The sequence below is a fragment of the Phoenix dactylifera genome, chromosome 18, assembly GCF_051530095.1.
Source record: "Phoenix dactylifera cultivar Ajwa chromosome 18, Ajwa_hap1_PhDact_Kaust_v1.1, whole genome shotgun sequence".
Taxonomy (NCBI): domain Eukaryota; kingdom Viridiplantae; phylum Streptophyta; class Magnoliopsida; order Arecales; family Arecaceae; genus Phoenix; species Phoenix dactylifera.
Window position 1 is genome coordinate 2099555 of NC_143207.1, and position 72089 is coordinate 2171643.

At 42.4% G+C, this 72089-nt stretch overlaps 5 protein-coding genes across 5 annotated transcripts in view; all 5 read right to left on the minus strand.

Annotated features, from left to right (window-relative positions):
* The window catches only part of LOC103714506 (beta-galactosidase 5-like), an 8482-nt gene extending 4564 nt beyond the window's left edge, over nt 1–3918 (minus strand). Inside the window, exons 1-9 of the mRNA XM_089928435.1 lie at nt 3430–3918; nt 3192–3287; nt 2946–3058; nt 2766–2832; nt 2514–2606; nt 2185–2328; nt 1376–1464; nt 1034–1139; nt 851–938 (exon numbers count right to left, since the gene is read on the minus strand). Of these exons, the coding sequence (XP_089784561.1) occupies nt 851–938; nt 1034–1139; nt 1376–1464; nt 2185–2328; nt 2514–2606; nt 2766–2832; nt 2946–3058; nt 3192–3287; nt 3430–3780 (1147 nt within the window). The 5' untranslated portion in view covers nt 3781–3918. The remainder of the gene's footprint in view (nt 1–850; nt 939–1033; nt 1140–1375; nt 1465–2184; nt 2329–2513; nt 2607–2765; nt 2833–2945; nt 3059–3191; nt 3288–3429) is intronic.
* Nucleotides 3919–8616: 4698 nt separating this feature from the next.
* LOC120112574 (uncharacterized) lies at nt 8617–9681 on the minus strand. The gene has a single exon (XM_039132156.2). The coding sequence runs from the start codon at nt 9679–9681 to the stop codon at nt 8617–8619; it is 1065 nt and encodes a 354-aa protein (XP_038988084.2).
* Nucleotides 9682–14413: 4732 nt separating this feature from the next.
* On the minus strand, nt 14414–15594 carry LOC103724248 (uncharacterized). The gene has a single exon (XM_008815445.6). It carries the CDS (start codon nt 15450–15452, stop codon nt 14634–14636), a length of 819 nt encoding a protein of 272 aa, XP_008813667.3. The 5' UTR covers nt 15453–15594; the 3' UTR covers nt 14414–14633.
* Nucleotides 15595–16986: 1392 nt separating this feature from the next.
* Nucleotides 16987–36194, minus strand: LOC103724243 (uncharacterized). The gene is made up of 6 exons (XM_089928510.1): nt 36060–36194; nt 34537–34725; nt 34298–34384; nt 31337–32095; nt 30778–31217; nt 16987–19189 (listed from the first exon to the last, which is right to left on the minus strand). The coding sequence occupies exons 2-6, from the start codon at nt 34687–34689 to the stop codon at nt 17407–17409; spliced, it is 3222 nt and encodes a 1073-aa protein (XP_089784636.1). The 5' UTR covers nt 34690–34725; nt 36060–36194; the 3' UTR covers nt 16987–17406.
* Nucleotides 36195–36716: 522 nt separating this feature from the next.
* Nucleotides 36717–56868, minus strand: LOC149750868 (nuclear pore complex protein NUP1-like). The gene is made up of 3 exons (XM_089928511.1): nt 56507–56868; nt 44340–44386; nt 36717–37019 (listed from the first exon to the last, which is right to left on the minus strand). Exons 1-3 carry the CDS (start codon nt 56769–56771, stop codon nt 36849–36851), a joined length of 483 nt encoding a protein of 160 aa, XP_089784637.1. The 5' UTR covers nt 56772–56868; the 3' UTR covers nt 36717–36848.
* Between the last annotated feature and the right edge of the window lie 15221 nt (nt 56869–72089).

Genomic DNA, 72089 nt, shown 5'->3' on the forward strand with positions numbered 1-72089 from the left:
AAGGTATAAAAGAAACCCAGTATAGGACGAAAGGGGACTGCTATAACAATAAAAATAACACATTATCAGATTTCTAATCAGACCAGGTCAAAGCATAGCATTTCTATAAAGTGACAATCTGACATATGTCACATGCCATCTCTGTCAGGGACTCAGCAGTGATAAGTTAACCTCGATACATTCAACAATAGCAAATCATTTCACCTGAAGTCCAAGTCAAGTTTTGCAACGACTAAAAGAGTATTACCACCAACATACTGGAATTTTTTTTTAGAGGGAGTAAAATTTGAGGGCAGTAATTACAAATATTACAAATGTTCAAACAGTGAATGCTGATCATGAAGGATCTGGATTATGTTCAGTCCATTAGCATCTTCACTTATGAAGCTGAGTTGACCTTCCACTGGTACAGAGCTGTTAGAAGAAGCAGCAGAACTACAGATTCTGATTATATTTTCTGACAGCAACATAGTTTGCATGCATCACTAACTAGATCCAGAGCCACTAAGTGTCACCAATAAAGCAAACTTAAACATTTAGTCTGAAATTTCTTTTCATCAACATTTAAGAATGATGAGAGCCAGTTTTGACTGATTATTATTGATAAGAGTAAGCATTTAGTCTGAAATTTCTTTTCAGCCCCATCTAAGTATGATAAGTGCTAATTTTGACTGATTAACAACCACAGTTAAGATATTTGTCCATTATAGCTAAAAAGCACAGAATTATTTTACAAAAATTTGAACCCATGACCTTTACCATACATTGTGAAATTTTAAAACATGAAGAAAATCTAGAAGGAATTACAGTAGTCATACAAAGGACTGTGGAATATGGTCCTTTCTCTTACCATATTCATCAATAGGAGCATCGTAATCATAGCTGGTTGTAATGAAGGGACCTCCAGCTGTACGGCCAAAATTAGTTCCTCCATGGTACTGTAGGAAAAAAGCATAGCATAGTGCCTTTTTACTGATACATGTTTCCACACAACAAGCACAAAATAGCCACAGAGCAACTGATCTGTTCTAACCATGTAATAATTGATGAAGGAGCCACCCTTTTGTATAAAGCGTGCAACAGCAAATGCCAGATCCTCAACTGGTCGCTGGCGAACAGTGCCCCCAAACTCTGTAAACCTGCAATTGTTATGAAACAAAAAGAGAAGAAACTTGCATTCAGCTTGAAGTAACAAGAATTCATTTCCTTTCAATTTGTCTTTATAGCATCAAAAACCTATTCCAATAAATGTAAATGATGATCTATAAATATATAGTGGAACTTTCATTCCTTAAACCTGTGTCCAAAATCAAGTCTCAATGGCCTGTGACTCAAAGTTGAGCCTGTCATAACTATAATTGTAGAAACAACTTACCAGCCACTCCAAGCTTCAGTCCACATTGTAGGCTTGTAAGGCTTGTTGGGAGTAAAAGCATCACAATAGAAACCATTGCATGCATTGATCTGTTGCCAAAATATAAAGAATAAATAGAAATCACGACAAGAGCCTTGAATATTTCATCTAAGAAAACAAAAACAAGATCTAACACAATGTCAATCAGCAACAATTCTGATTATAAGAAAGCCTGAAAGATATCACATCAGTTCATCACCAATCTTAGACTACCATGCATATGCATTTTCACATAGCATAAACAAAGAAAGAAAGAAAGAAATATTAGATTTACTAGAAAGTTCAGCTTTTTAATTAACATTTCAAACTCCACTGCAAGATTGTTACAGAATCATCTCTCTAGTCTACACTGGTACAGTTATAATCTGAAACAATTACATGAATGACAAAAATATTTACACCAAAAATATTTCCCAGCCCATGTACATGTAATTACTTAGTTTGGGAGATGTGGCATAGGCATGCATAGTTCTTTATGATGAAAAGAAAAAGAAACAGTGAGTACAGAGCCTCCCATTTCTCTGTATATACACTAAATAGATGTGACTTGTTGAAAATGCAGCACACAATATCATGTGAAAGGAATAGTGAGCACAGGAGCATGAGCAACTAAATGAGAAACACCTCCCTATGACCACAGAGAAGAAGACCATGAAACCACCTTAATTAGTCATCAGAGATAGAGGACCCCAACTTCAGTACAACAAAACTTTCTTTTGAGATAGATATAGGCAAAAAAAATGCAGATAAAGAAGAACAAATCATCCTACCACTGGATCTGGGGCATCATCCTCCTTGCACATCACCCAGGGGACACCTGTTCCCAATCCAACCGCCATTTTAGCCGCCCAGTTCACGTATGCATTACCAGCAGCCCCAAATGCCTTACTTTCCGGTCCATACTCATTCTCAATCTGCACTACATGATACTCTAGATCAGCCAAACACTATCTTTCTTACTAAAAAAAAAAAAATCTTTCTTCCATTGTTTTACAACAGGACTAAAACTCCCAGAATCGATGGCTAAAAATAAATGAAAGTAGTCTTCAGGGGACCTAAAATTCCTTTATAAGAAGAAAGAGAAGAAGAAAAATCATGCCTGTGAGAGTATAATTGGGCCACCCTGCGACGCAAACAGTGATTCACTCTTCATCATCTGCACAATCTTTTGGGTGAATCCTTGCATCGCCATCTGCGACACCAAACACGCATAAATATACCAATGCAGAATCAATTTAGAAAACAAAGAAGGCCTAAATTAAATAAATTCTATTCTTATTCTTTTCACCGGCGCAAGAAAATGAGGAAAGAATGGAAATGCAGAGGCAAAAAAAAAGAGAAAGAAATGGACCTTGAAAGGCTCGTTGTCTGTTCTGAAGCTGATGCCTGGGGCATACTTCAACCAGACTGGAAATCCTCTGCACATCAAAAAGAGCAAAAAAGAAAAAAAAAAACAAAGAAAGAAAGAAAGGAGCTCATCATCTTGTCCTCAAAGATCTAACAAGAAATAGGTGTGTAAGCAGAGATGTACCCAAAATTCCACTCGCCACAAATGTAAGGCCCAATGCGGAGGTGGACGTAGAGCCCCACCTTATGCACCGTCTTTATAAACCTCACCAAATCATACCTCCCCTCGAAATTATACTGCAATCCCAAACAAATGCACTCCCATTAAAGATCCCACCATAACAAAAAAATCCAGAATACAGCACACTAAGTCTTATTAAAAAAATAATAAAATAAGGAAGAAGAGCCACAATGGCAGCAGAAAGAATACATTTCCAGGAGAAGGCTCATGACCGTTCCAGAACGCATATGTCTGTATCACATCCAGCCCACCATCCTTGGCCTTTTGCAGCAGTCCTTCCCACATCTATCCCAAAATTTGACAAAAAATAAAAAAAAAAGAACATAAATTATAAAATGAAATGCCTGTTATATATAATGCTAGGAAAAAATAGAAGACAAAAAAAAAAAGAGAGAGTAAAATAAGGAAAGCAAAGAGATGGTGGTACATCTGGTGTGCTCCGGGGGTAGTGAATGGAGCCAGAGATGAGAATCCTCCTCTGGCCGTTGATTATGATGGCCTTGCGGTCATAGCTGACTCCGCATTGCGCGGGAGGAAGGATGAGGAGCAAACACAGCAGCAGGGAGATGGGTTTTTGAGCTCCCATTGCCGGGTGGCATCCGCACTTCGCCTCGATCTCCCACCCCTCTCCCCTCTCCCCTCTCCCCTCTCTTTTCTTCCTAGAGAGGGAAAGTTTTAGTACTGGAGGGAAAGCCGAGCAGTGCGCACCGCCGTAACGCGTCCGTGTGGGTGTGGGTGTGGGTGTGGGTGTGGGTGTGGGGAGAGAGAGAGAGAGCATTCTGGTCCGCCAACAGTCCAACTGCTGTCGCTTTTGGATGGAGTGCGTTCGTTACATACTTATATTGTGGGCAGATGCAGAAAAAGTGCAGCCGATCATGCCATGCTTTTATTGCGCTCCTGGTCCCCGTTTGCATTCCCAGTTTAAGGTTAGGGTTAGGGCTTGGATCAGGGTTACAATTGTTTTTTTTTTTTTTTTTTTTTTTTTTTTTTTTTTTTTTTTGCTGAAAACGGATATTTCATACAATACGTGTACGAATACATCCAAGAAAATCAAAATAAAGCAACTCGCGGAGCGCATGTGGCAGCTCCTCCTCCCCCGACCAAAGGGTATACCCTGAGTGATGAGCCGCATGGGCCGCCACCCAATCGGCTGCCCCATTAGCTTCTCTAAATACATGTTGAGCCTGAAAGGCTCGCTCATCTCCCATCATGCTCCCTATGTCGCGGATCAAAGGGTGGTCTGTACCATCACCCGTCGCCCCCCTCCGAATCCATCCGATGACCGTGGTGGAGTCGCCCTCCAAAATGATCGACCTGGCTCGCAGGATCATCCTCGCATGGCGCACGCCCGCCCAGGCTGCTCGAAGCTCTGCCTCCGGAACCGACGTATCGAACAGCTGGCAGCCACCTGCTGCAACTACCCTGGAGTGCGGGCCTCGTATAACAAAGCCCGCACCACCCCGCGCACCGCCGTCCAACACCGACCCGTCAAAATTGACCTTGAGGAAACTCGGGGGTGGGGGCTCCCAGGTGAAAAACACCATATGGTGGGCTGCCGAAGCAGAGGGGGGGCCCCAGGTGTCCCGAGCTGTCAAAGGTCTGTCTGAAGAGGTGGTGGGTACAAACTCAAGGGCCTGAACACGAGCAAGCTCCGCAGCAAACCTCGGTGACACCCTGCGGTCGCCGAGAGTACGAGCATTTCTTGCCAGCCAAATCTGGTGCGCTGTGCAAGTCGCTCTAATAGCCTCCTGACACGTCCCGGAACTGGGTAGCCCCTGTCGTATCATGTGAAGGAACTGTGGCCTGTCACTCCGGGCCTCCTGCGAGATCCCGGCCCACTGCCATGTCAATCTCGCCCATACACACTGAAAGAGCACATGGTCTACCGACTCCACAGCCCCACACGCTCCACACTCTGCAGGGATCCCCCAACCACGCCTACTCAGCGCAGCTCTCGTCGGAAGGCGATCCCAGAACACCTTCCATAAGAAGAGGGCTACCTTACAATTGTTTTGCTTGGTAGGAAATTGCACCACTTCTCTTCTCCAGGCAAAACAAAGTAGCTAGGATGGTTGCATCAGCTGTTGTCGTGGCAACTGAGATGGTTTATTCCCGGTGATAGGACATTCTAATAACAAACAATCATTCCTGGTTTATTCTTGTTTGGGCTCTTCTTTATAACTAATCCGGACAAACTGGTGGGAAGAGAAAAAAAAGCGCCACGCCAATCATTTATCCCGATTTCTATACACCTTATAAATTTCATTCATCAAGTACTTGATGTATCGGCGTAGAAACGAATAATTATGGTTGGCGGCGCGCGGTCATGTGGTGCACATAGTATTAAAAGAAGAAATATCACCATGATGAGCGCAGCATAATTGTGCCACTATGTTTCCGAATCAGAAAATGTTATCACAAAAGCCTTAGGGAGCCCTGTGCCCATGACCCAGTGCAAGTCTCGGACGCTCCCGTTACCCGTGATGCAAGTTGTCCCATGCTCGGGCGCTTTTTTTTTTTTGGGTTAAAAACGGCAATTTATATAGCTCTAACTTGAGTACATCCTGCCAAATCAAAAAAAAGCAAAAGATACAGATCGGGCGGGAGCTCTGCTGTGGATAACCAGCATAACTCCCTGGAATGCCGTGCAGCATAGGAGGCGACCCAGTCTGCTGCCCTGTTCGCCTCCCGGAAAACATGTACTGCTTCAAACTCCTCCATCTCCATAGCCAGCCTGCGGGTCTCCCGAATAAGTGGGTGACCATCTCCATACCTATCCGCCCCCCGGATCCAATCTATCACAATAGAAGAGTCACCCTCAAGATACACCCGCCCGGCCCTGAGCACCTGCCTCACATAGGATATGCCGACCCATGCTGCCCATAGTTCTGCTCCCGCAACCGTGAGACCTGTCGTGCCCCGGCCACCCGCTGCAATCAACCTCCCAAGGTGGTCTCTGATAACAAAACCAACCCCTCCTGACCTCCCATTCCTCGCCACACTGCCATCAAAATTCACTTTGAGATAACCAAGGGGTGGGGGTACCCAAGAAACAACAGCAAACCTCGGCGCTGAAACAGCACTACGGATACCCCAGATGTCCCTAGTCGTCCCAAGTGAAGACGAGGCCGTGCAAGAAAGGACCTCCTCAGCCTGAAGCACAGCTCTCTCCACCACCATCATCGCCGAGAGCCTCCTGCCCTCAAACAGTCGTGCATTCCGGTCCAACCAAATATGGTAAGCCAGATATGCTCTAAGTATCCCAGCCTCCGCGAACATAGGGCTCCGCACCGAGGCTCGCAGCAAGTGCAACAAATCCTGTGTCGTCTCTACCGAGTGGTGAATAGGAACGGGAGACCGCCTCCAAATCTCCCTAGCCCTATGGCAGTGTAGCAGAACATGTCGAATAGTCTCCTCTGTATCCGGACACACCTCGCACCCCTGAGGGACCCGAACACCCCGCCTGACTAGCATACTCCTAGTGGGGAGGCATCCCCAAGCCACCTTCCATATAAACAGTGCCACCCTCGGGTGAATCCTCATCCGCCAGATCCATCCTCCCTCAATCTGTCTCGCTAGCTCCCCACTAAACAGAGCCTGTAGGTCCCTGGCTCGCACCTGTGATCGGCCCGATGGCGCCCAGACCAACCTGTCAGTCTCCCCCTGAAATGGCACCGGGAGGCCCAAAATCGTCTCAGCCAACTGTACCCCAAACGCCTCTCGAATCAACCCCTCCCTCCACCTACCCTCCTCTGGATCCAACAGATCGCTGACCCTCCGGCCTGCTAAGCGCACCGAGTCCACCATGGTCAGCATACGGCTGATCGGCACTGCAGTCACCCAACAGTCCTCCAAGATATCAATGGAGCGTCCGTCACCAATAGCCCATCTGATCTCAGATAGGACCACCCCTGCTCTGGCACACATCTCCCTCCACACCGGAGAATGGTAGCGGGCCGCTCTCACTCCGGGCACCAGAGCGCCATACTTGGCCCTCATCAGTGAGGACCACATACTGTCGGGCTCCATAACATATCTAGCAGCATGGCGGGCCGCTAGAGCCTCCCTCCGCACCAACAGAGACTGCACCCCCAGGCCACCACATCTGGTAGGCTGGCACACCACCTCCCATGCCAACAGATGAATACCACCTCTACCGCCTTGCCTTCCCCAAATAAAGTTCCTAACTAGCTGCTCAATATTCCTCAGGATCGACACTGGAATAATAGAGTGGGAAAGTAAATAAACAGGGATCGAGGAGAGAACTGACCGAACCAGAGTAATCCTCCCCATCATAGATAGAGAACGCATCTGCCAACCCTCCATCCTCTGCCTGATGCTAGCCTCCAAATAGGAACAATCACTCCCACGTAAGCGCCGGCCAGAAAGCGGAACCCCCAAGTATCTCATCGTGCCATCCTGCTCACCTATCCCCAAGATCTCCCTAATAGAATGTCTCGCCTCCTGTCTGGTCGACGGGCTAAAGCACACTGCAGATTTTGAAAAATTAACCCGTTGACCAGACATAGCACAGTAGTCCTGAAGGACTCTAGTAAGAACCAAAGCATCCCGGCGAGTCGCTCGGGCTAGCAGCAAACAATCATCCGCAAAGAGCAAATGCGAGATCGATGGGGCATCCAACGCTGGCCTGTAAATCTCCAGCTCCTGGGCGAGCACAGTCTGATGCAGAGCTCTGGATAGTGCATCCGCACAGACAATAAATAGATAAGGGGATAGGGGACACCCCTGTCGTAGCCCTCCCGTAGACACAAAATAGCTAGAAGGCACACATTCACCAGGATGGCAAAAGAAGGAGCCCTGACACAGCCCATGATCCACTGAATCCATGCCCCAGGAAAACCAAACCCCAGCAGAGACTGATATACAAACTCCCATCGCATCCTATCATAGGCCCGCTCCATATCTAGCTTGACTCCCATCAAGCTTCTCCTCATCGGAGCCCTCTCCAAATCAAACATGAACTCTTGGGCTATCATCACATTGTCGGATATACTTCGACCACCTATGAAAGCACCCTACTTCGGACTAATCAATCTCGGCAGAACATCCCGCAACCTGACGGCTAGATCTTCGCCGTAGCCTTGTACAGAGTGGTACACAGGCTAATCGGTCGAAAGTGACCCAGCTCAGAGGCATCCAGCCGTTTCGGTATCAGGGTAATGAAAGTCCGCTGCCAATCCGAGGACATCACTGCCATAGTAAAAAACTGCTGTATGGCCACCGTCACATCCTGTCCCACTATCCTCCAGTACCTCCGAAAGAAAAATGGTGGAAAGCCATCCGGTCCTGGCGCCTTGTCCCCCTCAAGAGACTAGACCGCCTCCCGAATCTCCTCCACCGAGACCGGCCTGATCAACACAGCAGCCTCCTCCACCAACACCCTCACTCCCGGCACCGGCAGCTCCACTCGGCCCCCCTCTCCACTCTGCTCCGTCCACCTCGCTCTGAAGAAACACTCCACAATCCTCCGGATTACAACCGGGTCATCTGATAACTGGCCATCCTCACCCTTGATAGCTCTGATCCTGTTCTGGTTCCTCCTGATCACCGTCGACTGGTGAAAGAACTTGGTATTTCGGTCCCCCTCCAAAATTCACTGTACCCTGGACTTCTGTCTCCATAGTGTTTCCTGCTGTCTGAGAAGGGAATCATGCAATGCCAAGTGAGATCTAAGCTCCCCCATCTGCTCCTCCGATAATCCTCCCCTCTGTGCCTCCTGAACCTGTAATCTAGAGATGGCCTCCTCTTCTTCCTCTGTCCTCCTGAAAATGTTCCCCACTTCCTCCCGATTCCACCTTCTCAACCTCCGCCTAGTCAACTCCAACCTTCGGGATACCCGATACATAGCATCACCCCTAACCGGGGAGCACCATGCCTCCCTCACCATCTCCCAAGAACGTGGATAGCTCAGCCAGAATTTCTCGAATCTGAAAGGGGAGCGAACAGGGGTGTGTATCTCAGTATTCACCAGCAATGGATGATGATCCGAGGCAATCCTCGGCAAGTGTCTGACACGATGATCCGGAAAGCACTGAACCCACCCAGCTGTAGCACAGACTCTGTCCAATCTCTCCCAGACTCGGGCCCGCCCCTGCTGATTATTGCACCATGTATACCTAGACCCTGAGAAGCCCAAATCAATCAATCCATTGGCAGTGAGAAAATTCTGAAACTCCTTGATCTTCCTATTGAGAGTGAAAGGGTTCCCCCCCATCTTTTCCGAAGCATCCACAATACAATTAAAATCTCCTGCCACCAACATAGGGTGACCATGACTTATCAGCTGCATAGCCTCCTCCCATAGTGTCCTCCTGACCCTATAATCAGTGCTAGCATAAACTGCTGAGAGAACCCAAGGACACCTATTGCCCTCCGAAATCACCAAGATCACCTCTTGAGAGCAAACATTAAAACACTCCAATGTACATCGACCCAAACCCCATGTGACAATTATACCTCCCGACAATCCTCGAGAATCCACAGCATAGAACCCCCACGATCTCGGAATCACCCTACTCACCTTCTGCAAGCTACTACCACAAAGCCGAGTCTCAAATAACACACAAATATCCGGGTTGTGCTGTTGCACCAACCTACCAAAAGCCGGAGCAAAGGAGGGTTTCCCCGCCTTCCGGCAGTTCCACAATAAGATCTTCATAAATCACCCAATGATCCCGCACAACTCTCAACTCCGGAGTTGTGGCTACCCCCTGCATCCTCATCCATACACCCTGCGCCTCCTAGTGAGTCACTTCGCACCCCCTTTGCCGAAGCCATTAGTTGAGCCAAAATTTGAAGATGCTGACTGTTGCTCTGTGCCATATGGCACAAACTGTCCACCGAGCCCGAGCCATTTGAGCCAGTCTCCCCCCCCCCTCCCTACACATTCAGAAAACTCCTTCCCTCCACCGTTAAGGTCCAACTTCTCTGCTTCAGAAACCACCACTTTCCCTTTCCCCTTTGAAGACTCTGATTCACTACACACCCGTGCCATTTGGCACGGACTGTTCATCTTCAAAGTCGATTGCCCCTCCGAGCCACTCCCAGCGCCACTAACTTCGCCGGTCATCTCCGTCAACACCTCCCCCGGAGCCATCTCCTGCGACGCCATCCAGCCTAGCTCCGTCAGATCCGCCGCCAGCGACAGCGAACGGGACAGTCGGCCACCTGTACTCGCGGCCGGCTCCAGCCGTTGGTCACCGCCCGCCGATTGCTGGTCCACTCGGGCTTTCGTGGCTGTTCTCCTTCGTCTCCGTACTTTAAAAATTTGCAAGAAAAAGCAGCAGCATAAAAAGAAATGGTAATATCGGCACTCCCCAATTCGTTACCCGAAACGGGCTCGCAATGAACAATTTTGGTCTCACATGAAGTCATGAACAGATTTGGTCTGTAAACAAATCATTCTGATTGCATTTATTTAATTTAAATTATCCTATGTAGTTTTGCTCACTTTCATGCTGCAAATTGTGAAATTGATTCATCTGGTGATTGAATGAGCTTGTTATCAAAGTTAAGCATAAAGGAGGCTTGATGTTTGTTTTTTTTTTTTTTTTTTTTTGTTGCTAAAAACGGGTACTTCATACAGTACGGGTACGAATACACCCAATAAAATCAAAATACAAGACCTCACGGAGTGCCAATGGCAGCTCCGCCTCCCCTGACCAGAGGGCATACCCCGAGTGGTGGGCCACATGGCTAGCCACCCAATCGGCTGCCCCATTGGCCTCCCTGAATACATGTTTGGCCAAAGTGGCCCCTCCCTCACTCATCATCACAATATCGCGAATCAAGGGATGGTCTGTGCTCTCACCCCCCAATCCCCTCTGAATCCAACGGACAACAGTGGCCGAGTCCCCCTCCAAAATAATCGAGCTGGCCCGCAGTACTACCCGCGCATGTCGAAGGCCTACCCAGGCTGCATGCAACTCTGCTCCAGGCACCGATGTATCAAACAACTGACAGCCACCTGCGGCCACTACCCTGAAGTGCGGGCCTCGTATGACAAAGCCTGCACCGCCTCGCGTGCCGCCATCCAGAACCGACCCATCGAAGTTGACCTTGAGGAAGCTCAAGGGTGGGGGCTCCCAGGTGAAAAACACCAACTGAGAAGCTGCCGAAGCAGGGGGGAACCCCAGGTGTCCCGAGCTGTCAAAGGTCTATCTGTAAGAAAGGCGGGTCTGATCTCCGAGGCCTGTGCTCGAGCGAGCTCTGCCACAAACCTCGGTGACACCCTACGCTCACCGAGAGTGCGGACATTCCTTGCCAGCCAGATCTGAAGTGCTGTGCAAGTAGCTCTAATGCCCTCCTCGCGGGTCCGTAAAAAGGCTAACCACTGTCGTGTCACCCTGAGAAACTGTAGCCGCTCCCTCCGGGCCCCCCGCGGGATCCCAGCCCACTGCCATGTCGACCGCGCCCATGTACACTGGAAGAGCACATGGTCCGCTGACTCCTCAGCTCCGCACGTCCCGCACTCAGCTGGGACCTCCCACCCTCGCCTGCTCAGCTCTGCTCTCGTAGGAAGTCGGTTCCAGAACACTTTCCATAGAAAGAGAGCAACCCTCGGGTGAAGTCCGAGGGCATGAGCCAGGGCATAAGCCGGGGCCGGACTGCACTTGGATTTGGAGGTCCAGACTTCACCCGAAGGAGGCTTAATGTTGACTAGGCACCTTTAAGCCAAACCATAAAGGAGACTCGATATTGGCTTGTTTTCTAACCAAACAAGCTCAAAACACGTGTGCTATCAGGCTAGTTCTATAAGAGACGAACCAAAAACTCAAAATATATTAAAAGTTCAACAGGTAAACAAGTCTTGGTATCTTTCATGCCCCCGACATATATTCACTATTTGAGGGAGCGATCAACCACCGCATACTCACAAGGAACGACTTTATAAGCATGTAATATATTCCATACCCCTGCAGATGTATTTATTAGAAATAACTAATAATTATACTTACATCCCAAACCATGCAATATTTAAAGCATTCATACATAATCCATATATAACACACTATTATATCAGCTGATCCAAAGACTAATCTACCAACTACCGGACAGTCTTGCGTCTATATATATGTCCCAAAATACTGTTACTCGCCCTCTAAAATTAGATCTTTAAATTTGAAATATATATATATATATATATATAAAGATTATATATGAGCTTCACAACTCAGTAAGTAACAAATCCACTTTATAGATTTAAATCATATTTATTTGATAATACAACTTATTCATACCATATAAATATAATATATGTGTACATGCGATTTTATAATAATCAGTTCTTGACAATTTTCATATACTAACATGATACATTTCATCTTTCAGTATTATACATAAAATGAATTAATCATTGAAATCAGAGTAAAATTATTCAAGTCTCAAGATTATACTATACAAGTTTTCAAATACAGATATATCAATTTATACGCATTCTTATACATGAGTACTTGATTTATAATTTTTGCTCTATAGTCAATGACTATGACCATATTTAACCCCTACAACATAGGTCACACTCGTGCTTACCCCCGTGGCTAGGGTTGCTACATTTAGCCCCTACGGTCAAGGTTCTCCATCAGAGTACTGATCACACGCTAAATTTAACTCATGTGACTTAGGTCACGCTATGATTACCCCTATGGCGGGGTCACTATATATATCCCCTCTAGTAGAGTCATGCTATGTTTACCCTCATTGTGGGGTTGCCACGTTTACCCCCTATGGCAAGGCATGTAATCAAGTCTAATTCCATACGTAGTCATGCTCAGAGCCAAACGATACATATATATATACATAATTTAAATCATTTCATTAATCTACCTTTGATCGGTTGGAATACTGAATCAGTAGGAAATATCATCTTAGGTTTTGGACTTCCACACTGGGCCAGCAGAAACTGAAGGATCTCTTCCTATTTGATGCGGAAGAAATGAAAAGAAAAAAGTCCTGCAAAAATAAAATAGTTCAAAGAAACACTGATTTCACTAGCAACCCAAGTGTGCTACCTCCCAAAAGATCTATGCTCAATGCCTCTCTTAGGGTTTATGCTTCTATGTATTATGTCCTGATGGCCAACCCTAACTATTTATAGCCACCACATAAAATCCTAGGCAATGATATGCGTGGGATCTTTAGGGATCTCTATTGTCGGCCGTAGGATCATAATTGAAAAACTATTTTTCAGAATTTCCTTTATATTCTTTTAATTCTAAATTTTGGGCTTCTACAAATTACAAAAATGTCCAACAACACTTTGCAATTGACCCTCGAGAAAAGAGATTATTTTAGTGGAATCTCTTTTGCTTACAATTTTTGTTTATCTATCCTTCCACCACACTATATTCCACGTAAACCAATAGGATCGAAAAAATATCACCGAAAAAATAGCTCTCTGCCGAAACTCCTGATGGACTCGTCCATCAGCTTAGGGTCAACCTTGACCTATTGTCTTCTTGTGCAAGCCAACTTACCCTGCCGCACCCAATCCCTTGTTGCTAAGCGCCTCCCTCCTCTTGCAATCCATATGGGCCCCCCTCTTACAAACCATTGCAACTCTTTTGAATTCAAATCCTATTAAAACTGTAGCTTCAGAAAAAACTATGAAATTGCAGATTGTACAAACAAAAGTATTAGAAGTATGCCCTAGATCCGGATATGTACAAAACTAACTAAAGTAGTATATATCTTTTAACTTCTATCAAAAAGGACGTATCCCTAGCATCTTCTGGTTCTTTAAAAGTCACAGTATTTTCTTTGTCCTTTTATTTGGTCTCTTCAAAACTTACTTGGTACACTCAAGAACATGGCATCCTAAGCAAGAACATGGTAAGCTATTGTTGTACCTGGGTTTGCAGAAGATTAGCACGAATTAATGTTATAGTGGGCATATTATAAATTACTTTTCCTTGTGGGGAATATAGAGTGGCCAATGTGTAACATATTTGGAATTGAAGTTCTTTAATTGTTATGTATGTAGGAGTTCCACACTTGTGCATCATAGTAAATCTCTTCTTGTTTTAACACAAGGTGCAATATCCAGTTATGTAATTGATAAATTGTACTTACATTCTTATCATATTATTGTAATATTATGCTAAAACTTAATCTAACAAAAGTCAAGAAAAATCAAGTTATACAGAATCTCCTATGATTTTCCTTCGCTGATAAAACCCTTGCCTTTCCTTTTTGAAACCTATACCTTTATTTGGTAATGTGGATCCATCCAATCAAATCAATAGTAAAATTAAAAGTGTATATAAACAGAAATAATGTCAAGTAATTTGTTGGATCTTTTTATGCACTTCTAATCAAATCTTCTATTTATACGTTCCTCTTATATTTTTCTCAACTCCTTCCTTGTGCATAAAAAACACACGAGCAAAACGTTTACGACACCAAAACACGATATAACGTTGTTACTTGCAGCCATAAAAAAGAAAAGCAATATGATGTTAGCAAAACGCATCTTAGTAGCGGCTGGGAAGCCTTCGATACCGGGAAACAGAAGAAGGCAATCCAAAGACTCATACTCTCACAACTCTGGAGCAATAAAAGAAAAGAAAACCAAAGAGAACTAAAAATAAAATAAAAAGAAGAAGCATACAATTATTTGTGATTCCATGAACATAGACTTAATGGCTTCTCTGCAAGGAGAAAACCAGCTCTGTCGCGAACTTTATCTCGTAGCTCCATGATAGACTTCTCCAGCTCCAGCAGCCCTTCCAATCTGAGATCATCTATTGGCTTGTTCCACCAGAACTGATCGCCTTCCAGTATTTCCTGTGCCTCTTCTCTAGTTTCCTTCTCTTCCTTTTCCTTTCCCACCTCCTGTTTTAGTGTCTCTTCTCTATTGTTATCCTTTCTCATCACCTCTTCTCTGGCTTCCTTCTCCTCCTCTTCCCTTCCCACGTCCTGCTTTACTGTCTCTTCTCTGTCGTTATCCGTTATCATCATCTCCTCTTCATCACCACAATCTGATTCTGCGTCACTAACATCAAAACCGTCATCTGATTCTTCCTGACAGGAATTTCCATCATCACCAATGGCTGCATGGGTATTTTCTGGTTCCTTGTTAGACAATTGGTCGATAAGTGCTTCGTTGCCTAAGAATCGTCTAGATATGGCTTCAACACCGGGGTGAGCAAAAGTGAATAAATTGCCCACTGCGGAAAAGATGACGATGGCGATTGAGCAAGCACGGGAGGCGGCGCAGATGTCAGCAGCCTTCTTGAAGAGCCCCTTCCGCCGTTTGGAGAAGCAGACCTGCCGCTGCTGTGTCTCTGGGATCTTTTCAATGGCGATCTTACGCCGGCCCATGATGGATACCACAATAGTATTGCAGAAGAATAGCAGAAGAAGAGGGCGGAGTAGAAAAGAAGTAGGGGAAAGGAAGGAAGCTTGGGTTTTGCTAGATAGAATAAGCATGGAATATTTATGCTTTTTTGGTCCGCGAAGTCCGAGATAGCGATGGTTGGAGAACGAATTTTATTGAGTTCCTAATTTGGTAGCCTTCTTCTCTTAAGAGGACTTTGAGGCTCGTGAGGAGTCTAAAGACGTCAAGAAACGAAGATTAAGAAAAAGACGGTAATAGAATTAGGAGCCTAGCTGCCAATAGGTGCCCAGAAAAGAAAATAAAGAAGTCTCTATGATGGAAACTATCTCAACGCCATATTGTTCATAAAGCAACTACGTTGGAAACTCCATGCAGGAATCGAAAAACTAACCCATGCTAAACTTCTCTCAGATATTGCAATTCCACTAGAGGTGTATCTCCTAGATATTTAAACCATATTAAACTTCTATTAAAAAAAAATTCTCAGCCTACTCATGTGGTCAACGCTTTGGTTTAGTTTTTCGATTCAATAGAATGCTTAGAGTTTCTGGCGTAGTTGCTGATATATGAAAAATATGGCGTTGAGATGGTTTCCCAATATAGCAAGATCATTAGTGGTTGAATTTTCACTTTTAAATACAAAAATGATCATAAAAACATAGTGCAAATGTCGACTTTATCATAAAATTAGCGAAGAACATTGCAGAGATAATCGACGCACCGGTTCTGTTCTGATGCCCACAACAATCCCTGTGTAATAAAGAAGTCAACTAATTCTAGCAAGTAGCAATTAAATGGATTCTGGAAACATCACAAAAGCATGAATTACTTCTGATTGTTAACCCATCACGGAAGAAAAAAACATGTCTGCATATTATGTTCTTGTTTGCGCGCATGCAGCTTCTCTTTTTTGTGAGGGGAAAGGAGAGCCATCAACCACCATATTTATTGCCAAGAAGGAAAATTTAAAGAAATGAAGAACAAAAGCATACACGCTCATATAACTGGGATAGGGTTAATTAACTCCAAATCAGATGGTTTAAGTTTACAAGAACCTAACAAGCTCTCTAATTTGTGTACCTTCAACAATGGCAAGATCAAAGTTTAAGCAAAAAAAACTAATAATAACAAAAATAAATTAAAGGCTGATTTTAAATACCAATACCAAATCATATGCCCTCAATATAATCCAGAATCGGTACAGTCTGGCCAAATAATAAAAATAAACTTATCGCGTTAAAATCAATGAATAACCATTGACTGATCCCTATGGTACGTCAGTAGGCACCAATATAGGCCGGTACAAATCAATACTACCAGTATGCATTAGTATAGATGGGTTCAACATCCTGGCACCTGTATTAGCATTGATTTTGCATCCATCTAGTATGGGATGACAATTCAGTACCATGCCTTTCCCGCAGTTTTTGAATCCATTGCCAAAAATTCTAAATAACCTTATTTTATGCATAGCAAGTAGATGATGCTGGGCTGGTGTTGATGTCTCAGTCAGAAGGGTTAGATTGAACAATTGTGCAAGCAACACTACAAACTGCCTTGTGTATAAAAAGCAGGTAAAAGTGATTCCAAAATGAGCTTCAGAGGAAAATAAAACCACATATCATATGTTGAAGAAAAGCAGTAATATGACCCAGCTTACATTCAAGCAGTTATATAAAGAGAGATCTATGTTACAAGTACATCCAAACCAGCAGCATTGAGTGCCAGTCCTTGGGACCATTCCAAAATGCAAAAATATCTGCATAAACCAAAATTGCAACAACAGAGCCCAAAGGCAACCAAAAAGAACAAATAAGGCATAAAAATAAAGCAAGCATAACATCAAACTGCTAACCAGCTTCTGAGGGCCAGGAGAGGCCGGCTTGCCTCCATACCAGAAAATCGAGCATTAACAAGAGAAACAACAGATGATTTTTACCTCTTTCCTTCAAAATATTCGGCAATGTAATGGCAATAAAAATAAGTTTCCTTCCAGTGCAATATCTACCAGAGCATCTAAAAATGATCCATTGAAATTTTCTTGTCCTACTTTTTCCTATGTTTATCTCGTCTAACTCTTATGTACTTGCGGCCAGACTTGTCACCACCACCACTTCCCAAAGAAAAGCTGCCTCCAGCAGTGAACTCTAGACTGCCAGCCGCTTGAAATGAAGAGGGGTTCTGCGGAATGGAAGTATTCTGCTGGCTCCCACTTTGAAAGACTGATGGCCCACCGGATGGAGCAGCTGGAGAGCTGAACATAAAGCTTGGGTTGGCAGTTAAATTTGTCTGTTGACCAACTGTCGGAACCACGGGAGCAGAAGCCTGGTTGGTGTCATCAGCCATGCTATCCTCAACATTCATCTGATCATTTCCGGGAGCTCCTGAACTGAAACTAACTGCCGGATTTTGTACTCCGCAAGGCGAGGGAGAGGTGGTTGCAGTGGTTCCAGCTGAAGTGTATGAGAATGCTGGCCCAGATGATGTGCCAAATCTAAAAGAACTAGCTGAAGAGGGGGCAGACAATCCAAATGAAAATCCTGTCGATGGTGAGGATGTGGTGGATCCAAAAGTGGAACAAAAAATGGACGATGTTGATGGCCGAGAAATGGAATTGAATGTATCTGCAGCTGTTGATGCAAAGGAATAGCTGCTGCCAGAGCTGGAAGAAGAACCAGCGCCAGTGAAAAAAGGGAAAACAGAACCTGAACCAAAAGATGTCGCTGGAGCAAACAAAGTCCTACCATCAGAGCTGGAAGAAGAAATGGTACCAGAGGAAGAAGAAATGGTACCAGAGGAAAAAGAAAAGCCAGAACTTGTACCAAAAGGTGCTGTTGATGCAAAGGACACACTGCTTGCAGAACTGGAAGAACTGCCACTGGTGGAAAAAGAAAAGATGGAACTTGTAGCAAAAGATCTGGTAGCAGGAGTTGCAGACCCAAATAGCGAGCAAGTCGAACCTGAAGAAGAAGAGCCAGTCAGCCCAAATACCGGCTGGGAGGTAAAGGAATCAAACTGACTTGAGGAGCTTTGTGAAAAATTTGAAACCCCATTTCCAGATTGAGTTGCCTGGGTGTTAAAAATGGATCCACCTGTGGCACCAAAAGAAGGCAAGGTCTGAGTACTGTTATTAGCAAAGGACAACTTCTCATCGCTAGAGTGCGCTGAAGCAGTGGTTGCAAAAAAACCATTGTCTGTAGAGACCGAAGATGTCGATAGAGCCATGGAACCACTGCCTGTGCTTGAAAATAATGGTGACTCTTGCACAACAGAGGAACTGCTTGTTCCCATGCTTGAAAATACAGATGATGTTGCTGAAGCAGAATTGTTGCTGCCTGTCCTTGAGAATGCAACCGCTGAATCAAGAGTGATGGAACTGCTTATGCCAAAAGAGGATGCCTTAACAGACTTTCCTTCCAAAACTTTAGAATCAGGTTGGTTTGGAGATGGTGTAACTGAGATGGAAGCACCTATAGAGGCACCAGAGCCAAACTGGAATGTTGGCATCGTGGAACATACAGTGACTGCAGATGAGATAGTAGGACTACCAGAACTGGTGCTAGTGACTATGCTAGAGGAGAAAACGGAGGTCACCAGACCATCAGAGAATGTCATGGCTGAGGCAGCAGAAATCATCAAGGCTGAAGACAGTGAACAATTGCTTAGCGTTGGTGTTGCAGAAGATCCAAAAGCAAACAGGGCTGGACTAGTTGAACAAGACAACCCCAAGGAAGCAGCATTTCCAAATAATTTGAACACACCTCCAGCATTCTGATTACCTTCTTTATCTGAATTTGAACCATCTGAACAAGTTGATGTAGCATCGTTGCTACAAAACATAGAAAGAACTGAAAGTCAGAAAGTCCACGAAATTCTGAAAAAAGCATCAAAGAAATGAAGTTGCTCGCAAATTTAGAACACCACATCAAATGCCATTAAGGCACTACTGTTTCAGATTTTCACTCTGAAAGATATAGCGACTGGAGGGTCGAAATTGAAAAAAGGTGATTCTGATAGATAAATAACATTTTCAGAAAGACAATAACTAGTTCCTAGAACTTTGACCGTTCATCAATGGCAAAAACGAACATAAGATGGTAACATTGAGAACACAGATTTTTTGATCCTAGCAAGGTTAGCCGAACTAGTACCGGAAACCATACCAGTCAGCTACCGGTTCTATACCATACCAACACACGGTACGCTGTGGCATGCCAATTCCGAACCGACAAACCATTTTTTTTTTTTAATTTCTTTTAAGCTTTAATGAAAAGTAATCAAACTTCTTTTTAGTTTTTCAAATGATTTGAAGTCTAATTTGATATTTCTTAATGTTTTTTGATGTTTCTTAATGTTTTTTGATGTTTCTATCACCTCGATATACCTTATATAATGCTTATTGATGTTTTGAAGTGAATTTTCTACTTTTCCATGGCATTGCTCTAAAACAGTGCTATCTTGGAAAGGCAAAAATCTAGAAAACTTGTCATTGGGTTTGCCACCCCTAACTTTTTGCATTAGCGTCAGGCCAAAACCAAAATGCAAAGAAAAAAGCCAGCAATCCTAGCATTGCATGCTAGGAGAAGCAACATGAAATATCCCAAAATCAATTAGTGAGATACAAAATATAAAATAATACAATTAATTATATGTATTTAAAGCACAATATATATATACCAATATTTAGAATTTCGTCAAGTTGCAATGTCTCTTATAAATATTCAGATCGTTAGCATAATCAGAAGACACATCAGTCCACCCTTCTAGCGAAGCTGCGTTGTAATCTTGTATGATCATCCAACAAAGTACGCACTCTGGATCTGGATTGTAACTAATCTCGAATCTCTCACTGAACCTCTAGCTCTGAAAGTCCTCTAGTTAATAATATAGTTGTATAGAAGCTCATCCGAATATGCCGGCAGCAAAATCTGACCTGTAAGATACTCTGGATTGCATTGGGTAGTAGCTACTAAAAGACGATGCCTTAAATATACCATATCCATATTCGTATAGGTCATACACTGTCTATGGCTGTAGGTAATAGAATCTAACATACAACTCGAAACCTGATATATCTATGAATCCTACTCCACATACAAGATCTACAGCTGCATCGTGTCCTAAACGACCTCGAAAAGCCCATCTCTTATATGCAATCATATCCTCGCAAGCAGAGCATACACTATGATCCCTATACTATGGCATACGTAAACTAGAACTCGCTGGTGAATCAAAAACCATCCTGCGGCAATCTCATAAACGATAGTCTTAGGTCCTTCACTCCCTTCGTGGCCACCAAATTCATGATCACCAAACTGCCTTCGCTGCTCTTTCTGATCTTTAAATCTAAATGAACTAACTGCACTCTCTCTATCGAAACTATAACTATCTTTCCACTTCCTTTCAAGCTGTAGTGAGCAGCTACTTGCTTTCCCTTCGTGCCCTCCTGACTAAGTCGACCGGGTAGCGTGGTAGTCTCGTCTCAACAACTCTCTGTCATATCTCTACAAAGGTGTCTCAGATATGGAGTTATGCTATGATCGGCTCCCCAGTGATCCCTATAGCTATGGTTGATCAACTAGAAGCATATGTGGAATATTGCAATCTGCCTATTACTCTACATCCACCCTATCCTCGCTAGCTATGAACTGGCTGATCATGGAGGCAATCCTAGCTCATCAAGCTCTGGCCTCTGCTGCTGGTCCACAAACCATCCAATGATGGGATCATTCTCATCCTGAACAAAAGCATTGTCAATCGAATCCGTATACTTCCTCAGATTGCAGTGAACAGATACGAGGTCGTTAAGATATTTCCATGTCAGACAGTTACTCTTCGTGCTGTGAATGAGAGAAAGGGTGGACCAGTTGCATTAACAGCCACAAGAGAAGACTCTCTGGAAGAGGATATGAATAGCTAGCCACTTAAGATGTCTCGCCGACAAGCCAAAATGAATCCATCATTCAGCTATAAAATTATTGAAAAAAATTACATATAAGCTAGTATCATATTAGTAACTAACATCAACTAATAGTTATTGTTGATATCTAATATACTTCTTATTTATAATAATTATGGAGACTCCAAAGCTATTAGTGCCCTCCCTAAATATTTTTATTTGTGAAAAAGATGTGCTATAACATGTTAATGATTCAAGATACAAGTTAACTTACGCATACCACTTAACTTACCTTTCGTAAACACAGAACTGCAACTTCTGGATCAAGCTCCATCTTGTAGATCATATTACACAGAACGGTTAAAAGTTCATCCATATCAATCCCAGGTATGGTGTACTAGAACCTCAGGTTTAGCTAGTAAGCTACAGATCAAATTTATAATTATTTTAGTAAAATTGTATAGGACAGAAGTAGTCCAATTTTCAATATTCTTGCTTACCTATTAGATGCAAATCCCTATCTGTCTGAAAGTCCCACTACTGCTCAATAATATTGATGTACTCCTAAGCATGCTTCGGATTTGTCTTCCAAATCTGATTCTTTGCTCTCTCCATTATATGATATAAAAAGCCCATCTGGGGGTACCTGCCGCTATCAACGACTTGAAGCACTTTGTACAATAGCTTGATAGCCTTCACTATCTTCTCGGACTGTTGCCAAAATGTATGTCTCATCACCAAGTTCTCCACATGGCTCTCCTCAATGTCAGCCCATACAAATTTGCTTTCCTGCACTCAGCACTAACAAATATCTGACGCAGGCAGGGTCTGCTGAACCGACCTGTACCGGTCCGTTCAGCCCGTACCAGACCGGTACCGACTGGCACCGGTCCGGTACAGGGGTATAAAACGGTTTCGACCCAATATGGGTCGGAACCGTTTGGTTTGAGCTTCATACCTGTGCGAACCGGCTGGTTCGCACCGGTTCGCTGCTTAAATTTAGTGCCACAGCGCTGGCCAGAGGCACTTTCAAAGTGCCACAGTGGGGCACTTTCAAAGAAAGTGCACTTTGTGCGGCACTTCGAAAGTGCCGGTGTAGCACTTCGAAAGTGTCGCGCTGTGGCACTTTTCAAAGTGCCACAGTGCCTCAACGGTTGGCTATAAAAGCCGACCGAATGCTAAAGCCAAATCCGTCAGCTTAGGTGAAGGAAAGACAGAGAGAAAGGAGCAAAAGAAGAGAAAGGCAAAGACAAAGGCGTGAAAAAAAAATTAGAAGGATCGGAGAGCGTCGTTTTTCTTGAAGAAAAATCCAGCAAAAACTAAATAAGGTAAAATTTCTTTTCCCTACATTGTTTTTTTAATATTTCATTTAAATTGCTTAAAAACATTAAGTCAAAAATTGCCAAAAAATAGGAAATGATTCAATAATTCCATTTCGTCTTGAATTTTTTATATGTTGTCGATATATGGACGATATTAATGGTGACATTAACTTTTGTTTTCACAGAATTTATATAATTTATAATTTAATTAAAAAATTTAAAAATTAATTTTTAATTACAAAAAAATAGAAATTGAAAAAAATTAATGTGGTTGTAGGAATGGAGCCATCAAGGAGAGGGCACCCCAAGAGCGTAATATTGGCTGGGAGCATGGGAAGATGCTCGGTAAACGGCACCAGTTTCAGTGCAATTATTGCCACAAGTGCTTCAAAGAATGAGTAACCAGATTAAAGCAGCACTTAGCCGGTAATTCTCGTGAGATATCTGCATGCTCGGAGTGCCCACCGAGCATCCGTCAGCTGATGAGAAAAAACCTCACTGAGATCAAAGCAGCCAAGAAGAGGGCTGCCAAGCAGAAAGCGGAGATGGAACGCCAAGCTGCAGAAGCACCTTCCTATCACTTAATGGAGTCACAGGAGGTCGAGGGTCCAGATGAGGAGGCACAGATCCAGGCTGCCATGCGGGCGAGTCTGGATAATCGGTGGCAGCAGGAGGAGGTGGCGAGGCATCGGGCTCGATTTGAACCCTCGTTTTTCGAGTCGGGCGTCGGTTCTAGTGAAAGCAAACAAGATCCAGAGTTTCAAAGGACAACCTCAATCAGGGATGGCGAGGGCAGAGGACATAGCCAAATTGCATCTATCCTGGATGGTTTTGGTGGCCGAAAGAAGTCTTCCGGAGGGATTCCACCAGGTGCGTCAATTCATGATGTAGATCCGCATTCCTTCCCCAGGAGAGATTCGAAGCAGCAAAAGGTAGACACAATGTGGAAGAAGGAGAAGAAGAAGGATATGTGGCGAGCTATTGGATCCTGGTTCCACTTCAGCCACATTCCAGCAAATGCTGCAGACAATACATACTACAAGTCTGCCATTTCTGCCATACAGTTTGCCGGTCCCAGTGTCGATCCTTCAGGCCCGAGGAACATCTACAGTGAGCTTCTTGACAACAATAAGGAGGAGCTAGAGAATTGGATTGGCTCATATAAGAGCAAGTGGCCCACATATGGGCTCACTCTGATGTGTGATAGTTGGACCGGTCTGACAAAGCGGACCATCATCAACTTTCTGACATACTGTGATACGAAGACCTTCTTTCACAAATCAGTTGATGCTTCGGATAAGGTGCACAACGCCTCGTACATCCTCAGACTTATGGAGGAGGTGATTGATCAGATTGGAGAGGAGAATATCGTGCAGGTCGTCACTGATAACGGGCCACAATATAAGTTGGCCGGGCAGGTCTTGATGGAGTGGCGACCACAAATTTTCTGGACCCCATGTGCTGCACATTGCATCGACCTCATCTTGATGGATATTGGAAAGATCCGTAGGGTGCAACATACGGTGAAGATAGCCCAACGCATCACCAGGTATATTTATAGCCATACTTGGGTTCTTTCTTTAATGAGAGTATACAGGGGAAGAAATTCTTAGACCAGGAGTCACACGGTTTGCTACAAATTACATTGCACTTGATAGCCTTATCGAGAAGAAAGAAGCCCTACGTCAGATATTTGTTAGTCCCGAGTGGCAGAAAAGTAGATATGCCCAGACCGACACTGAAGGAAGCAGGATGGAAGACTTGGTAAGCAGGCAGTCATTCTGGCAGCGGGCCAATGCGATAGTCAAGGCTATCAAACCATTATATGAAGTGCTGCGGGCCATGGATAGCGAGAGGGACCCCCAGATGGGCGTATTGTATCACATGATGGAGAAGGCAAAGGCTCAGATCATGGAGGCAGATGTAGCCCATGCCCAGGAGTACATCGACATCATTGAGCGGCGGTGGGGAGCCCAAATGGGTAGGAAATTGCATCTAGCAGGTAAGCGATAATATTGATAATTATACCGATTGATATATTTGTATAATTATACTAAGATGGTGTCATCTATGTGCAGCATACTATCTGAATCCCCGGTTTCAGCACGAGAATGGAATTGGTATGGATGATGAACTTTTTTATGCTCTGCGTAATGTTATTTATAAGATGGAGCCTGATCCAGAAGTCGTCGCGTCATGTATAGAAGAGATAACTACAACAAGCTTCTTTCCACAGACCAAATTATTTAGAGAGGGCAGCCACAGCTTTGGACAGCGACTAGCTGTCGTGAGCAAGACAACTATGAATCCAAGTACAATACAAATCTGCAAGACACCTCTGCATCTGAATTATCTTCAACTATGAGGCCATCATATATGTAAAATGTAATTATTTTCAATATTTTTGCAGCTGAATGGTGGATTCATTTTGGCGGATCCGCAAAAAATCTTAAGCGGATAGCTATCCGAATCCTCTTCCAAACGGTCTTCTCGAGTGGTTGTGAGCGCAACTGGTCCACCTTCGGCCCCATCCACAGCAAACAGAGAAATCGTTTGACACAAAAGCGCCTCAACGACCTAGTTTATGTGCACTACAATCTGCAGTTGAGGCTAAAATGTATTCAGGAGGAAGTGGAGCTCAAGTATGCAGATCCCATCTATAGAACTTTTACAGATGATGATAATTCTATGCTCGACTGGCTTGCGGCCCAGCAGCAGGAGCCCGAGCTTGATGAGCCAGGATCGCCTCGACGACCAGCCAGCATCATAGCCACCGAGGCTATAGTCGATCCACAGCAATGGGCTGAGCGCAACATTCCACGCACTCCTACAGCTGATATGACGTGGCTAGAGGGGAACCAGTCACCGCATGACTAGTACGACGCTTCCGTTCAGAGAGATGATCCTCTCATGCGAGGACGAGGACGCTCTAGTACCCAGTCGACTCGATCATGAGGGCATCAATCCCAGCAAAGAAGAAAAGGAAAGGGCCCCAATGGAAAGTGTCGAGGAGAAGACTTGGACCAGCAGCGATGAAGGTTCTGGTGGTGATGGATCTACTAGCCATGGAGGAAGTGGAGGACAGTATGGTACTACTTATGAGACACAGCCGGAGGGAGGTTTTCGATACACCGATGAGTCTCAGTTTACGCATGCTACACAAGATACGGACCACGGTAGGCCGTCTGATATAGGCCGGTCGGATACCATTGCATATCGAAGAAGAGCTCCTCAAGGTCGTTCAAGAGGCCAGGATGCAGCTGCAGATGACCTTCCATGTGGAGTCGGATCCATTAATGTATCAAGTTCCGAGTTTTCCTATTATCCGCAGCCTCAGCCAGCCTATGGATATGGTGCATCAGAGTCATCTTCCGGTGGCTACTACCCTACGCAGCTCGGAGGATCTTACGGGTCGGATTTTAGTGCCGGCATATTCGGTTGAGCCCCTTATCAAGATACCTCTCAGAGCCAGAGCTTCAGCGAGAGATCCGAAAGTTCTTATGACCCGACGCGCATTCCTCGAGGATTGAGCATACAAGACTACAATGCCGCTTGGTTAGAGGGATGGATTGATCTGCCTCCATATTATGCTGATGATCCAGATATTGACGAGAAGCATCGCCACTCGATCCGATTTTAGATATCTGAGAGTGCTTTAAATGTATGTAATTGATTGCATCTTAATTTGAAAATATTTTATGTTCTTCATCTCATTATTTGAATCATTTGGAAGTAATAAGTTGCATCATCTAGTTTTAACCTTAAACCTAAACATAAAAACATCAAAAAAATATCCAAAAATGAAAGAACTCCAAAAAAAAAACGACGATGGGGTCGAAACCAGGCCGAATGTGCCCTATCGGTACGGTATCGGTTCGGTTCGGTTCGGCTCGGTTCGCCACCGATACCATACCGTTACGGAAGCCGACCGGTACGTCGGTACGATCGGTACCGCGAACCTTGGACGCAGGCCTACTTTCCTCTCAAGAACACTATGAAGTACAATGTAGTTAGTAGCAAACAGTGTCGAACATGATCTCAAGATCTCGCTGCATAGATCCTTGTCAATGATTGGTTCCACGTGTTGTTATTAATAAATCCAGTGATGAACTAGGTTGTCTCCACTATTTGTTGCACTCTACAAATTTTTCCAATCTCTATCAATGAGGTCAATATAATGTACAATATATGAAATTTAGAAAATATGTAGCCATTGCTACATCAAGCTCTCTGATGGCCTTATGCTACAGCCGGTTATCAGTGATGTTCTACACAACATTCTTCTCTCCTACCCGATCAATCACCTCCACCAATCTAAGGATATACATATCGTCGGGCGCCCCATCGAAAGTATTAACTGACTTATACAAAAAATCGTCAGAGTATGTCAAAAAGTTGATGCTCCGCCTAGTAGAGTCGTTCCAACCATGGTATGCTGAACCGGCCCGTACGGGCCAATTCAGCACATACCGAACCAGTGCGGTCCCTGACCAGTTCTAGGGCCGGAACGGACCATACAGTCATGTACCGATGCAAATCCAGGGTCTACTGAACCGGCCGGAACCAACCTGTTCAGCCTGTACCGTACCGATACCAGCCAGCACCGGTACAACCTAGTACCAGTGCAAACTGGTGCGGTTCGCACCGGTACAACCTGGTACCGATGCGAACCGGTGTGGAAAGAAGAGGAAAGAGATAAGAAAGAAGAGGAAGAAGAGAAAGAAGAGGAAGGGAAGAAGAGAAGCCTACCTATCGCACCAGGCCTCGAGCCGACCTCCCTCGGGCCGACGAGGATCACCCGTCTTACTCGCGGTTCCAGCACCTTTGCTCACGGGAGAAGGGGGAAAGGGAGGAGAAGAGAGGAGAGGGGGAGAAAGGAGAGGAAAAGTTCGGAAAGGAGGAAGAAGAGAAGGAAAAAAAAAATCGTCCGCGAGCGGGCCAGCGCGCGGGGCATCCCGCCCTTGCGGGCGCGAGCGATAGCCCTGCGCGGGGCAGCGAGCCCACGCAGCACCGCGAACGAGTGCGAGCCCACATGGCACCGCGCACGAGTGCGAGCCCACGCGGTCCCGCGTGTGCATTTAATGCCACTCTGTGTCTAAAATGCGGACGCGCACGCGTCGCATTTTTTTTCGGTTGGCCAGTTTGGTACCGATTCCAACCGGTACTGGATTGGTACAGTTCTCCACCGGTACATTAGCTCGGTCGATTCCGCGTACTTTGTGCGAACCGGAGCTGTTCGCATCGGTGCGCGCGCTTGCACATGCTGCCAGTGCGATGCATGCGATTTTCCGCGCTGGGCAACACGGGGCATGCTGGGAACCGCGCCAAAACATGCGATTCCCGCGCTAGAACACGCGCCCGTGCGCAGTTCCCTGCACTGGGCCGCGCTCCCGCACGCTAGGCAGCGCGCCCGCGTACTCCCGCGGCAAACCGGATCGAAACCGGTACAAACCGGTCCGAACCGGTACCGTAATGGTCCAATAGACGATCGATATGCCTACTGGTACCGGTACGGCATACCTTGGTTCCAACCATCACACCTGGGCCACTTGCTCCGGTACAAGGTTATCCACTTATGTAACTCTTTGTTATCAAGAAGCTCACGATAAATATTCTTCGATCCTCAAGGATCTACACCCAAACCCGCAAATTGTATGAAGAAAATAGCAGACCTCTAGTACATGCTACCAACCACATTAGCTAGGATATGGTTGAAGTAGAACTAGAATCCAATAGCTCATCATATATTCTTCTTATCCTTTTCAACAAGATGTCAACCCTCTGCTACTTCGAGTCGCTAGTGGGAAAGGCATGTAGATTTAAATCGTAGATGGAGCCTTCTAGTGGAATCTCTCCGGAAAGCTTCCTACTGCCAAAAGATCCCAGCATAAATGTAATATGGCCACCACCTTTACTGACGGCCTTTCTAACTAGAAAAGTTCTGAACTATGGATCTGTCCAATTGGGCGCAGAACCAAAGCCCGACTCATAGTCTGAAGGTCCAAATCGAGCTCTATGCCTAGCCATCTCATCATGCCACCACTGATCATCCAAGTTTGCCTAAATGGCAGCTTGGATATGTGACTCCACATTAGAGCGGAGGCCTCCTTTAACTCCCTAAAGTGATACGAAAGTAACTCTACTGCTTGGTGGTCCACTTCTGCCTTCTTAGCAACCCTCTCATTTGTTGTTCTAAAATCAACAAAATATTTCTTCATCAATTGTCGGATCTCCTGTGGAGATTTTTGGTATATAGACATCGGATAACCACAAGTTAGGTGTTTCAACCTGCTTACCCCTTCTAAACTCTGTATTGCACTAGTTGGACCTCCAGTAGTGCCGACACGAAAGTATTTGCCTAAGGTCCTCACCAACATCACGCTCTAGATCTTTTTTCCTCAATGGATCCATTTCTGCAAGTTTATCGAGTACATCAATTTATTAATTATTAAAAATAGTAAAATTTTATTACGATAAAAAAATATTTTCTACTTTAAAAATTACTTCTTAAATATCTAATGCATAGTAATAATTTTTCACACTTTTTATATTAGTTATATAATTTCTAAAACTTTTTAAATTTAAGAATAATTTTAAATATCATAAATTTAGAAAAATATGTTTTCTACTTTAAAAATACTAGTATGTAATACTAATTTTTTATTTTTTATTGATTACAAATGTTTAATATTTTCTTAAATTAAAAAATAAGTTTTAAATACAAAAATTTTAAAAAAATAATTTGAGCTTAAATCCATGTAGAACCCTACCATAGATGCTACATATATTTTTCTAATCCTGTGGGCATACATCAAAGGCTACTTATTTTTCAATTTTACTCAAATTTTGGCCTAGGCCACGTCTGATTGTATCCAAACTTAAATAAATTGACACCAAATTTTGGTCAAGAGTAGCTTGCATGCTCCTAAATAAACTTCTAATTTTACAGTTATTTTTAAAATTTTATTTTATTTTTTAATTTTTTAATCCAGAATTATTTTTTTAGTTTAAAAAATTATAGATTTAATAAAAATTAAAGATTTTAGTCTTACCGCATAGATTATTCATAGATCTACAACATATCATGAAATCATATCAAAGTCAAATTTTGGTATCACCTCCCTTTATTTTTCAATTTTTTTGGCATTTTTTTATGTTGGAAAAAAAAAAGAAACGAAAGAAATGAGGCAGAGAGCCGTCTTACCTTTCTATGGGTTAGATCCTCTTTTAATCGTCGAAACCACAGAGTTTTTGGCGAAATAGGGGGGAGGGTGTTCAAAACGAAAGGAAAGAAAGGCTTGAAAAGGCTTAGAGACCTTCTTAGGCCTCTTTATTATTGAAAGCGGCAGGAGGGGAGAGGGCCGAACCAGTTTAAACTAGTGCAAACCACCTAGTTTGGAGTGGTTTGGGGCTTTTTTTCGATTCTGCGCTGGTTTGATTCAGTATAGGGTGAACCGGCCACTTTGGCCTGGTTTAGCATACCATGATTCCTAGACATATAGCAAAAAACCAAAGCAAAAGGTAAAAACAGCATGCTTTTCAAACAACAACAAACACTAGACCAACATAATTTGACAAAATTGAGGCAAGGGGGATGCAAGATCCTTACATGCCAATGTATAATATTCTGCCAAAACTAGATACAACCATCTAATTGCATATTATTGCAGAAAATGCCAAAAGTATATTGTTAGAAATCTAAGTTTTCTGAATTAAACAAAACAACTAAATTTATTTTACAATCATATCGCATTTTATAGGTAGATGAAAAACCTTCACAACATATGATGTTGGATATCCAAATCTTTACCCGCACTTGCATCCGCATTTTAATAATATATGCTCAGAATATCACTAAGACACACAACAAGATTTGTTGCATGTATTCTTTAAAGACAAGATTTCCATTCAAAGAGAAAAACAGATGGAAAAAATTATTCCCTACCAAACAAGTGTAAATTCTCAATATTCACGCAAATGATGGCTAATAAAGGGTCACTCAAATTTTGAATCTTTAATAGCATTTGCATCTAGACTTTAATTAACTTTCTCAGACTATCAAGATTATTTTCATAATGAGATTCCTTGGATGTAATTCTTTGAAGAGGTTTTCTGCTTAAAGATAACAGATCTATTGAACTATGCAAATTCTCAATATTCAAACAAAAGATAATTGAACTCTAATTAGAATCTGACCTTACACCAAAATTCTGGCTTGCTGGATTACTAACAGCAGTCATAGTTGGAGAGAATGTAGAAGATTGTGCCTCTTTAAAGCCAAATTTAAATGTAGGACCAGCAACGTCTTCCTTTTGCGGAGTTGATCTCTCAAGCAACGTGGTTGACATAGGTGGTGAAGGTGTCTGGGAAGAATTCTTGAATGGAGAAGCAGCACGAAAAAGAAAGGCATCATGTTTTTCACTTCCAGGCCTGTCAAATGCTTTTGCCTCAGATCCCCTGTCCAACATCAAGGTCGAATTAGGCATGCTTTTGGATGAAGATCCTGGAGACTTCTCCAAATTTCCAGAACCATCTTTCTTGCACTCTGATATCAATTCATATTTATCATCTCCAGTGGAAGCCAGACCAGAGGTATCTTTGACATAATAATTATAATTATCCAAATCCAAAGAATCCTTAAAGAAAAGTGAGAAGCAGAAAATCAACATCATCATCCTCCACAATAATCAGATTACATAAAATAACAAAATAGTCGCATGAACAATTAAAAAGACTAAAATGCATGGCTATATACCTCAGGGGCACTCATCTGGAATGATGGTTTCTTTTGTGAAGGGACAGCAGCAGTAACTGAAAAGGCAAAATCTGCAGACCTCATACCAGGTTTGGCATCTGTAGCATACATAGCAGATTTTTTCACACCAACGGCTTCAGATGTCAGTTGAGTTCCTGTAATGGCAGGCTTTAATGGGTCATTCTCTCCAGCCCTCTCTTGTTTTTGAGAAGTAGAACTTCCGAGGCTTTTCAGATGGGAACTGCTAGGAACATCCAAATTATCACTGACTTGCACTTTCAGAAACTTAGATGAATCTATATCTTCCATCCTCTTGAGAGCCCATCCATGTAACATATTTTGTGTCAACCTAGATGGCGTTTCATCCCTGTCGACAATTTTCAGTTCAGATGATTTCTCTTTTGGTGATGGCACTAGTTTATCAAGTTGTTGAAGTATTTTCCTGCCTGTCTCACTGGACTGGGAAGGAATGGGAACAACGCTTGCTGAAGGAATTCTATTATATCCATTTTCTGCGTCCTGTATTTCTGATGAACCATATTTTGGTTCATCTAAATGTAGAGACTCTCGATTTAAAGCTGTAGATCCTTGACTGGCACCTTTCCTGAGAGGGGATGAGGGAGTTGGAAGAAGATTTCCAGGAAGTGATGAGCATATGTTTCTTGATGGAGACATTAAATTAGATTTCTGACAAATCCTGCGCATAGGACCTAAAGAACCTACATCACTATGTAAGACTGAACTCCCCCGTTTTAGAGCCTGCTCAATGGTATCAAAAGAAGGTCCAATAGTCAGACAAGGTGGCAACCAAGAAATCGAGTGACAGAAGAAAGGAAAACGTTTTTGAATAATAGGTGAAAACAGAACCTTTAGATGACCTAAGACACCTCAGCAGTCATACATCTTGCTTATATAAACAGAAGGTCCATGGTTTAAGTCTTAAGGAGTGTTTCCTCACAATCTCACACCAAGTAATTATAATACAGGAGGTATTCCCCCGATGACAATATAACAGGTAGGACCCCCTGGGTGGGGCTCCCTCCTATTCTCAAAGGACAAAAAAAAAGCCCTCTAGGTGTACTCCTGTCCAAGTATGTGGGTATACAGTTGTTAAGCTATTGCTGCCTTAATGTTGGTTTATAATAGCCAAAAGGTCAGATAATAGGATCATGACATGTATTAGCCAATTACATGGTTCTGGTCAAAAGTTGCATGAAATCAAGGAAGCCACCCAAATTAGCAATAAATTAATCTTGAATGACCCTAGCCCCATGTAACATTTTGATTTGTTTATCTTGACTCCAGCTGCAATGATTTGCTTCCATTAATTTACTAACGAAGGACAAAAGATATAGCACTATCTGATTGCTAATATAATGGATTACATAGGAAAAAGTGAAGCAAAAAATTGCAACAGTTAAAAATGAAAAAATTCTATATTGGACAATGTTCACAAGGACAAACAGACAGAGAAGTGATGATGAACTGATTAAAAGCAGACCAAGGAAAACATGGTGGATGCAGAGGAGGGTTACGGATCTGATGTGAAAATAGTTAGAAAAGATAGACAAGCAATTTCCGTACAGCCAAAAGGGTGAGTAGGTAAGTTCACACACAAATGCACACGACAAGAAGCGATTCATACGTACGTATATATGTATGTGCACACACATCATACATACACAGGTACCTATATATCTACGTATATGCATGCATGTGTACCTGTGCATAGCCTAACATGGAGACCAACTGACAATATACTTAATAAAAAAAACCTTAGGGACTAAGTAATTTGTGGACTATGTAACTTGTTGGCCAAGTAACTTGAACACAAACATAGCAAACAAGTAACTTTAAGAGTTTAAATAACTTAAGCGCAAGTAAACTAATGACCAAGACTCTAATTGAGTTTAAACAAATAGAAAATAGTTTTAATGTTCCAATATGCTCTATGGACAAGGGCATCATACATACGACAAAAATTGTGTCGCACAATCCAGGACCTTGACTTCATCAATAAGAAGCGCATATGCCAGCATCATGATAATTTACTTATGCACATTTTACTGAATTATTTAATAGGTCGTTCATTCGGATCTAGCCATAGCCAAACCCGACCTAGCAGCAATTTTTTACCAATTCTCAGGTCAAAGTTTGTGATCAAGTATGGTCCTAAATCAACTATTATTCACGGATCCAAAGATTTGATACATAAGCATAACATTGGGATTTCAACTCATATCTAAACTCATCAATATAGTCAAGAACGTAAATTTCAATCAGTTAAACTTTCAGGGCATGTCAGATTTCTGTAGGTCAAGTATGATTTTTACTACTTGGACCAAATTGAGGTTTTAACTCCCAATTCTGATACCCATAATAGCACCAACTTGTGTAGGTTGTACTAAGTGTCAGTACATTACATCCCTTCATATAAACAATCAGTATAAGAGGCAGACCAAGTACTGGTGCCCAGCTAAACAATACGGCATGCGCGGTATAGACCAATACAGTTTGCAACATGGTCAACCTCTCTCGATACCGAACCCCGTACCGGTGCCACCCAACAATTATGTTGGTATGCCCAATACAGAGGCCAATTTAGCATATTGAGTGTCGGTAGGCCCAATAATACCATGTACCAATTCCAAACCAGTACGGTACGGTACGTTCTGTACCATCCGGTTCGATACGTTCCGTACCATCCAGTTCGGTACAATATAGCGTCCATGGTTTTGGAACCTAAATCCTTAGACCAATCACCAGCCAAAGTTTGGACTGAATTTCAAAGAGGCAAACAACCCATAGTATATAGAGCCCATGTCTGGTCAAATTCAAAATAACCATCGCTCTGACATGCTTGCACCCTAAATTTATTAGAATAGTTAGATCAGTATCACTACCAATGGTTAATCTGTCAATTATATGGAGTGTACACCAGCAATAGAAAGAAAGGCATACCAATTTGCTTCCAGACTGCAAGATGTTTGTTGATGTCCATTGAGATGATGTTGAGGGACCAGAATAGCCATCCACAGGTCTGCCACCCTGAAGAGACAACAAGATTTCTAAATGAGAAGAATAAATGCACCAAAAAACACCTAAAAGCTTTCTCTCTGTGTGTATATATATATATATTTCCTTCATAAGAAGATAAAGAAAGAGATATGTTCGTTGACTCCAAGCACATTAGCATATACCCTGATGTTAGTCATTGGATGAGCCTTAAAATATGGAGAACGAGACATTCTGTATATTGCTGATCTGCCATGTGGTCTTGGGGTAGTATAGCCATTCTCCGTAAGATCAGGTATTCCAGAAAAGCGGACAACAAATCTTGGTGCAATTGCCATATTGAATGATTTTCTCGCATATGGAGCTGCATCTTCCTGAAAAATTTGGCTTCGCAGACTTAGAGTGGACAGAGATACTTTTGAAGATCTAGAACCCATATAAGTTTTAGCAATTTCTGCTGGTGAAGCAGTTTCCACAGGAATCTGTAAAAAATAAAGTGTAACAACTAAAATCAGTGATTACTAGCATAATATTGACCCCTTGGAATTCAACATCATTTTAAAAAAAATAATCCCGAGATTACTTAAGAATGCGATTTATTTCCATCGAGTACCCGGACATCAGCATTAATAATAATGAACAAGAATTATCTCATTAATGACGTGTCAGTTTAATAGATCAAGGTATACTCCATCAAAAAAGACTAAGATGATGGAAAAAAGAAAGAAAAAAGCTCTCACCATGAGGTCAGTCACCTAAAAATTTCTTTTGAAATCCCAGTGAAGGTAATTCTCAGAAATCTAATTGGTTACATGTTTAAAGATCAGGCAACCAGAGAGCAACACACCAAACCTCCCCATGCTTGGAATGAGTCTAGAGAACAGAAAGAATATATAGTTTACTAAGACATTGCATTAATCTCTCAGACACAATCCCATGGACAAGCATGCAAAGTGAGACAGCCAGTCATAGATGGAAGAGCAAGGCAGTATTTATCAGTTCTAAGTAATCAAAAAGTAAACATGTTTAAAGCTCAAGAAACCAGGGAAAACCATTCCAAACCTCCCCATGCTTGGAAGGAGTCTAGACAGAAAGAAGTCAAGCCTCAACAAAGGCCATTGCTTTCATCTCTTCAGCGAAAGTCCCATGTTTGTACACACAAAGTGAGATAACCAATCAGAGAGACTAGAGCAATCAGATATGAGCTTTAAAAGGATAAACTTCTTGATCCTTAACCACAATCCACCACCTAGTTGCTAAATCCAAATTAATCTGTTTCCTGATTTAAGAGTTGCTTGGCACAACAGATCATCGCAGTACACATACTGCTCCACTGCCTTACTAACATGTGACACTGGCACCGTACTGGTTGTAAGCAAGTATTTGATATGTTCCCGTGCCAAGAATACGAAGCACTGGCACAGCACAACACAGCCCAGCACAGGTACGTGCTATGACAGTGCCAGACCTGCATGAAATACTTCAAATGTTGGTCCATTATATTGCCAGTACACTTGAGGACTCAATTAGATAGCCAGGATGATGCTAGAATTATGTCAGTATTAAATAGTATAGGATTGAGAAAATAATGCAAATGTTTGCAGGAACCACCATAATATTAACAAAAATACTAGCTCTGACTTTCCAAAAGAACCATTTACATTAATTGTAAAATGAACTTAGGAGCAGCAGAGAACTGAATTCGTACCGCCAAACTGAATGGAGTTGTAACACTCCCATGTAATCTGAAGGATGCTACTGCTTCCTGCTCTGGAACATTTGCCTTTTCCTTTTGGTCATGAATGTCTGCCGGTTGTGATGTACTTGGTTCAGCAGTAGACACCTTGTTTTGAATTCCCTGCCCCGAAACATTTGCTTTTTCTTCATTCTCATGATTGACTGCTGGTTGTGATGTACTTGGTTCAATAGTTCGCAAACGCAATAATTCTGTCAAGCATTCAAGCTCAACCCTGTACAAATTAAATCTTTATTAGGGAGACAATACAAAATTTAAAGAGAGAGAGAGCCACATAAAAGGTAAAAAAGACTGAAGATGATAAGCAAAATAACTTCACAAAGAGGAGATGGGAAATGTACCCTCGAAAAACAAGGCTCTATCATGTCAGAACTACACAACCATAAATAATGCAGGTAAAAGAACCAACAGGTAAAATAGCTTCATAAATTATAAAGGAATAATCATATAAACTTATCATATTACATGGAAGAAAATTACAAGCAAAACACATTGGAATAGTTTGAAAAAGAAATGCATGCAATAAATTACAATTTATACAACATTCAGCAGCAAGTAAATATAAAATTGATAATTAAACTTCTCAAAAAAATGATAATTAAACTGAAGGATGGTGCTAGTTTGCAGATGGTCATGATGAGTTTGGACATCCTGTATGGTGCATCATGACACACACGTGCGCAGTGGAAAATAGAATTTGCCAAACTGAATGCCAACAAATGATTCAATAAGTCACAAGCATCACATAGCAAATACTTTCCTTGTGAATGTTTTCTGCTTCAGTAGTTGTTCAAGTTCAGAAATTCCACCACTGTCCGGATTTATTTCTTGATGAGCCCCACCAGCATCATGATTATCTTTTGGGTTCCCTCCAGCATGGCCATGCCGTTCTTGTACTTCAGATGATGAATTCTGTATTTCAAGATTCCAAATGTGCAGTACAGAAAAATATACATATTAAAAATAGCCAATAAAGAACTATAATCATAGTTTATGAAAAGAAATTAAATACTTTCCAAGTGAGCCAAGAGCAAAAAGAAACACTGAATGGATAGATCAACAATAAATGGGCACGGTCTGCACTTATATGGTGAACACAACAACCACATACAGAAAACACCTTAAAGTGAGAAGTATTACGTAAAATATAGTTCACATATCATTAATTCATTACAAAATTATAACTAAAGCAGAACACAACTGTTGATGGATATTTACCTCTTAGCAAGCTAGATCATAAGCATTTCTTCTCCCAGATTCAGATTTGGGGATGGTATAGGAAAGGAAAGCGGAAGAAGTAGTAGTATATAAATAAAAAATGATAAATCAAAATTACTTGGTATGTTGAAATTTTGTTTTCAATTATTATATTCTACATGAATCCCAATACCCATCTAGCCTTTTCTCAACTATTTACGGTCAGCTTTATAAATCCTATTTAGGGCCACCTCATTCAATTGACTTAATCTTGGTTAGCAAGTTCATCATGTAGAATTAAAGAAGAACGTAGAGAATTGAATCCTAAATGGGTGTCATGATCTTGGTGGGATGACGTGAATAAAAGAATTTAAAAAGCAGCTTGATAAGATGGAGGTGACTAAACAGTAAGTTGTTTGACCTAGTTTACACTCGTGTTGAGGGGGGAAACAGGGTCATAAAAGATGAGAATTTTCCTTAAGAATGAACTGAAAGGGTGCTGAAAATTTTGAAATATGACCTGGTAAATGATTAAGCTATTTCAATTGGAAGGTTAAAGACTAATTGTGGGACGAGTTGGCGTTGTAATGAGAATTGTTTCAAGAGAAGAAAGAGCACTTCAAGAAGTACTGAGAATTTTTAGGTAAGGATATGAGCTTAGAGAAGCTAAGCAAACCATTTTTCTCACATCTTCATTACAAATTTAGAAAGATCATAGGGGAAAAATGGGCTTTAATTTTTATGTAGTGTTTGAAAGCACTTAAGGTATCCAATGAGTTCTAAGAAACCTAAAGCAGAGGACCAACAATAGATTAGAAAAGTCAAGTTAGCAAGCTGAAAGTTTCTGCGGCTCTCTAAGACCAGCAAAGATATCGAGAATTTGCAGCAGTTTCAAAGTCCTGCCTTGGCTGCAAGACTGGGCATGGAAAAAGGTGAAGCAAAAGATCTCAAGATTCTCAACATTTGAAGGGAATGAAAAGAAAAAGGTAAAGCAAGGACAACCTAAGAAAGATAAGAAAAACAGAGACCTGGGCATGGAAACCATAAGAAAAATGGCTCTTGTGAGAGACTATAGTTCATACAAAACGAGCTATAAAATTGATATTTTAGAAAACTGAGGAGCCATAAATAGCGTGGATATGTTACAATGCCCACCACAGGGAGAATTGGAAATGAGGGCCAAGAGGTGGTAACCAAAACTGCAGGAGAAGCCTGAAATGGACAACAAGAGACAAGGAGATGATTCATTTCACAAAGGACAAATGGCTGCTGAAGATGCCTCTTGATGTGACTCGACATGGAAGAAAATAGACAATTGCCTAGAGGTAAAACATATTACGGAAGATAGAGAATCGAATAATTGCAATCCATGGACACGGGGATGAAACCAGATTGGATACGGATCGGACACCAGTATATCCATATCCATATTTGTTTTATTTGACGAATACAGATACAGATATGCATGTTAGTCGCATGCAAAAATTTATATTCATATTTATTTTAAATGGATACAAATACAGATCGAATACTGAAAATATGGATATAAATATGGATATAAGTCAAATAATTAAACTTTATGACTATAGAATCAAAAATATTACTAATGGAAGGTAAATCAAGTTAATAACATGTTAATGTAGTCATTATTTTTCTCAAAAGTTCATGATTGCCATATAAAATTAAATAAAGTTACAAATAGAATCAGATATTTCGATATGTATCCGATAGTTGTCTATCCATATCCATATCCATTTTTCTTTGGCGAATATGGATATTAGTCAATTAGCTCAAATTTCTATCTATATCCAGATATATTCGAATACCAAAACGGATCTAGACAGATATTATCCAATCCACTTTCACCCCTACAGGGATATATGATCGATCAAGCATGCCACCCTATAAAAAGCCAGAACAAGGACATAATAATGCGTACGTTCCCCAAATGACAATGTTGTTGCCTGGACAATGTATGATGTGATTCTGGTGAAAAAAGGACATGGTGGAAGATGAAAACATTTGGAAATAATTCCTGCCAAAGGCTGGAACATGACAAATAACCTCATAGAAAAGGGAGTAAATTTTTTTTTGTTGAGAAAAGCGATTGCAATTAGACATAGATGCCCTCAACACAATATCCAAGAAAAAGATGAGAGCCACTTACTTTCAAATGAAAGTAGTTAGGAATAGCAATGACAACTTCTTGAGAAATGGCCAAATACCATCCACAGTAAAAATATTGAAATAAGAAGGGCCAGCAGACTATAGAAATGAAGACAGAAACATGAATGGTTTGCCTTTGAAGAGAAACTTATGGTAGATATGGAAATGCTAAAACAAGGTAAATTTCGGAACGAGTAAGCATGTTTGACAGGGGACACCATGTTAGGTGATAGAAAAGCGAATAATGGGAAGTTTAGTGAAGTGAAAGAACTTAGTGCTAAGAAACTAATACTTAGGGTATCGTACCAACCTTGGAGTTCATCCATGTACCTACTTCCAAAGCTTTTACTTTTCAATTTTTTTGAGAGATCCCCTTCCTGTACATGCATTTGAATCTAGTACACAACACATGCGCCCTCTTCATACCTTGGTCGAATGGATAAAGCTGATCAGAAGATTGGTTTCAACTACAAGAACCAATAAAATAACCAAAGAAGAGAACAAAAAGATGGCATGTGTTTTCTTTGATTGATTGACATTACTGACAAAAAACATCATTCACCTAATGCATATGATCAAACGATAATAGGTCATCTACTCATCTTCATGATGCCTGTAATCGTACACCTAGGTTTGTGATCCGCAAATGGACGACACTTGTCCGCAATCAAAGTTGTTACTCATATTAGATGTTAATGTGTGGTCCCAGCTCTCTCACTCTTTAGGATCTGAATCCAATCCTACTAACTTAGATATTATCTGATCTTTTGTTTCTAATTACAAATTAGGAGACCACCCCTTCCCTCTCTAACTTTGAACCCTATGTAATCGTCGTTAAAGCAATGTATGCCCTAAAAGTCATTTGCAAGTAATTGTAAACATTTATTAGATTAATACATAGATTTTTCCTTTTCAATGATCACATGTAGTACAGGATATGTGCCACACATTAGCCATAGAACCAAGGAGTTTGCAAGTACTCTAGGGGATTTACCAATGTGCATAGAGTGTCTTCCGAAGGGAGGATTGGATACTTGAAATTTGTTCGGAGCTATAGGTAATGTTGTTCGCACATATAAGGTTTCTGAGGTGGAAAGTGATATCGTGGAGTTCCTCCTTCACTGAGGTCAGACTTTGCACTAACATTTGGGTATGCCATCACGTGTGCTTTTCGCAGCCTCAGCATCTCCTAAGAACATGAAGATCAACTCCAGAATCACCATCATGGGCAAGTATATCTTGTTTTAACACTTGTGTATGCTTCTTTATATGGTAATATCATGAAAAAAGGTCCTAATATTCCACTGCAAATACTTTGATGATCCCCAGAATTCCATCAATGGCCAGTCTTTCGCTCCTCACTCTAAGGGCATCTTTGGTATTAGTTCTACTTTTTAAATAGTTCCCACAAAAGGCGAAGCTAGAAGCTAGGTTTTCTAGATTCTCCTAAAAGCTCCCTTTCTAACTATTTTTTCTTGTAGATGCACTTACCCTATATTGTTACCAAACACATTTTTCTAAGAAACACTATTCTACATAAAGATTACAGAATTGCTTTCTAAAGCAACACCAAATAAGGCCTAAGCAACATTCTCGAGCCTCATTTCCTTTCTTCCTCACCCAAAACTAACAGCTTGTTGCCATGTACCATCATAGTCCATGTCCTTACCCTTTTCCGACTATGCATCTAGCCCATCATCCAACATCTATGCTTTGTCCTAGTACTTTAACCCTATATGCATATCTTCCCCTTCCATTGCCCTGCCCATCTACTCAACCTATATCTTCCCTATCTCAACTCCCTACCTTGCTTCAACCATGTTGTTCAAGGACTACAAAATCGACCCAAACCGCCTGGTTCAAGGCGAACATACCAAACCATTGCAAAACCTGGCTGATTTAGTGGTTCAGTACAAGAACCAGCTTGTACTAGTCCGTGCTGGGCCAAATAGAGCAGAATCATCTAATTCGGCTCTATACCAACCTATACCAACCAATTTCGGCTGGTACCATGATAAAGAATGAGAAAAAGAGACTAGCAGGCTGCTCGGTACAAGACACGTACATACTAGTACAATACTCAATACTAAGATTGCGGACCTTAGTGTTGTTAGTCAAAAGAGTTAGGAACGTGGTAGATGGAGACGAATGAGCATTGATAATAAGGTAGAAGGTAGTAATTGAGAAAGAGAAATAATAAAATGGAGGCTAGTAAATGGGGAGGAAAATGAGACAGTAGGTTGTGGTAGTCTCCCCTGATAGTTTTGCTCAAACTTTTGGTGTTTTAGTTGAAAAAAAGAAAAAGAGAATTTTTTGAAAATGAAAAGATAGAAAAAGAAAAAAAGAAAACATTATAGTGATTTTGCATTATATAGATTATTATTCATGCAGGTTCGATGGTTTCAGGATGAAGTTGGTATCATATATGAGTAAAATTCATAAACCATATCTGTTTTTTGTTCTGTGAACTTCAGTTGTTTGAAAATTTATCTTATTGATAGCACCCTCCCAAACCACATCACCAGGGAAGGAACAATTGTGGTGTGCCTCCATTTGAAAATTTATCTTATTAGCAATTCTTGAGTTCAGTGCCTAGTGTATAAGTCTTCTTCTTCAATATATTTTGGTATAACTACAAAACATATTGAATTTGGAATTTCTTTCTCGAATTTTGAAGGTTAAGTGGATATTTATAGATGCAAGTAGTTATAAAAAAATTATTCTATATAAAAAAAGTTTTTATTGTGAAAGACTACCTTGTATTTGTTTGTTGACATTAGTGTTTGTTAAGTACTGTAATAGGAGCCCTTCCTAGCTTATATACATGTCATCCATGAACAAATATCACCTCTTTTCACTTCAGAAAAAGAAAGAAAAAACACATATAACTGATGTTACATTATCTACTTAAAAACGAAGAAAGGACCAATATACCATAGAAAATACCAAAATAAAACTTTCAGAAGAAAGCATCCATGACTAATTTCAGTCAGTTTTGGCCATAACTAAATCAAAACTGGTTAATTTCAGCTAAAGCTGATCAAAACTGCCTAAACGTAGTGTCAAGGTCAGGTTCAGCTCACTTCCAAATTGATCTATTTTGACCGCTATGGATTGATTTTGGCCAAAACTTCCAAACCTTGGTATCAAGGTGAAATGATCAGGGTATAGGTTCATAATAGAATAACCTGGCCACCTAGAATAGAAATAATGATTGTTCAAGATGATTATGTTATAGGTTTATAATAGAAAAGTAGGATACAGCCCAATAATGTGATATATCGGCCTGTATTGATGCATATCAAAGCAATATGAACAGATACAGGCTGATATACATTAATGTAGAATTACTCACCCCTGCACCATAATGGTGACCCGCCCATGGGGCACCAACCATATCCACAATATAGCACATAGCATTAAATCCTTACCTCCATTATATCCTTACAAATGAATCTCTGTTGTTTATGAGAATTTGAATTCTACAAGATGCGACATTTTTTTACTTTCAGTTAGATTTTACTATATAAACCTATTTTATATTTTGAAACAACAAATGAATCATTGGTTTATTTACTCTATCAGCAAATCAAGATGCCCGTTGAGCACCATACAAGACATCAATTTTTTATATTTATGTGCTATAGGATTACTTGTGTTTGGTACATTAATTAAATATCCCCTCCATTTTCAGTATTAAAACAGATTCCTTTGAAAACTTAAAAAACATTTTTTGCCATGAAAAAGAAAAGCATATAATGTTCAATAGGGGAAAATAATTTTGTTTAAAAGCAGAGGTAGTTTATCCTGTAAATTGAAGTGGCAAGTGTACTTAAACTAGCACAACCCATACTCAGACATAAGAATAAATCAAAAAAAAAAAAAAGATTTAACGCATAAATTGAAAATATTAACACAAGAAATAATGACTCAGATGAGATACACCTCTCCTGATTTAATTTCTAGCAAGTGTCGAGCAAAAATAATCCAATTAATAATTTATATCTATAAAGGACATGAAGAGCAAATAGCTGAAAACCTTCTAAGTCAGTTCCTTCCTGAAATATACACAATCATTTTTTTTTAACAATCATAAACTTGGAAAATGCCACTGTCTGCTTGGCCAATTGGTTAGGGCATAAGCACTCTGCTCCCCTGAGGAATGAGTAAACAGTTCTGAACTAGGGTTTCCACAATCAAAAAAGATAGAATTTTGAAATTTACTCAAGTAAAAAGGAAAACAATATAATAATTACATCAAAAATTGGTATCAATCAATTATATATATATAATGGTCAATATGTAAGTTTCGGAGCTCGTGCTGGAGGTATACCACTCAAAAAGAGACTACTAAAATCCCAGGTGCAGAGTTGTTGAAACTTGATAACATCATCATGGCACAAAAATGAAGTTTCAGGAATTGTCATGCATTCCAAGTGTCACAGAATTACAGATAATTGATAATAAATACAAAGAAATAAAATCAAGAAACCATGGATACAGTATCAATTAAATATTTTCATTGTAATCGATCAATCAACAAGTATCATATGGTTAATATGCAAGCCCAAAATCCATTTTCTGAAAATAAGTCTTTAATACAATAATATTTGGCAATTTTGTCAATCATTTCTCAAGGATCATAACATTAATCTACAAAGAAAAGAATGAAATTATCCATTAAGAATGAAATTATCCATTACAACTCAAAGTAATAAAGAGCTACAGATCAACCTAGAATCGAAGCCAACAACTCAAAGAAGCAGGACACAGAAAAAAAGAGAGATTTCAATTTTAAACAACAAAAATTAAAAAATATAGATAAATTAATACATATATAGAAATTATAATTCATTTAATGTTGCTTACAATAGAAGGCACCTCAGGAACTTCTTGTCTAGATTGATAGTTTCCCTCTGCACATATAACAAAGTTGGAAACATACAGTAGCTTAGAAAGAAAATGTCGATGTTTCATCAACAAACAACAGGTAGCCGAACAGAGATACATCAACGGTGAGAAAACAAAGAAATAGGATCAGCTTACCATATGAGCACCACTTAGAAAAGGTAAGAATCACAAAGAATATGAAGAAGACAGATTGCTATTAAAAGAAGTGTGAGAATATCAATCAGATAACAGAATATATAAAGAACAATATATGGTGATTACAACTGATCTTCTCAAGGCACAATTACATGGAGTGATTAAGTAACTAAAAGCATAGATAAAGGCAGCTGTGGTATGCGGGCAGCCAAGGGCGCATTTATAGCGCACATGCAATAAGCGGATGCGTATGCAATTATAAAAATACAATAATCACAATGATAACAGTAACAACATTAATAACAACAATAACAAATAACATCATTACTGACTATATATATTTAATAGCGAATAGCAATAACTATAAGATTTTTAACAAATTATTAGCAACACCTGCATCTATCCTAACCATAACCCGTTAATAGTCACCTACCAACTAAATCCACACGTTCCCATGGACTGCGTAAAAGTGGGCCCCATAACACTAAGCCAAGTCACATATGACATATGGAGCTGCACAAGGCTAGGTGGACCATGTTTTGGCCTATAAGCAGCGCAGCCACATACAGTAACCACCAAGGTTTTCAGACTTCATAAAGGACTTGTACAGTAACCCCAGTAGCTCAAAAATACAGGTCAGGTTGTTCAACACTCTCCAGTACTAACACATGGTATACTGCTGGAGGCAAGTCAGAAATTGTACATATGTTAGCACGATTCTATATCAAGCCCTCATGGTACTCTTTGTACTAGGTAGTGCAGGTCAATTCAGAAACCTTGATAACCACATACGGGGAATATGGTGGGGTCCGAAGACCACATCAACATATGTGGCCACGCAAGATGATTTTCAAACCAATGAATAAAAACTAACCAACAATCAAGATTTTTCAAGAATCAAATGACTAGCCCTAAGAAAATGGTAGCACCATACCAATGCTACTATGAAGCATACCTTCTACATGTCTTCAACATCCTTGACTCCAAATACCTCTACAGGATTAATGCTCAGGTATTTAAGAAGAATAACAACACTAGGACCGTTGAACCATCCGTACCGAGCAATTCAAGGCATATTAAACCAGACTGAATGGTTACCAAGATGGTTCGGCCAATCAATCCAATTACCCCCTCCCCTTTTTTCACAAAATCCTCTGCCCTCCAATCCTCTCCCTCTCTTTCAATCTCTCAATTCCCCTCTCCCCCTATCTCTCTCTCTCTCGATTCTACTCTCGAGATCTTCCTCTCCCCTCGGCTATCTCTCTCGATGTTCCACTGCTAACAACTCCACAACAATGACGACTCTAAGGTACACCGCTCGGAGCTCTCTCTCCCTCCCTCCCTCTACTTTACTCTCGAGAGCTCTCACTCCCCTCCCTCCTCTCTCTTGATTCTCCATCGATGACGACAACTCCACAAAAACGATACCGACTAAGTTAGAGTTCCGCAACAATGAGGTATACCTCTCTCCCCCACCCTCTCCCTCTCTCTCTCTCTCCCTCTCTCTCTCTCTCTCCCTCTCTCTCCTCCTCCCCCCTCTCCCTCTCCCTCCCCCTCCTCTTGGTTCCCACATACCTCTGCTTAGTATAGTATGTACCAGTACCATATTGAACCGGTCACCAACCAATACATTCCCAATATCGGTTCAACGAACGTTAATAATACCATACAGAATTTACAATCTTTAAACAATATGGGAATGTTTAGTTGCATTCCATCATTTGCCAAGTACTAGAGTTTGATGTTTTATGAGTTATCTAAACAATATGTATTGAATTGTTGATGAAGTTGGAAAATAATACAATAGTTCCAAAAAAAAAAAACTGGCATTATAATAATTATAAGACTACTAAGAGCAAAGAACTGTTGAACTACAGAATTGGTTAGAAGAGTAACAGAAACAAATATTGAGATTAAGTGATATGCATGGTAGATCCATGGGGTAAAACTGCTGTGAATTTTGATACATGAACCATAACAGTCATTGCACTAGAATGGATGGTTTTGTGATCGAATATGAATCAAAGGAAAGGGCAGAGGGAGAGAGTCAAATAAATATTGCTTTGTTGTGTTATCATGGAGTACGCAAGCCATCACAACACGACACCACTAAAACTACAGGGCCTAGTGGCATAAGCAAGTTTTAGGTATGGTTTTCTACCGCCTAAATGAAAAGATAATTACATCAACTTTCTAATAAGCAATTACAACAAAGAGAATAACTAACCTAACAGTTTGAACTGAAGCATACCTATCTCGCTTCCTTTGACGACTACCTTCTAACTTAATTCATTTCTCAATCCGGCAGTTCAGTTGCGAAGGACGTCGACTATAAATATAAAGAAAGGGGAAAAAAGCCTTGAATCTTCGGGGAATTAGGGAGGATCCACTTCACAGAGTAAACCATAGACCCATGACATATTGATAAAGTCAAAGCCTTGAATCATGCGGCAAAATTCTATGGAGGTCCTCCGAAACTTTGGAGTTGCTCTGCTGGTCGCAGAACTAGAGCCCGACTCGTAGTGTAAGGGCCTAAATAGAGCTCTATGTCTATCCACCTCATCCTGCTGCCACTGATCATCCAGGCTCACCTGCATGGTAGCCTAATCTGTGCCTCATCATTATCTAGATCAGACACTTCTTCTACCTCCCTGAAGTAAGGTCAGCGGAGCCGTCCCGAACCGCCCGGTTCGGGGTGTCCTAAGCCGTACTGGCTATGGATCGGAATGGTTCTGACAACGAAAACGAGACCAATGCCGAAGAGGAAGAAGACAAAAAAAGAGGAAAAAAGAGAGAGCAGGGAGGAAGGGAGAGGGAGAGAAAGAGAGAGAAAGGTCGAGGCCAGCTAGCAGAGGCCGAAGAGCTACCGCGCGGAGGAGGCAGCCGCGGAAGAGGGGCTCGCTCTGGTCTCATGTGTCGTTCGAAACAGGGGCTGGAGGGCTCCTTTTACTTTTGGAGTTTTTAAATAAAAGAAAGATGAAGACAGCTTTGCCGACTTTCACTTAAAACTTCCAAAAATAAAAGGGCCCCCTCCAGCCGTTGTTTCAAACAAAATAGAAGGCTGGAGTGGAGCCCTTCTGCGGCTTTCCGGCGGCTCTTTGGCCTCTGCCTCCTCCGCACAACAACTCTCCGGCCTCCGCCTACTCCACGCAGCAGCTCTTCGACCCTCCGATGACTCTCCATCAACCTCCCTTGGCCTCCTCTCTCGTTCTTTCTCTCCCCCACCTCTTCTATTGTGTCGGTACAGGCTTAACACAGCACAGTGTGGGACCGTACCGACTCGTGCAGCCGGACAACCGATATGGTGCTCCGTACCAGTTCCACCGACCCTGTCCTGAAGCGATATGAAGGTGGCAGAGCCACTCGGCGATCAACCTCTGCCTCTCTTATCGACTCTCTGCTTCATTGTTCTAAAATCAACGAAGTACTTCATCAGCTAATGTATCTCCTATGAGTATTTTCGCAGGATAATCACCTGCAGATATTGCTTCAACCTTGGTACCACTCTTTTGAACTATGTGTTGCACCAGTTGCATCTCTAGTGGTTCCGACCAAAAAGCATTTACCCATGATGCTAATCAATCTCACACCCTAAATCCTTTTTCCTCGATGGTTCCATTTTTATAGTATTTTATCTAGCACGTTAGTTTATTAATTATTTAAAAATAGTAAAATTTATTAAAATAAAAAAATATATTTCTACTTCAAAAAATACTTCTGACTAATCTAATACATAGCACTAATTTTTTATTTTTTAGATTAATTATATATTTTTAGTAATTTTAAATTAAAAAAAATGTTTAGATATCATAAATTCAGAAAAATATTTTCCTACCTCAAAAAAATAATTCTAAATTTTATAATACGTAGTACTAATTTTTTATTTTTTATATTAATTATATATTTTTAATTATATTTAAATTAAAGATAATTTTTGAATATAAATTTTTGAGAAAATTAATTTAAGCTTAGATCCATGTATAACCCTACCATAGATGCTATATATATTTTTCTAAGCCCATGGACATACATCAAAGGCTACTTATTTCTTAATTTTTTTTAAATTAGATCTAGGCCACTATGCGCATGATCGCATTAAAACTGGAATAAATGAATAACAATTTAAGCCAAGAGTAGCTTGCATACCCCTAAATAAGCTTTTAGTTTTATAGTTATTTTTTGAATTTTTAATTTTTAATCCAAAAATATAATTTTAATTCAAAAAATTATATATTTAACAAAAGTTAAAGATTTTATTGGGATTGTGTAGATCATCCGTAGATCTATAACATTATATATTCCCTGACTCTCCCCCTTACTCTCTTCCTCCCTCTCTCTCTTCCTCTCTCCTTTTCTCCCTCTCCCCCTCCCCTTCTGGCTCTCCTTATGTTGGAATGCTCCAAAACTGCATGGTATAGACTTGCATGCACTATGTCGAACCGATTGCTAGCTGGTATCCCCTCCAATATTGGTTCGTCGAACCTTGGTTAGTATACTAACGGCCTTGGTACCTATACACGGTATAAGAGACATACCTAGTACATGTACGTCCCGATATGGCCAGTTATGCCCTACACTGGTTGTTTGATTCGGTCTAGTAGACCATGATTGACATGCCCAGAAACTTGGAAAAAAGGGTTGTTCAAGTAAGATGGCATGCAACAAAACAACTACCAAAGAAAGATGGACAACTTTCCTAATGTCTAGATATCCCAATTTTTAAACATATTCTATTCAGTCAAAAATGCTTCCCCTTGTACCACTGCCTTCTTAAAGTCAACACAGCAGCCTCTAGTTGGGGATATATCTTTCCCAGATTACCAAATGGTCCAGGTCCGACCTCACCCTTGGTATAACAACTCTTGACCATGACAACTGAATAGTATGTATCTGTTTATGCATGTACTTACTACTTAAGACATAATTAGTGACTGACTTGACTTTTACTGTAATTCACTAAGTAACAAAAGAAACTATATCCCAAAAAATAGTAGGAAACACATAGAGACATGTCATATTATTTGTGTGAATGAATTCAAAAAATAAAATAAAAGTACTCTGGCTCTAGCTCCTGCACCACAGCATCCATAAACATAAAAACACAAAAATATATGCAAAAGCACCTGTACAATCGAATTATAACGACAGCCAAGGGTAGCAAGTAGCAACAACATCAACTCCACTAGAAATTAAGTTACTCTCAAAATCCATCACCTAGGAGAATGATAATCACACAAGACAAAAAATGTGTGACTAATACAACAAAAAACAGCAATAGAATAATATACCAGCAACCTGTCTAGCTGCAAGTAAGCAAATCCAGCCTGCTCACAGCTACCAACAAGCTGCAAACATGCACTTTTCTTCTTTTTTTTTGGTACAACGGTAGTTCATGTCAGCCTAGCATGAACACTACCCTCAGCATCAAAAGAAAAAAAGGCGACATAAAGAAAAAGGAACAAAATCGAGCTCAGTCCATAGAACCTCCCCCCGAATGGTGAGCAGCGAAGAAGGCGATCCAGTCTGCAGCCCTGTTCGCCTTCCAAAACACATGGCAACATGGATCGAACGGCAGCACGCTACCAACCTCTGGATGTCCCTGAGTATAGGGTGGTCGTCTCCCCGGCGCCCGACATTACGAATCCACCCGGTCACCATAGTAGAGTCTTCCTCCAAGATGATGCAATCCGCCCCTAGGATCCTCCTCACGTAGGTGACTCCCACTCATGCAGCCCTGAGCTCGGCTCCAATAGCCGTCATGTCACAAGTGCGTCGCCCGCCTGCCGCGACTAGTCTGAAATTGTGATTCCGATTCACAAATCCAATCCCTCCTCTGTCTCCTCCTACCAAGGCACTGCCGTCAAAGTTTACCTTGAGGTGGCCAGAAGGTGGGAGTTTCCAAGAGACAAAAGTCACTCGGGGCGCTGTGGCAGCGAAGTGGAAATCCCAGATGTCCCTAGCCAACCCCGGAGGAGATGCCCGGTCAGTGGCGACGATTTCAGCCGCCTGACGAATGGCTCTGTCCACCACGACCCTCGGAGGGGTCCTATCCTCAAAGATGCGAGCATTCCAATCTAGCCAAATGTGGCACGCCATATAAACACATATGATGCCTCTCTCCACGGTGCCCGGTGAGCCTGCCAACAGCCTCAAGCGGTCCAAAAGATCCTTCGCCGACTCCACATCCCGCAGTAAGAAAAAGGGCGCCCGCTGCCAGGCCTGCACAGCTCGAGGACATCCAAGCAATGCATGGCTGATAGTCTCCTCTCGATCCGTGCACTCCTCGCACATCGAGAAAACCCTGACTCTCCTACTAGCCAACACACCCCGAGTTGGTAGAAGCCACCTTCCATATAAACAGAGCCACTCAGAGGTGCACCCGCATCCTCCAAATCCACCTACCCTCAATCTGTCGAGTAGCCTCTCTGCCTATCAGCGCCTGCAGGTCTCCAGCGCTCACCCTTGCCCTCTCCATCGGAGCCCACAACAGCCTATCTCTTGACTCCTCGCCTGGAATCGAAATAATCAGTATCCTCTCAACCAACTACTCCCCAAATACCTCCCGAATCATCGCCTTGTTCCACCTACCCCTGCCCGGACTAATCAGATCACTGACTCTATACCCAAACAATCTCGTCTAGTCCACCATCGTCGGGATCCTCTCTAGCGGCTGATCGGTCACCCGGGCATCTTGAAGAATATCTATCGATCACCCATCACCAATCGCCCATCCGATCACTGGCAGGACTACTAGGGCGTAGGTACAAATCTCCTTCCGGATGAACGAGATGGGGCGTCCCATCCGAAAATCACCCACTGCCGAACATATACCATACTTGCCCCTCAGGATAGCACTCCATAAACTGTCACGCTCCAGAATATACCTCGCCTCATGCCTCGCTGCTAGAATCTCCCATCGTACCAATAGAGAGTACACCCCAGTCATCCTGCCCTAATCGGCTGGCATATCACCTCCCACGCCATCAGATGCATACCATCTCTGCCCTGTTTCCTACTCCAGATGAAATTCCGAAGCAACAGTTCCATGCTCTCAACGCCACCACCGGCACAATAGTGTTCGACAGCAAGTATCGGCATGGAACTGAGAACTGAATGCACCAGTGTCACTCTGCCCATCATAGAAAGAGTCTCCACCTGCCAACCCTCCAATCTATGTCTGACCTTCTACTCAATGTCATAACAGTCACTGCGTCGTAGATGACGCTCGGTGATTGGAACCCCTAAATACTTTAGTGAGCCCTCCTGCTCACCCACTCTCAGAATCTGCTTAATTGAAGTCTTCACCTGGAGCTTAGTTTTTGGACTAAAATATATGGCTGACTTGGCTAAGTTGACCCATTGGCCCGAGGCCATACAATAATCTCCTAGCATCTGCTGAATGACAACCGTCGCCTGCCTTGAGGCCCGAGCCAGGATCATACAATCATCAGCAAATAAAAGATGTGATATCTGAATGGAATTCGGTCTGGGTCTATATACCTCCAAAGTCTGCATTTTCACGACATGACGAAGGGCTCTGGACAATGCATCTGCACATAGGATAAATAACATCGAAAATAACAGGCAACCCCGTCGAAAGCTAATAGTGGAGGTGAAAAAGTGGGATGGCGTGCCATTCACCAGTATAGCAAAGGAGGGCGTGCTGATGCATCCTATCATCCAACTGATCCACTACTCATGGAATTCAAAACTCACCAGCATGCTCCTTAAGAATCTCCATCTCATCCTATCATAGGCTCTTTCCATATCCAACTTGATCTCCATCAGACTCCTCCGTGTCGGGGCTTTTTATAGATGACACATGAACTCCTGTGCAATAAGTACATTATCGAAGATGATTCGACCCCCAACAAAGGCACCCTGCTCCGAATTGATTATCCTTGGAAAAATGCTCCTCACTCTGGCTACCAAGATCTTTGTCGTGGCTTTATACAGGGTCGTGCAGAGGCTAATCGGGTGAAAATGGCCTGCCTCCGTAGCATCTAATCTCTTCGGAATCAAGGTCACATAGATTTGCTTCCAGTCCTCTGCCATCACTACTGTAATGAATAAGAGTCGTATTGCCTCGAAAACATCTTGACGGACCACCTCCCAAAATCTCCTGAAGAAACCAGGAGGAAAGCCATCCGGCCCCTAAGTCTTATCCACGGCTAAGGACCAAAAAGCCTCCTTGATTTCTTCATTGGTAATCGGTCTGATCAGGGTTGCATTCTCCTCTGACACTGAAGCCACAGGCGTTGACATCATGGGAGGCCTCTCACTATCTATCTGCTCTATCCATCTAGTCTTGAAGAACTACTCTAAAACCCCTCTGATGGTATTTGGGTCCTCTGTCATCTGCCTATTGGTGCCTCTAATCGCTCTGATCCTGTTCCTCTACCTCCGGATGATTGTTGACTGATAAAAAAACTGGTGTTCCTGTCCCTCTCTGTGATCCACTGAACTCGAGATTTCTGCCTCCATAAGATCTCCTGTTGCCGAAGAAGAGAATCGTGAATGGCAAACTAAAATCTGAGCTCCCCCAGCTTCTCTGCTGACAATCCTCCAATCTGCTCCTCTTGGGCCTGAAGAGCCCCTATGGTGGCTTCAACATCCTCAAGCCTCCTGAAGATGTTCCCCACTTCTTCACGTTCCAGTGCCTCAATCTTAGCTAGGTGAGCTTCAATTTATGGAACACCATGTACATAGCGTCTCCCCTGACTGGCACCCTCCATGCCTCCCGCACAATCACCCCCGCTCGAAGGTATGATGACCAAAACTTCTCAAATCAAAAAAAACATTGATAAGACGAGGAGTTAGAGGTATTGACCAAGATTGGACAATGGTCCGAGGCTATCCGGGGCAGATGGCTCACGCAGACGCCCGGATGGTCCTGCATCCAACTGACTGTGGCAAAGGCTCTGTCCAGTCTCTCCCAAACTTAGGAGTGGAAAAATATGACCCGATCCGCCAACCCGACCCATATTCGACCCGCCATAAACAGGTTCGGATTTGGCCTAAACAGGTTTGGATCGTAAACCGGTTAGCCCGTTTAACCTGTTTATTAATTGAGTCGGATACATATTTTAGATGTCTGACCCATTTAACCCGTTTAATATATGAGTCGGGTTGGATCAGATAACCGTTTACCCGGTGATTAGGATTAGAATTTTCTCCGGTGAGTGACCTCTTTCCTCCTCAAAGATCTAGGGTTTGAGGGCAAGGAAGAAGAGGCTGCAGGAGAGGCGGGAGAGGGCAAGGGCGAGGGCATGGTTGATGGGGAGGGGGAGGGGGAAGGGGAGGGGAAGGGGTCGAAGCTCGTCGAGGAGGTTCGCGAAGAGAGGGTAGGAGAGGCTGTAGAGAAAGCGCTACCGAGCATCACGGGCGGCGGGGTCCATGGACCAGATGCAGTCCGAGTTCAGAATAGAGAAGAAGGCGGCAGAGGAGGAGGACGAGGGAGATCGGCGGGGGCAAGGAGGGGGAGAAGGAGAAGAAGAGGAGGAACTTGCGTCGTCCTCATCTTCGTCGGAGTAGGAGGAGAAGGAACGGCCGCGGCGGCGTTTGTGCCACCGGCGGAGGGAGGAGGAGGCGTAAGAGAGGACAGAGGCGATGGCGAAGAAGAGGAGAGGGGCAGCTGAGGAGGAGGCGGTGGCGACGATGGCGAAGGAGGACGAGGGAGGAGGGGAGCAGTCGGAGAAGAGGGAGGAGGTGGGGTCGGGGTAGTATTGGAGGTAGAAGAGGTTGGAGAGCATCAGCAACAAGGATGGATCCATCGTCGCCTCCTCTCTCTCTCTCTCTCTCCCTTCTCTATGCGAAGGGCGGAGTGAGTGGATGGGAGCGTAGGGAAGAGAAGTTTATTTGTGTGCTCTGCCGCCGCCGAGGTCACCGCCATCGTGGCATCGATATAATTTTGATACTTGCCAGGCTACAACAATTAAATTGTCTCCTAAGTTGCTGTAATTAATTGATACTATGATTGTCTTAAGATATGATAGCGGCGCACAATGAGATACAATTTTTTTAAGCATTTTGAAAATATGATATGTAGCCTTGGATTAAGGCCTAAGAGGTTACCTATTTATTAAACAGATTAAACAGGTTGGGTTGGGCAGGTTAAATAGGTTGGGTTGGGCTCAGGATGGGTTGGGCTAAATAGGTTAAACAGGTCGGATCGGGTTGGACAAATAGGTTAAACAGGTCGGATCAGGATGGGTTGGACTAAACAGGTTAAACAGGTCGGATCGAGTTGGGCAAATAGGTTAAATAGGTCGGATCAGGATGGATTGGACTAAACAGGTTAAACAGGTCGGATCGGATTGGGCAAACAGGTTGCATGTTTATTAAACAGGTTAAACGGGTCGGGTCGGATTACCTATTTATTAAACATGACAGATTCAGATTGTAGTTTTTGACATGTTTAATAAACAGGTCGGATTCGGATTTATGATTTTTTGACCCGACCTGCTTATGTCCGACCCGACCCGATTGCCACCCCTACCCAAACTCTCGCACCTTCTTGTCTATGGTTGCACCAAGTAAATCTCAGGCCCGTGAAACCAAGGTCAACCAGTCCATTTGCCATTATGAAGTCCTAGAACTCCCTGACTTCCCTCTTGTATGTGAATGCCTTCCCTTCTAGCTTCTCCTGCGGACGCTCAATGCAATTGAAGTCCCCCGCTACCACCATGGGGAGGCCCTGCTGGATCAATGTTGCCGCCTCATTCCACACAGTCCTCCGTTTTCGGTACTTCGTGCTTGCATACACTGCCGCTAGGATCCATGGCCCCCCACTCCCTTCAAAAATCACCATGATGATCTGTTGATCACAAACATTAAACTGTCAATCCTACACCCTTCTTGTCTCCAGGTAGCTATGATGCCACCTGACAATCCGTGAGATTCCACTGCATAGAAACCTCAGGACCTCGATATAGCCTGTCTTGCTCGCTGGAGACTCCTACCGGACCGTCGGATCTCAAATAACACACAAACATCTGGCCTGTGTAAGTGGACCAATCTACGAAAGGCTGGGGCAAATAATGGTTTTCCAACCTCCCTACAATTCCAAAGTAGCATCTTCATTCTGTAGCCAAGGTTGAGTCTTGGACCATACCCCATGATCCAGTAGTTCCACTCTCCTCTGGGCCATCCCTTCCCTGTGCCTCCCGCAAACTCCCCTCCCTTAAGGCTTTCTTAAGATGTTGGATAAGAAGCCTTGGCCTCCCCCCTTGAGATCCTCCTTCTATGGCCGACGTCATACCCAAGGCAACACCAGAAGCTTTGAAAAGTACCCATGTCTCCTTCCCGTCCCCATCGTTGGCCCCCAATCCACTTCCACCGCACTTCCCCTCCGCTTCCTTATGGAGGATACAAAGCTCATGGACCTCACCCTCCATGGTTTCTCCTTCCTTGGAATGTCTGCTCTCCCGAAGCACCCCCATGAACTTCAGGATATACCAACACCTCCTTCCCCTTCCCTCCGGTGATCCCGTGTCCTCTCTCACCCCCCTTCCTCTCCACACCACCTCTACCAGCTGAGAACCCCTCCCATGGATTGGGCTCCGTCCGGCCGACCGGCGAGCTTTGCGGACTTTCTTTAAAAATACAAACTTTGAGATCACATAAACAGAAAAAATTTCTACAAATAGTTCTAGCAGAAACCGCTTCTAAAATCCTAGAAAGCCTATATGAGAACTTAAACAGCATCTTGTCTTTAGAAAATTCCTACTTTTCCTATCACAAACATGATCTTCAGGTTCCAAGATAAGAATAATTCAAGGGATTGCATTCCTCTTTCAAAATTAGTTTCAAAATACAACATGTGTCGTTAATCCCAGGGACAAAAGGCACTCTTTTGCTATCGAAGACACTGAATATAACCAGTAAAAAGGCAAGAGATTAGACGAAAACCCTAAAAATTGAAAACCAAGGTAGACCGAGCAACTGTACAAGCAATACACAATAGCCAAGAAAGGGACAAGGAATTCAACCTGGGGCTGCCGGGGGATCGGCGAGGCGCTTGCGGGAGACGGAGGAGAGGAGGCGGGAGGCGCTCCGGGCGATGATCCGGGAGGCGGGATCGAGGAGCTTGGACAACCAGCCGCTCCCCCCTGACTCCGCCGCAGCCGCGTGGCGGCCCCGGAGGAGGCCTCGGGCCGCGGCCGGGGGACGGTTATAGGGCGTCGCGGGGGACCAGCGGGAGGAGCGCTTCGGGAACTTTCCCCCGCCGCCACCCTCGTACGCCACCACCGACATGGGGGAAATCGAAGGCGGAAGAGAAAAGAGAGGAGAGAAGATAGAGAGAGCAGAGACGGACGCGAGAGAGAGCTGGCCCGGAGACGGAGAACGAGGAAAGATCAAAAATCCGAGCTCTGGTTTCTGTATTTATAGACCTAAGATAGGGGGTGAGGACCCAGGGTTGGAACCGCCTACGGCGCCGCGAGGCCGTACGGATACGGATTTGCGGATCTTTCAATGCACTCGTCAAACCCAAGAGTAAAAAGAGACGACACGGACCCTAACAAGAGCTACAAGATCCTCCATCCTATTGCTTCAAAAAAATATTAAAAAATTATATATATATATATATATATGAAAAAAAACATAACATCCGTTTGGTCTGCGGGAAACATTTTTCTTTCTATGAATATGATTTCTGCAAAGTAGATTTCTGAGAAAAGATACCTAAAAAAATACTTTTGGCATGTTTGATTAACAATGACAAAGTGACGGATTTCTAAAGTGCTTATGTTTGGTTGACCATCCACTTTTCTCAAAAAGTTATGTGTAATTCCTATTATACGCTTAATAAAAATTAGATTTTTAATACCTCTTTAATACTGAAGGGCTTTTTTGGAAAAAATAAAAATAAAGTGATTCTCAGCTCACGGGAAAGAAACTTTTCCATGTTTCTCATGGAAAAAACTTTCCCATAAAATTTGGAAATTATATTCTCATGGAAATACAATTTTTCCGTCTTTCTTCTTTAAAAACTCCAACCAAACAAGAGGTATCTGATTACTTTTCCATTAACCACATTTTTTTTCCTTCTCTTCCTGCGAACAAAACGAGCCCATAGGGCTATCCGTATGTCTTCATTTTTTTTTTCCTCATCATATTATTTTTTTATCCATCCATGAAGTTTTCCTCCCCTCGCAAGATTCCTTTTTTCTTTTTTGAATCTCTTTTTATTGTAGAAATTTTGCACATAAGAGGATAAAATTTAAGGAATGATATATATATGTAGCTTCATACGTTAGTCAAAGCTAGAAAGTTCTCATCATCATTCTCTATTGTTATTTTTTTCTCCTCTTTGTTTCTATAAATTATGCTAGAGAAAAGTTGAAAGACTCAAGAGATGATACTTCAAATCCTAACACAAACAATCCTATTTAGGATGTTGAGCTCCCCGAACCAAAAACTATAGTGCTAGTTGAATTAGCTTTTGATATGGCGAAAAATAAAAATGATAAGATGGCATGATCGGTTTTGTTCGGATTTGTTCAACTCAAGGTTGATGTGGCATTCTGAATGGTAAAGCCAAATCTACCACATCTGATTTGAAAGTAGGGACGAGCATATTACAAACAACTGACCTCTGAGGTCACACATCATCCAACCCAAAGCCTCATAGGTCGGACAAGCACCCATGCAACTCGGCATATATCTCTGATCGATTTAAGCCCTTTCACCTTGGGCGATGACCCCACACTCTATAAAGAAGTGCGCTCATTTAATAATGACAACAATTAAAGATTACCATAATGGTCCCACATAGTTACACCATATCTTAAGGTAATTGTACTGCGATCATGGACGGTTACAGCATGATTCTAATTTGTTACAACATAATCTCCAAAAGATTTCAGACCCCATGGCTACATATAGACCTAGAATCTCTTCATGAAAGGTAGGTCAACAATAACAAATACTACTACCATTACTAGTCTGAACTGTCTCTTCTCCTACATATCACTACAAAAAATTATGGTTTTGCCGACTCTTCCCCGCCGACGCTATCAAAAAGCGTCGGCGAAAACCGAGCGGGGTCGAAACTCGACGACGCTTTGTTTTAGCGTCGGGTGAAATTTAGATACGACGACGCTTTAAAGCGTCGTCGGAGGCCAAAAGGGGCCCAACTCCCCCGATCCCTCCTTCACCCAGCCGCTCCCCCGATCTTAGAGACGACGACGCTTTAAAGCGTCGTCAGAGGTCCCTCCTTCTTCACCCAGCCGCTCCCCCGATCCCTCCTTTTTCTGCCGCTCCATCTGCCCACCCCACCATCCGCCGTTCTTCTTTTAATCCCACACCGGAGACCCCACCCGTTCTCCCCTAATTTCTTTTAATCCGCCGCCGCCTGGGCTTCGAAGCAGGGGCACTCGAGGGCTCCTCCGGATCGCCGTCTTAACCAGCCCAGCCACCACACGGCTCCATCGAGGGCTGATCACCCGGCTGTAGTTGAACCACTCGAGGAGGACTGCGAGAACGAAGACGACGATGAGCGCAAGGGCGTATATGCCGCCCCTATCGCCCGGCCAATCGGAGAAGAGGATCTGGGCGTTCTTGCCCCAGGAGAAAGTCATGTGCATGTCGTCCATCCCGTGTCCCATGTCGCCCATGCCTTGTCCCATATCGCCCATGGGCGCCATACCATGATGTCCCATGTCGCCCATGCCGTCGTCCATGGCGGAAGATTTTGCCAGGGCTATACGAGGAAGGGTTTCGCCGTCGTCCATGGCGGCCATGACCTGGTTCCCCTCTTTCTGTTTTAATTTTTTTTAAAAAAAACAGGTTGCTAACGCCGACGCTTATAAGCATCGGCGTTGAGTATTTTCCCGACGCTTTCATTAGCGTCGGGAAAGTCCTGTTTTTGCCGACGCTAAGAGAAAGCGTCGGCAAAAACCGGACCCACGCCCACCTGCCCGACGTTTGACCCACGCTTTGCGAAGCGTGGGCTGGGAATTCGCCGACGCTTATAAGCGTCGGTAGAGACAAAAAAAAGCGTCGGGAGTTCTTCCTTCTTTTGTAGTGTATTCACCTTTGACTCAAGCATCAAAGAGCTCATTCGGAGCCACTCCGACGAGTCCTCTAACATGTTGTTGTCTTGTAGATTAACGAAGGCTAATAAAGGTGTTGGGCATCAACAACCCAAAGATCGAACAACAATAGATTGGTGATATCTGTGGAAATAAGATAGAGAAAGCCATGGTGATATCTATGGAAATAAGATAGAGAAAGCCATGGTACCCAGGAGAAACAACCACCAAGTATCTATCTAATCGGAGTATAATGGCTCCCTATGCAACCCTCAAAGACGTAGCGCCCTCAATCGACTTTGGGAGCCATCAATGTTGAGCAATTCAACCTACTCGTGCAATAGGTGTAAGCCCTCACTCCAGCAGTGTAGAACCTGCAGCAGTACGCCACTGGTCCCCCCTCAAGCCAACCGAACTCCCAAGGTCGCCCGGTGCAGGGCAGCGGCCACTGTTCTCTCAAGGAAAGCCAAAGGCATGATCGCTCTAACCCTTCCTCTGAAGTAGGCTCCATCAATCTTTCATCTCCAGGAGGGAGGCTAATTTCAATAGCATGATCCATAAAATGAACGACAAGATCGAGGCGTTGAGCAAAAAACCTGCTACAATAGGTGATGACCTGGAGTTGGTAAACGAGCCTCCTTTCACCAAGGAGAGTATGGAGGAGCCCTTGCCAAAAAGGTTCAAAATGAACCAATTTGAGCTCTACAATATTACCTCAAATTCAATGGACCATTTGTAAAGCTTCATGACTCTCCTGCTATTGTAAGGAGCTACCGACATGACAATGTGCCAAGCTTTTTCTGCTACCCTCAAACAAGTTGCTCGGCTTTGGTACTCGAGGATCCAACCTAGCCCAATTGGATCCTTCAACCAGCTTAGCCACCGGTTTGCTAGACACTTCATCAGGAATAAGAGACATAAGAAGACTTTGGCTAGCCTATTCTCTATCAAGAAAAAGGAAGATGAGTTCCTTTGAGACTATATTAGTCGGTTCAGCACTAAGATGCTGGAGGTCTACAAAGTGGATGAATCCATCATGGTGGCAGTAGTGATGAATGGGCTTAGAGAATCATGCTTCAGCTTTCCCCTGGAGAAAAGGCCTCCCAAAGATTTGACTGAACTCCTATCCCTAGTGGATAAGTATATCCATATCAAGGGCTATGGCTGCTCGAAAGGAGGCGGCAAAAGGAAAAAGTAGGAAGAAGCAAAAGAGCCATGAAGAAAAGACAAGCTGAGGAGAAAACAAAGCCGAAAAGAAGGAAGTGTTGGACAATCAGGGAGCCTATCTTGAAAATTTGAGAGGTACACCTTGCTTAATACCCACAAGGGCCCAAATTCTAATGCAGATTCAGGTCAACGATTACTTATGCTAGCCCCAAAGGATCAAGACTTCTGGTCATAAAAAGGGACCTAGACAAATATTATTGATTCCATAAAGATCATAGGCATGACATCGAGGAATGACTATAATTATGTTAATGACCAAGGCGAAGGCATCTTGCAAGATATGTCAATGACCAATGAGGGGTTGCTGGTCGGGATAGACTAATCCCCAAGAGGCAATGTAACAACCGACCATTCATGGGGATAATCAACACAATCTTATGAGAGCGGGATCTACAATGAGGTGTAACTAGCGCCAAAATCACACTAACATCCAAGACCAACCTGGCGTGCAAGTCGGCACTAAGCTAAGAAAGCCTCCACAAAGTAACATGTTGGTGCTCTCCACCACAACACTGCTTGGTCCGAGAAATTTGATGGGGAATGTATACCCAAAGAATGGAGCTATAATAATCTCAAGGCCTATTGCTAATAAGAACTATATGTTCAGTTTTGTACTTATCATTTATTGACCCAATGGATTGATTTTGATGGCTACAAAATAATTGAGTATGATACTAATAATTTTATGGAGTAGTCAATTTATTTTATAGGAGCTTCATAAGTTTGAAAAGTTAGAGAAGCATGAAAAAGCCTAGAAGAATAAATTTCAAAGTTAGAGAAATATTTGAAATATTTCGAAAAATTTTGTAGTGGAGGAGTTGACCCTAGATATTGGGAGTTCGTCTTGTACATCGACCACGACTCGCTGAAGTGCATCAACTCTCAAAAAAAGTTGAGTGGCGACATGCCAGATGGGTGGACATACTACAGTAGTTTACATTTGTGCTAAAGCATAAGCCGGGTGCAGAAAACCGTATTGCTGATGCCCTTAGTCGAAAATCTCATATTCTAACTCTCTTGAATGCAGAAGTAATGGGGTTTGATGATCTAAAACATTTGTGTCCATTTGATGTATATTTTCAACCCATCTATGTAGAAATTTCAGCAAGAAACAAGCAGCAACATTTAGATTTTTCTATTCATGATGGCTTGCTATTCCGTGGCACGTGTTTATGTATCCCGAAATATTAGATGTATGCCCTAGAAGCCAATCTGGCTGACACATTGTTAATTCTAGGGACATAATTTTGTACTTGACTATTTATTATTGAATAAATAAAAGGCATCTTTTCATTCATATTATTTATGTGTCTATGAATCGTCCAAGAAATTAGTAAGATGATGATGCATATTCTCAAGAGTTGAGAATTTGAGCCATGTATCATTGGTGATTAATTTCTAAATACTCCTGATCAATGGATCATCACGAGGACGGTGATCGATCCGATCAGTGCACAGATCACTTTCCTTCTGGATGGACGAGACTTGAGTCCACAATGTAGGGACACTGAAGTGATAGTGCAGGTGCTTGTTAGAGAACAAGGGTACTGAGCGTGACCAAGACAAGAAGTCACTTGGATGTCTATCCATTCGTCAGTGACTTGCTTGATGTTGCAGTAGTATAACTGGTCCTTTGACCTGCGGTGCTTCAGCTACTCACAGTGAGGTTATTGTAGTTTGACTACACGTATACATGGTCTCTAGTCATATGGGTCCTTGTAGTGTAGATTGGCTGCAGTAAGTTCACTGTAGGAGTAGGGTATGCACTCACATGGAATCTATCGACCTTGATAGAAGAGGAGTGATCCTATGTGATTTGTTAGACTGAGTTCTAAGACCTTGGCCAGGGCAGTAATATAAAGTGGAGAAAGAGTTTTCCACTAACGAACTCGAGTCGAATAAATCTTGACATATGACAGACGAAGGGGTTTGACGAGTTATCCATGACCTCCGTCCTGTAGGAATCCACGATAGTAGGACTGTATCACACGATAACTGCACCTAGAGGTTCATCATTCTATTCTACTGGGTAGCCACTACATGCTGCTAGGTGTCACTGGTGGATGGTGGATCACAAGGATTATCTCGATGATCGATAAACCCTAATGAGTAGAGTTGGAATCGTTCCAATCCATTGAAAGGAGTTTTCAATGATATTGTGATAGAGATCATAATATATCTCACTACCAGTCAGAGTAGAACCTATGGGGTCACACACACTAGAAGTATTGACCGATCCGATGGTTGAATCGTGATTAGGAATCACAAGTAATCAATTCGATTGATATTCAGTTGAAGAAGGAACAAAGGGAATTAATTAATTGGACTTAAACACAAATCCTACTTCGAGTAGGATTCCTAGAGTCCTAATTGGATTAGGACTGGAAATCCTAGTTGGAGTAGGACTGGGATTCCTACTTGGAATAGGATTCCTACAATCCTAATTAGATTAGAAATTTTGAATTAAAATTGGATTCCTACTTGGAGTAGGATTCCTAGAGTCCTAATCGGATTAGGACTTCGGATTCAAATTAGAGTCCTAATTGGATTAGGACTAAAATTAAAAAAGTCCTAATTGGATTAGGGTTTTTTAAGTCCTAATTAATTATTAATCTAATGAATCAACATGACTCCTAATTGGGTTAGGATTGAAGAGTTCAATTGAGTCATGGTTCACTCAAGTTCTAATTGGATTAGGACTAGTATAGATTGAACCCAATTGATTCATACGAATCTGTCCCGGATTCAATAAGTGCATCGCTTGATGAAAGTCGGATGAAACAAGAGAGTGAGGTCCCTGACGGAAATAAGAAGGTTGTAGTTTGGTTAAACCCTAATTGGATTAGGGCTAAACCACATTAGGGGCTCCCAATCCTTATTAGATGAGGATTAGGGCAACACAAGAAGGAGGGGCTCAAGCCCCTCCTCCTTTGCTTCATTGGTGCAGCAACACAAGAGGGGCCGGCGCCCCTCTTGGAAAAAAGTCTAGGGCTCCTAACTTGTAGGAGCCCTAGATGCTTTAAAAGGAGGTTAAAGGGGGCTGACGCCCTAATGCATGTGATGCTCTCCTCCTTCCAAGCCGTGGCCTCCCTCTCCCCTCTCCTTGATTCAGCCGCAAGCAAGAGCAAAAGAAGAAGAAGGGTGGCGGCCTCCTCCTCCTCTCTTCTTCCTTCCAACGTAGGGAGAATAAAAGAAGGCTGCAGGCTTCGTTCCGCTTCTCTCTATCCCTCCTTCTTCCTCCTCTCAAGCACAATCAAGGGTTGATTGAAAGAGAGGAAATCAGCCATCCAAAGTTGTCTCTGCAAGGGAGCTAGCACCCCGGGGAGATAAGGAAGCTTTGATCGGTTTCTGCTTCGTGTGGATACCTGTAGAGGCCGGGCACTTGAACGGCTTCAAGCGAACCTTCATCCTAAACCACGAACTTCAGTTTGCGGTGATCATCTCCCCGCACAAGGTGAAGATCTGATCTTCTAAAAGTTTTAAAAGTTTTTAATCCTTATCTATCTACGAACGGTTTTTGAACAACGTTCATGCGATGAACGATTGATCTCGCGCATGCCTCTTCCGCTGCATCTGAATTTTTTAAAATTTCAGCGGCATGATCAAGATTTTCTAACAGTATTATCAGAGCCTAGGCTTCGTAGATTAAGGTAAGGATTAATCATTAATAGGCTTATTAGATCTGAAAATTGAAAGATTATGCATGCTGAAAATTTTCTGCATGCAGATTTTTCTAGAGTGCTGATTTTTGCATGCTGATTTTTATGTGATAAGATGATGATTCTAATTACATTGTTAATGAGATTACAAAGTTTAGAATCATGATTAGCATGATCAGCAACCTACGTCATGAGATAATCAGTTAGTTTTCAAATCTGAAAATTATAATTGCTGCATATGGTGATGATCATAGGATTCAAACCCTTTTGGTATCAAATGTAATGACCTGCGATGTGATCTATAATGTCATGTAATTTTTCAGATGCTTGCATGCATCTTATTTGATATTTTGATAGGCCTGCGTGCCTCCTAAAAGAAGATGTAATTTATTATTATTTTTATTTTACATCTGGTTGTATTTCTGTGATATGATGTACGTCAACGATCAAGTTGAAGACAAGGCATGAGATGAACAGGGGTCTAAGCGGTTGATGGCGATTGGATCAAGAGTTGGTCAAGGATCGAATCAAAGAGGCTTAGAACCAATTCAAGAGTTGAAGACCAATTGATCGATTGACGTGCATGTGCTTGTAATACGACCTAATTAGAATCCATGATCATCACCTATTTAAAGTTTAGCTTTATTTCGATGTTGCGATTATAACTGCCTGTGATGTGCCGTTTGCATGTGATGTGAATGAAAGCCGGGTAGATAGGTTTACATGTGATGTAACAAACCCAATTGAGACCTAAATTAAAACCTCCTCAATCAAGTCGAGAGTGAACCAACATGAGCAAGTCATATTAGATTAATTGATCTAATTGGTGTCTAGGAAAGCATGAAAGGTGGTTACTTAATTAGGACCTTACTCTCTGAGTAAGGGGAGGCTCCCACCTGCTTACCTGGCCAATTGTTCGATTACCTCTTATGAAGAGCTCAAGTTGCAAACACTAAGACCTGATTAACCAATATTAAGTCAATAGGTCTTCCACTGTAGTAGAGCTGCTAAGGCCTTTCTGATGTTGATTTGTCTCGGCTGGATACAGTGGTCAAGTTGCATCGGGAGGCTGGACCTCTCTATAGACATGAGATGTTGTAGGGTAAAGGTGGGGTTGGGCACCAATAACTGTTAGGTGAGGACCCAATGACGACTTTATTCCTACGGTTATACGGTGGGTCTGACTTAACTAAGAAATGGGACCAATAACTGTTAGGTGAGGTTTTCATGGCTTAGAGACCAAGTTACACTGCAACATGCTTGAGAAGCATTGTACAAGAGTTGTACATTCATCAATCTATGTGTCACCAATAACTGTTAGGTGAGATGTCATGTAAATCGGTGGGACCGCACTACCCACTAGAAATCCTAGTCGTGTGGGATTTCCGTTTTTCTACCAGGGGAGTGTGAAGAATTCGAGAAAATAGTGGGAGTTACATTTGTTCTAAAAGACCTTAGAACAGATTAGGATCAAGTACAAAAGTCTAACTAGAATCTTTACTCTCTAAGGATTGTAAAGTCAGCTTCTAGACTCTTAACTCATATCCTATAGAACAACCGTTTGACCAAACCCAATTATAAAGATTGGCTCAGCAAATTTCAAAAAATAGTTTTGAATTATGAGAAATTCGGGTATATGCTAGACCATGGAATCCCCGTGTTACTAATCCGTCCGATCACTGATCAGCGTAAGACGCTTGTTAAGTGGACGAATAATAACAATAAAGTTAGGTGCTGCACAATGGCATCCATGTCCAATGAATTACAATGCTAGCATGAGAACATGAGACTGCCAGGGACATATTAAATCACCTACAAGAGTTGTATGGTGATCAGAGTCGCGCAGCATGTTTTGAAGTGTCCAAGAGGCTCTTTAAGACAAAGATGCGTGAGGGACAGTCTGTCCACGATCATGGTTTGACCATGATAAAGGACTTGAAGAAGCTTGAGAAGCTCGGCATGACCATGCACAAGGAATTGCAAACGGATTTGATCCCACAATCTCTTCTAGCTTTATATGAACAGTTTATAGTAAATTACCATATGAACAAGATTGTATGCACCAAAATAGAATTGTTGAATAAATTGGTAACTAACTTAGGGACCTTGCAGAAGACTAAGAAAACACCAAGTTAGGAAGTTCCAAGAAAAAGGTTAATTGCAAGGAAAAGTGTTTCCATTGCATAATGGACGGCCATTGAAAGAGGAACTGTCCTACATACATGGGAAGCATAAAGAACATGAAGGGTGACAGACCTTCGGAAGGTTTGTCAGATATGCTCAGGATACTTAGGGACTGTTACCTATTGCTAGCAGAAATTTGATTTCTGTATTTTATTTAGCACAGAAAGATTTTTATTTATTTGAAAATTAAATTGATTCAAAATGGTTTTATGATTGACAATCTCTATCACATACATATAGATGTATCTGTGAATATATCTGAGCAAACAGTGAATACCATAGGATCTAATAGATCCAAAAATGAGATAAATCTAAAGTATTTATGGCACCTCAGGCTTGGCCATATAGGAGAAGACAAAATAAACAAATTAGAGAAACATGAGCTTTTGGGCTTATTGACTTTCGAGTCATATTTGATTTGTGAATTCTTCCTTCAAGGAAAGATGGCCAAATTATCCTTTGTAGGACACAGGGAGGTCCACTGAAATACTTACCCTAGTACACACTAATGTGTGTGGCCCATTCGATGTGCAGGCTAGGGGTTGTAATTTTTTACTTCATTTTACCGATGATTACTCACGGTATGGATATGTGTATGAGACACAAAAATGAAACTTTTGAAAGGTTCAAAAAGCTTAGATATGAAGTAGAAAAATAAGCACAAAAACTCATTAAGGTTCTTCGATCAGATCGAGGAAGTGAATACCTTAATGGAGAGTTCCGTGATTATCTCAAGGAGAATGGTATAGTTTCATAATGGACTCCTCCTGGTACACCTCAGCTCAATGGAGTGTCAGAGAGGAGGAATCGGACTCTATTGATATGGTCCAGTCCATGATGAGCTTCACTGATTTACCCTTATTTCTTTAGATAGATGCCTTATTTTCAGCTATTTACTTGTTGAATAGAGTTCCCTCTAAAGTCCATTCCTACCGCACCATATGAGATATGACATGGTAAGAAACCAAGTCTTGGTCATCTCAAGATTTGGGGATGTCCGGCCCACGTCAAGAGACTACAGGTAGACAAGCTAGAGGCTAGGACCATAAGTGCTCGTTTTATATGATATCCTAAAGAGTCATTAGGATACAATTTTTACGTCTCAGAGGATCACAATGTGTTTGTGAGCCGTCATGCCATCTTCTTGGAAAACCAGTTTATCCTTGATAGAGGCAGTGGGAGGAAAATTGAGCTTGAAGAGAAAGTCTCTGAAAAGCAACGAGTCATGGATCCTATCGAACCCATTCATACAGAGCCAGTACACGATGTCCCTCAACCACCTTGCAGATCTAGTAGGGTCTCTGAGGATGATAGTGTTATTTTGATGATTAACAAGCAATTATCTAGAGTATGCTATAAGTTAAATTGATACTTCATTTATAAGTTCATTACTCTCAGTATATTTGGTTAATTGAAAATAGATACATGACCTTGTTCATTTGAATGAATCTAACCTTGAGAATGCAGCAAAGTGTGGATTGAGTCGACCCAAAGGTTGATTGGGTCAACCCCGGCACATCAAGAAATCATTTGGCACACTCCTGCAAAAATGGCACAAATGAACAGTGAGTTGGGTCGACCCAAGGTAAGCATGAGTCGACCCAACCTTGAAGAACCTCAAAAACACAACTGAAGAATGCTCTCTGGATTTACTGAGAGGGTCGACCCAAACAGTGGTTGAGTCGACCCAAGCTTGAGTCGACCCAAACCCTGAGAGGGTCGACCCAAAGGCAAGACAGAAAGACAGATAGAAATTGGTTCTCTGGAATTACTGAGAGGGTCGACCCAAGAAGAAGTTGAGTCGACCCAAGTGGACTTTGAGTCGACCCAAAGAATGGTTGGGTCGACCCATGGGAAGGAAGGCTGAAATTGAAGTTTCTGTGGTTTCTGAGAGGGTCGACCCAAGGAATGTTTGAGTCGACCCAAGGCAAAGTTGGGTCGACCCAAGGACAGGTTGAGCCGACCCAAACACGGGCTGAACAGTAACGGCTAGTTCTGCAACTGTACTTTTTGTCCTTCCCAAGGTGAGTAACGGCTAGTTTTTCAAATCTAACCATTGGGACTTGTCCTAAGAAGGTGGGAAGCTATTTAAAGGGGCACTATTCATCAGAGAGAATAACTTTTGAGTTGAATATCAAAGAGTACCCAAGAATACAAAAGTGCCCTAATCTTCTTCATCAAGAGCTTCATTCAAGAATCAAAGAAAGGGATTGAGCAGATTCAAAGAGGCATCAAGAGCTCCATCCCCTTTAAAGAGTGAAGCATCCTTGACAAAGAAGAGCAAAGCGACTTCAAAGCGATAAATACTTTCTAACTCTTCCTTATAGCTTATATTGTTTCATATGCTCATTTAGGAGTTTGAATCTTTTCTTTTGTTAATTAAACACTTTGTAAAGGTTCGTTGGTGAGCCCGCAAAACCAACAAAGGTTTTTGGTGAACCCGGAAAACCAAAGTGTAAAGGTTAGTTGGTGAGCCCGCAAAACCAACAAAGGTTTTTGGTGAACCCGGAAAACCAAAGTGTATAGGTTCGTTGGTGAGCCCGTAAAACCAACAAAGGTTTTTGGATTGTGAGCCCGGAAAACAATCCAACTGTAATCTGCGAGATTATAGTGAATTCCCAAGGGGACGCTTGGGGAGTGGACGTAGGTGCTAAGGAGAGCACCGAACCACTATATATTGTTGTGTTTGTGTTGTGCTTGTGTTTTCATTTACTCTTGCATCATCTTCTACTCTTGCGTTAGTTTAACTCACTCAAATAGCTTAAGAAAGCATCTACCGCACTTAATTAAGAAAACGTTTAAAGCATCAAAATTTAGAAGAAACCAATTCACCCCCCCTCTTGGCTTGTCACCTTGGGCAACAGTCTCCCATCCTCCCGATAGATACTTAGGTATACTAGAAGAGGATACCAAGAAAATGTTCCTAGTGGGAGATAGGGATCACACGCAGGATCCCAAAACCTACGACGAGGCGATATCTGATATCGATTCCGAGAAATGGTTGGAAGCTATGAAGTCAGAGTTAGACTCCATGCATTCCAACCAAGTCTGGATCTTAGTAGATCCACCATAAGGTATTGTACCTATTGGATGCAAATGGATCTACAAAGAAAGATAAATTCGGATGGAGAGGTAGAGACCTATAAGGCAAGGCTTGTGGCGAAAGGGTATAGTCAGCGCGAGGGCATTGACTATCAGGAGACCTTTTCACCTGTAGCCATGCTGAAATCCATCCGAACATTGCTTGCCATTGCAGCATTTCATGATTATGAAATCTGGCAGATGGATGTGAAAACTGCTTTCCTGAATGGATATCTTGATGAAGATATCTATATGGAACAGCCTTTGGGTTTTACTTCCAGTGATGAAGATCACAAGGTCTGCAAGCTGCAAAGGTCCATCTATGGACTAAAGCAAGCATCTCGGAGTTGGAACACTCGTTTCGATGACGCAATCAAAATGTTTGATATCATCAAAAACGAAGAGGAACCGTGTGTTTACAAAAGGGTTAGTAGGAGCGCTGTCGTATTTCTCGTACTGTACGTGGACGACATCCTCCTGATAGGGAATAATATTCCCATGCTAACCTCGGTCAAGGTCTGGTTGTCAAAAGAATTCTCCATGAAAGACCTTGGGGAAGCATCCTGTAGCCCAGATAGACAACCCAAGAGGGGGGGTGAATTGGGTTTTAAAATAATTTAGATAATTTAAAACGTTATGGATGATTAATTAAAAACTATTGCAAGTTATTTAATTAATTACTATGTGCTGTGAGTAATATGAAATGAGAAGAAGGAGAGACAATCAATCACAAACACAAGTTTTATAGTGGTTCGGAGCTAACCCTTGCTCCTACGTCCACTCCCCAAGTCTCACTTGGGAATTCACTATAATCCCCTTGGATTACAGCCGGTTGTTTTCCAAGCTCACAACCAAACTTGTTGTTTTACGAGCTCACAACGAACTCAGTCGGTTTTCCCAGGCTCACCGACTAGAACCACCCCCGATTGTTTTCCCGGGATCACAATCGAACCCTTACACACGTTGGTTTTAACTCGGCTCACCAACCAACCTCAATCCCCTTGATTCAATCCCCGATTGAACCAAGTAAATACAAGTTGTAGAAAGAAAACAGAAAATGAGTTTCTCAAAAAGCAGATGAAAACAATATGAACAATAAATGAAGTTAAGAAGCCTCAAACGCTTTTAGATTGGAGATGAGGAATGGCTTCTTAAACTTCTGGTCTCCTCTTGAAAGAGTAGTCGACTTGAATGCAGGAGAAGGAGGCTTTAATTGCTGGGAAGATGTAGTTGGAAGCAGTAAATGCAGATCTTCCTCTTTTTCGTTGAAGAGCACGTTGCAGAGCTTGAATGCTTGATTAGTTGGAGTGAAATAGTTGTTCTCACTCTTGCTACAGTCCTCTGTGGCTATTTAAGCCAACCCCCACGGAAACTAGCCGTTAGAGTGCTTTTTCTGCCCGTTCTGAACACTCTGCGCAGCCTGACAATATGACCGTTGGTGGGTTGGAGTCGACTCGCGCGATCAGGAGTCGACTCGGCTGTAGCGGGAGTCGACTCAAGCTTTTCCGGAGTCGACTCGGCAACTGTTCCAAATTTGAATTAAAGTTGCCTTCACGACTGGGAGTCGACTCGTCTTGACCTGGAGTCGACTCGTCAACTTCTGGAGCTGACTTGGCAATTTTGGAGTCGGCTCATCCACTGAAGTCCGTGGATCCAATTTTGAATTTTGTCCACTCGAGTCGACTCAACTGTCCTGGGAGTCGACTCGAATCTCAGAGCCCGAACTCCCGATCCTCTGTCTTTTGGCTCGTCCAGTCTTGGAGTCGACTCGAACTTCCTTGGAGTCGACTCGGCTCTCAGTTTCCGAAAGATGGTCTTCTGCCTTTTGACGTGAAGCTGTCTTGGAGTCGACTCGAGCTGTCTGGGAGTCGACTCGAATCTCAGAGGCAGTAACTTGGTTTTCTGTCTGTCTTGGGGTCGCGGTGTCTTGGAGTCGACTCGCGTATTGCGGGAGTCGACTCGAATCTCAGAGTCCATAAAATGGTCTCTGACTTTCTTTGTGTACCGCTGAGAGTCGACTCTTGCTTTCTTTGGAGTCGACCTGTCAACCATCGGAGTCGACTCGCGTTCCACTGGAGTCGACTCGAATCTCAGACCCGAAAAATGCTCTCTGACTTTTCTGCCTGTGACTGCTTGGAGTCGACTCTTACTTCCCTGGAGTCGACTTGGTGAACATTGGAGTCGACTCGCGCACTTCAGGAGTCGACTCGTTGACAGGTTCTGAGTTGATCCTTTCTATTCTTCTGTCTGTTCTCAGTCGGAGTCGACTCGTACTCATCTGGAGTCGACTCGAGCTCGTGCCAGTGAACTTGATACGCTTGGAGTCGACTCGTGATACTCGGGAGTCGACTCGAGTCTCAGACATTGGTTCAAATAGACTCCTTAAC

Excerpts from the sequence above, each read along its gene's own strand:
- LOC149750868 (XM_089928511.1), bottom strand. The coding sequence starts at position 56,771 with ATGTCGGTGGTGGCGTACGAGGGTGGCGGCGGGGGAAAGTTCCCGAAG. Across the intron at positions 44,387-56,506 it reads CGATCCCCCGGCAGCCCCAG|AGGGAAACTATCAATCTAGA; the intron begins GTTGAATTCCTT and ends TTATATGTGCAG. Across the intron at positions 37,020-44,339 it reads TTCCTGAGGTGCCTTCTATT|AATTCATCATCTGAAGTACA; the intron begins GTAAGCAACATT and ends CTTGAAATACAG.
- LOC103724248 (XM_008815445.6), bottom strand. The coding sequence starts at position 15,452 with ATGCTTATTCTATCTAGCAAAACCCAAGCTTCCTTCCTTTCCCCTACT.
- LOC120112574 (XM_039132156.2), bottom strand. The coding sequence starts at position 9,681 with ATGAAGATCTTATTGTGGAACTGCCGGAAGGCGGGGAAACCCTCCTTT.
- LOC103724243 (XM_089928510.1), bottom strand. The coding sequence starts at position 34,689 with ATGGCAATTGCACCAAGATTTGTTGTCCGCTTTTCTGGAATACCTGAT. Across the intron at positions 32,096-34,297 it reads TGCAGTCTGGAAGCAAATTG|GCTCTAAAACGGGGGAGTTC; the intron begins GTATGCCTTTCT and ends ACCATTGAGCAG. Across the intron at positions 19,190-30,777 it reads AGCCAGAATTTTGGTGTAAG|CAACGATGCTACATCAACTT; the intron begins GTCAGATTCTAA and ends TATGTTTTGTAG.